The sequence below is a fragment of the Hibiscus syriacus genome, unplaced genomic scaffold (genome assembly GCF_006381635.1).
Source record: "Hibiscus syriacus cultivar Baekdansim isolate YM2019G1 unplaced genomic scaffold, ASM638163v2 tig00111794_pilon, whole genome shotgun sequence".
Classification (NCBI taxonomy): Eukaryota; Viridiplantae; Streptophyta; class Magnoliopsida; order Malvales; family Malvaceae; genus Hibiscus; species Hibiscus syriacus.
The window spans coordinates 874029-941208 of NW_024063180.1; the positions used below are offsets into that span (position 1 = coordinate 874029).

The 67180-nt window shown below is 33.3% G+C and overlaps 2 protein-coding genes, 1 long non-coding RNA gene and 1 other non-coding gene across 4 annotated transcripts; all 4 read right to left on the minus strand.

The window, feature by feature from the left end:
* Positions 1–15339: 15339 nt before the first annotated feature.
* Positions 15340–15456, minus strand: LOC120170870. The gene has a single exon (XR_005520825.1). It is a non-coding gene; the product is annotated as a U5 spliceosomal RNA (small nuclear RNA).
* A 4421-nt stretch (positions 15457–19877) lies between these two features.
* Positions 19878–22198, minus strand: LOC120170852 (high mobility group B protein 14-like). Its single transcript, XM_039178701.1, has 6 exons — positions 21953–22198; positions 21628–21807; positions 21020–21077; positions 20882–20926; positions 20167–20247; positions 19878–20081 (listed from the first exon to the last, which is right to left on the minus strand). The coding sequence occupies exons 1-6, from the start codon at positions 22039–22041 to the stop codon at positions 20031–20033; spliced, it is 504 nt and encodes a 167-aa protein (XP_039034632.1). The 5' UTR covers positions 22042–22198; the 3' UTR covers positions 19878–20030.
* Positions 22199–24351: 2153 nt separating this feature from the next.
* On the minus strand, positions 24352–25031 carry LOC120170854. Its single transcript, XR_005520823.1, has 2 exons — positions 24849–25031; positions 24352–24576 (listed from the first exon to the last, which is right to left on the minus strand). It is a non-coding gene; the product is annotated as an uncharacterized LOC120170854 (long non-coding RNA).
* A 7177-nt stretch (positions 25032–32208) lies between these two features.
* On the minus strand, positions 32209–32870 carry LOC120170859. The gene is made up of 2 exons (XM_039178705.1): positions 32674–32870; positions 32209–32404 (listed from the first exon to the last, which is right to left on the minus strand). The coding sequence occupies exons 1-2, from the start codon at positions 32866–32868 to the stop codon at positions 32291–32293; spliced, it is 309 nt and encodes a 102-aa protein (XP_039034636.1). The 5' UTR covers positions 32869–32870; the 3' UTR covers positions 32209–32290.
* Between the last annotated feature and the right edge of the window lie 34310 nt (positions 32871–67180).

The window sequence follows — 67180 nt, forward strand, 5'->3', positions numbered from 1 at the left end:
TGTTTTGAATATTGAAGAATTGATTTGGATATTTTATTCAAGTGCTGGAATTTTAGTAATTAATGTACAATTATCATAAAGGTGAAGGACCATTATGAATTAAAGGAAAAGTTGAGTTGAATTCTAGAATGAATTTAAAATATGTGGTTTGATTTTATAATTGGAAAAAGTTGAAGAATCATGTTGGGAATAATTATTTATGGAATTGAATTAGTGTTTCGATAAGTTTGAAGTTATAATAGAGTTATAAGTTTGGTTGATATCGATTTAGTTATCGATTTTATTTTATAAACTTTAAATGTTAAAATGAGCTTATATTAGTACGATACTAATATGTAGTTCGAACAATTTTTGTGTTATAATTTGGTATTGTCAGACTACGTTAAATCTAGCAATCCGAACGATTCGAAAGGTGTTGAAAACATTTTTGATGTTTTGATATAACAAATTAAGTTAAATGAATTTTAAGATTTTACAAAAAGCATATTCGATTTAATTACTCGAATATCAAATTATTACTCCAAGTCTTTCAAGATTAATTTCAAACCTTACTAAATGTGTAAATTTGTGTTTTATACTTAATATATTTTTGAAACAATTTTCACAAAGTATTTTGAACCAAAATCAAGCCTAAAATCAATTTTTCAAAGTGATGCACCGATGCACCAATCCATGCATCGATGCACCATGGAATAAATTGAACATCAAATGCATTTTATGCATCGATGCACATACCATGCATCGATGCACTAAGGGTTTTATGAAAACATCGAATGCATTTGATGCATTGATGCACCATCCATGCATCGATGCACTCAGGCTATTTTGAAACATCGAATGCATTTTATGCATCGATGCACTCTTAGTGCACCGATGCACTAAGGGTCCAACGGTCAAAATATTTGAATTTTACACTTGATGCACCGATGCACCTTGGGTATGCATCGATGCACTGACGTTCCCAACTAATTTTATTAATTGTTTTCACACTTAAACGGCTCTATTGACTCCACTAATCATCCCCAATGTTCAGAATCAATTGAAGGAGTATTTAAACAAGATTAGAAGCCATTGATCAACAACAAAAAATAACAAGAAACAACAATCAAGAAGAAATCATAGAGAAACAAGAGAGAAAGCATCAAACATCAAGTTTTTGCAATTCAAGCCAAATTTCCTCTCAATATTCATTTTGCTTTCAAGAACACAATTTGTGCTCATTTGTAATCATCTTTGAGTGTTCTTATCTTGTTCTATAATTGTGCAAACATATTTCTTTGTGAGGTTTTCCTTGTAAGTTTGCAAATTTGTGTATTTCTCTTTGAAAAAGAGTGTGCTCAAGAATCGGGGTATAATTCTTGAGGGAGTTATTAGGTTACTCTTTGTCCTCAAAAGAAAGAACAAATTAGCGAATTTTTTGGAAAATCCTTAGTGTGGATAGCTAAGGTAGTGGACGTAGACTTTGGTTGAGAAAGTCGAACCACTCTAAATCGATGTGCAACATCTTTTAATTTTCTGCAAAAGCTTCCACCAACTTTTTAATTGCCAATTCACCCCCTCTTGGCTGATTCCATCGATCGATTAACTCAACAATTGGTATCAGAGCCTCACTCATTTGAAGGTTTAACCACCTCTTGAGTCAATTCGGGAAGAGTTAGATCGATAAAGATGGCGTCCACTTTCGGTTCATTCTCCATGAAAGAATCCAGACCAATTGACGTGCCTCCTTACTTCAACGGAACAAATTATCGTCATTGGAAGAGGTTCATGATGATATTTATCCAAGCACATGATATGGAAGCTTGGATGATAATCGAGAAAGGATATTCCTCTCCTACGAAGAAGGCAAAGAAGTGGAGTAATCAAGAATGGAAGAATACTCAACAAAATACAAAGGCTATGCATATGTTGTGTTATGCAATTGATCCTAATGTATATAAAGGAGTTTCTTCTTGTTCAAATGCCAAGGAGATGTGGGATAATCTTGAGGAGATCTATAGAGACAAGGAAGAAGAAGAACCAATAAAGGTGATGTCTCTATTAGCTCTCACAGAGCCAAAGGTATCTTCTAACTCAAATAGATTAAATTCAAAATCTTTTAATGAGTTACAAGATGCTTATGATGAATTATTTTTCGGAGTTTGAGACCATGAACTCCAAATATAAAAATCTAATTTCTAAATTTATTGCTAAAAATGATCTTCTTTTGAAAAATAAAACAGACTTGGAAAATCAAAATGAAATGTTGAGAAAGGAGTTGGAGCTTTTAAAAATAAAATTTGAAAACTTTGAAAAAGAAATTTTCAAATTAAACAAACTTCTTCTAGATACAAAAAATGGATTTTGAAAAAAAAATGAAATCTTGAAGAAGGATTTAGAGCTTTCAAAAATGAAATTTGAAAGTGTGAAAAATGAAATTTCAGTTTGAAAGTTAAGCTTTAATGTTTAACAAAAGAAAAAAGATATCATTTTAAATAATTCATCTAGTTCAATAATGACAATATGTTCACATTTTCATTATCATGGTCATAAGGAACATACTTGTCCTTTAAAGAAAGGAAAATGATTTAAAATTAGACAAGTATGGGTTCCAAAAGGAACAAGAGGCATTGAAACTAATGTTCAAGAATCCAAAGCAATTTGGATACCAAAATCTACTTAAATGTCTCTTGTAGGTGTGTGGGAGCAATGGTGATGAATGATGATATTCAAGATGTTCTAGCTACACATGAAAAATGAATGGGTAACCTCTAAACTTAATGTTTTTATTTTATTTGGTTGCTCATTTAGTTTATGCATGCATGAGGTTTAAATGTTGAATAATTCTAAATGATTATGTTTTATCTCATGTATGTTGAAAAATATTTTATGATGAACATGGTAATTTTTGGTAATGTTTTATCTAGTTCATCATATTAATTTTTGGTCAAAATTGTTTTTAAAATGTAATTGATATCTCTTTAACAATTGATATCTATTTTTCAAGAACTTTGGTTTTGTAAAATTTTGACCTTAAATTTTTCTTAATGATTATGCATATTTTTTTAAAAAATATATTATAAAGTTTTAATGCATAACATTTTCAAAAACTTTATGCATGTGCTCTTAATCTCGATAATCAACATTGCATAATGTTTTGTATGTGAATGGATTAAAGTATAATCCGATTAGATGAATTTGACAAAAGATACAATGTCTTATTTTTAAATTAAGTGTTTGCAAAATTGATTGACATTGCATCTACTTTGATTATGCTTATTGGTCATAGAATATGAAACATTTATATGGTGCATTTAGATTCCATAGATATGACTAATTTTGTAACATCCTCCATGTCGGGTGAGTGATTAATTTGCAAAGATTCAACATTTGGTGATTAAAGTAGAATAATTATATAGTTTAAAAAGTATGGTTAGTAAATATGAGATGGAGGTAGGGACCAAATGGTCATTTGTAAGGAAATTTTAATTAAAATAAAATTTTATGGGGATATATGAGAACCACGTGGAGTATTAGGTTCCAGAATACTCTCATTCCTTCTTTCTTATTTCTTCTCTTCCTTCTCCAAACGTGGGCTTGCAATTAAAGGTAAGAATCTGAACCTTGGTAGTTTCTTTGATTTTTAAGATTGGAAATGAAAGCTTGGATGTTATATAAGCTAAAGGAAAGCTTATATGACATTAAAACAACAAGATAAGTGATTTAGAGAATGATTTGGAAAATGAGTTTTTAGATGAAATTTTGATATGGATGAGTTTTTGATGTTTAAATCAGATTTTTGACTTGTCAAGAAGCTAACTAAGAAGTATGAGGTGTTAGAATTCAAATTAGAACATATTGGAATTTGGGTTGGATTCTTAAATTCTACATGGAGAATTAGATTTCTAGGTTTTAGAGGTATTTAATGGATAATAATCAGTTTAAGTAAGTGTATGAGAGCTAAGAGTAGTAAAGGGATTGAAATATGTAAGTTTGAGCTGAAATGGGATGATTTCCGAGCTCAAATTAGGATTTCTGGGTTAGGGGAATCGGTACCCATTCAAGGGGAACCGATACCCCCTCAACGAAATGAATTTCCAGAATGCTAGAGGGAATCGGTACCCCCAGGGGGGAACCGATACCCCCTCATCGTATATGAAATTCCAGATTGCTTGAGGGGAATCGATACCCCCAGGGGGGAACCGATTCCCCCATGAGAAAAAGAAGAAGAAAGAAAAGAAAGCAAGACTAAGCTATAAATTCTTTAAATTAGTAAGCTATTAAAGCTTAATTTCAAGACATAGACGTCTGATGATCATCTTAAAAATTATGTTTATGTAGATACCGAGCCTACTCGAGTTCGGGAACAATCTACAAGTAGGATCGATCGAGGAAAAGGCAAAGAAGTATAGGTGAGTGCATATGCATAGCATGAATATAGTATTATATTCAGTTCTAGACTTGTGATAAGTCTAGATTCCATATTTTGACATATGATCACATTCCATATTATGATACATGACATGAATTTATATTATGTGTATTGCATGACATGAATATGCAGAAAAAGTTATATGAGCTGTGATAAAGGTATGTAAATGATATGTCTATGTGATAAAGGTATGGAAATAATATGACTACGCGATATGAACTACGGGAAATGTATAAGCCCATGTTATGTAGATGAGAACTATAGGTATAGTTAGCATGCCAAGGGTAGAGGGTATACTCGGTTCTTTAGGACATATGTATATCCTTTGGAACCTGTGTGAAGTCTTGAAAGACACATACTTGATCCATAGTATATGTATATGATTCTTAAGGAATTCTACGTGGTCCTTATGGACATAATTCTACGGGCACTTCGGTGCAATTCTACGGGCACTTCGGTGCAATTCTACGGGGCACTTCGTGCATTTATACGAGCTGTGGTGACAGCATAGTGCACAACCTCACATTACTCAAATACCTTAGGTTCTCAATATGCTATCATGGGCCAATAAACTTATTAATACAGAATAATGAATGTTACAGTCATACACTTACAGGTATGGATATTGATGAAGTATACTATATTGATTAAGTACATGTTTGCATCTCATCTCATATGATCCTGACATTTTCATTACATTACATTGCCTTATTATTATTGCCTCACTAAGTCGATGACTTAGCGTGTGAGTGTTTCACACGTAGGATCCGAGGAATTAGACGAGACAGGTGAAACAGCTTGACAGTATTACTCCTGCAACCATCAGATCAGAAGCAACTTAATCAGTAGGTCATTTTGTTATGTAAATGGCAGTTGGCATGTAATTAAAGGGTTAAGTTGTGTATGCTCTGAATATTTTTGTAAACTTATATTACAGTATGTATATTATTGTATTTTCTTAATATAAGTTCAAATATTTTTACTATTATTTATTAAGAGTTATGTTTTAAAGTCGATGTAGTATCTCTGACTCATATCCGGGTCGGGTATGGGTTGGGGGTGTTACAAATTTATGCCTAGTTGCTAAGGATGAGCATGATAGTTGGTTATGGCATAGGAGACTAGGACATGCTAGTATGAGTGTTTTGCAACGGCTAATTCAAGGAGATTTAGTTCGAGGGTTGCCTAAACTAAAATTTGATAATGATAAAATCTGTGATGCTTGTGCTAAAGGAAAACAAAAGCGAGTTTCTTTTAAATCCATTAATGACGTATCAACTAGTAGAGTATTACAATTGATCCATATAGATCTTTTTAGGCCAACTAGGACTACTAGCTTGGGTGGAAAACAGTATGCATTTGTCTTGGTAGATGACTATTCTAGATATACTTGGGTTCTATTCTTAAGTACTAAAGATGAAGCATTATAAAATTTCATCACATTTTCAAAAATAATCCAAAACGAAAAAGGTTACTCTATAACTAGTGTTAGGAGTGATCATGGCACTGAATTTGAAAATCTTGGATTTACTGAGTTTTTGTAATTCTAATGGTATAAGCCATAATTTTTCAGCACCTAGAACTCCTCAACAAAATGGAGTTGTTGAGAGGAAAAATCAAACTTTAGAAGAAATGGCTAGAACCATGCTTTGTGAAAATAATTTGCCAAAATAGTTTTGGGTGAAAGCCACAAATACCGCTTGTTATGTTATTAATCGAGTAATGATTAGGTCTATTTTGAAGAAAACTCCATATGAACTTTTTAAAAATAAAAAGCCTAACATTAGCTATTTTCATCCTTTTGGATGTAAATGTTTTGTTTTAAACAATGGTAAAGACAATCTTGACAAATTTGATGCTAAAAGTGATGAAGGAATTTTTATGGGTTATTCCTTAAATTCTAAAGCTTATCGAGTATTTAATAAAAGAACTTTAGTTGTAGAAGAGTCTATACATGTTATTTTCGATATTAATCTCCTTTCGAGGAAGGATTCTTGTGTGAATGATGATGTAGGAATTATAAATATAAATGACGTTGGACATGACGTTGGAGAACCATCATCAAAGGAAGAAACGAAAGATGAGAAAACTCAAGATCCTCTCGAGAATCCAACCATTGAAGAAAGGGAAGTATCTTATCCAAGAGAGTACAACTATGTCAAGGTTTGTGAGATTATAGGTGATCCATCCAAAGGGGTAACAACTCGATCTTCTCTTAGAAATGTTTGTAATTATGTTGTATTTATCTCATGCATAGAGCCTAAGAATATTAAAGAAGCATTAAATGATGAACATTGGATTATGGCTATGCAAGAAGAGTTAAATCAATTTGAGAGAAGTAAAGTATGAACATTAGTTGAAAGGAATAATAATAAATCTATTGTATGTACTAGATGAGTATTTAGGAATAAGCTTGATGAAAGTGGTAATATAGTGAGAAACAAGGTTAGACTTGTTGCTCAAGGGTATACTCAAGAACAAGGCATAGACTATGATGAAACATACACTCCCATAGCTATGATGGAAGCAATTAGAATGTTATTAGCATTTTCATGTTTTCATGAATTTAAATTATATCAAATGGATGTTAAAAGTGCATTTTTAAATGGGTTTATAAAAGAAGAAGTGTATGTGGAACAACCTCCAGGTTTTGAAGATTTAAAATTTCCAAATCATGTTCTTAAATTGACAAAAGCGCTTTATGGTTTAAAACAAGCTCCTAGAGCTTGGTATGAAAGATTGTCAAATTTTTTAATTGAAAAAGGTTTTTCAAAAGGGAAGGTTGACACTACATTGTTTTTAAAGCATAAAGGTAAATATTTATTAGTAGTTCAAATTTACGTTGATGATATAATATTTGGTTCTACTAATGATGTTCTTTGCCAAGAATTTTCTAAGCTAATGCAAAGTGAATTTGAGATGAGCATGATGGGGGAGCTCTTATTTTTCTTGGGACTCCAAATCAAGCAAAGAAAAGATGGCATCTTCATCAACCAAGCTAAGTACGTCAAAGAAATGCTCAAGAAATTTGGACTGGAAAATGGGAAACCTCATGACACTCCAATGAGCTCATCAACAAAGCTTGACATAGATGAAGGAGGTAAATGTGTGGATGTTAAATTATATAGGTCAATGATTGGCTCTTTTCTTTATCTAACTGCAAGTAGACCGGACATTATGTTTAGTGTTTTCTTATGTGCTAGATTTCAATCATGCCCTAAGGAATCACATTTACTAGCTGTTAAGAGAATCTTTAGATACCTTAAGGACACTCCTAGTTTAGGACTTTGGTATCCTAGAGACTCTAGTTTTAGCTTGCATGCCTTCTCTTATGCGGATTATGGAGGATACAAATTATATAGGAAAAGCACCTCCAGTACTTGCCAATTCCTTGGAAATATGATGATTTCTTGGTTTTCAAAGAAACAAAATTATGTTGCATTATCTACCATTGAAGATGAATATATTTCAGAAGGTAGTTGTTGTGCACAAGTTTTATGGATGAAACAACATCTTTTTTATTATGGAATTGAAGTAGGTATCATTCCTATCAAGTGTGACAATACTAGTGTTATTTGTCTCACTAAAAATCCCATCCAACACTCTAGAACTATGTACATTGAAATAAGACATCACTTCATTAGAGACCATGTCACTAAGGAATATGTAATTCTAGAATTTGTTGATACTTTGCACCAATTAGCGGATATCTTTACAAAACCTTTAGATAAAGAAAGATTTTGGACACTTAGGAGAGAATTAGGTTTAACTGACCTATCTTCACTTAGTGTTTAAAATAATTTTAGCACTTTTAAGAATAAATGAAAAATTCTTATAATAGTAATTTTTTATTGCATTCATTGCTATTAGTTAGGGAGAGTTTATGTTGCTTGATGAAAATTAATTTTATGTTCAAATGTAGTTTAAGGATTAATTTGATTGATTGAACATGATTAATTTTCATTATATGAGTTGCCAATACCACTAGAGCTAATTAATTTAGCATTTTGAGTGTTTAAAATGGATTTTTGACATTTTTGTGCTTAATGCATCGATACACTTAACAGTGCATCGATGCATCCCTTTGAATGTGCATCGATACACTATGCAGGTGCACCGATGCACGCCTTGAATGTGCATCGATGCACAAGGCCATGCATCGATGCATCCGTCGGGTTTTGGTTAAAACTCATGTTTCTCTTCTTTGTTTCAAAACCCTCAAAAACACTCCCTTGCCGCATCTCTCTCTCTAAATTCTCCTCTTACTCAAAATCAACGAAAATTTATCGGAATCTTCGAGCTTTTCATCTCTATATCCTGCTACTATCATTAAATCGTGCAACACAACATCTCATTCTCATCAATCCGAAATTTTCAAGGTATTTTTCTAAAAACTTCTAGTTTGTCATATTTTGATCTTAGGACTAGTTTTAATTAGTTCTAGGATGAACACTATATCGGACATTGATTATTTAATGATTACAAAACTAGGTTTTACAACTAATTTCATCAAAACTCACAAATTTTCAATGATTTTTTGAATTTTCGAAATTTAAAAAAAATGAAAATCTAAATTTGATGTTTTTGATTTAATTATGTTGTTTTCATGAGAACTATACATATTATGATTTTCAAAAAAAATTATTTTCAAATAATTTTCAAAACCTTGCCCATTAGGATTCGGTTTAGAGAACCTTGAATTATTGAGGACTCAGTTGAGTTTTGGGATTGATTATTGTGCATACATGTGTTTCAAATTGCAGGTTACATTCCTTATTCCGAATCTTTAAACTATGTCAAATCCTAAACGCCCTAGGACCTCGTCTAGTCGTTCAAACCGACCTCCTAACCCCGTTCCTCCTCTACCTAATAGCCTTATAGGATCCTGTTTTAATATGCCTAAAATTCGTAGAGATGAATTGTACCATAGGTATATAAATTCTTTCCAATCTTATAGAATTTGGGAAGAGCGTATTCCTTCTCTTCAAGCCATGATAGATATTGACTTCGAATACCTTCCGATTCTTAAAAATTGGAAGTTTGATAAAATGTTTCACCTCAAACCTATCGTCTATCATCAGTTAGTCTGCATTTTCTACTCTAATGTGGTATGTATTCAAAACAATATTCAATGTGGGACTATAGTAATCAGATCATATCTTTTAGGACAATATATTAATATTGACCCAGAGACTATAACTTTCCGTTTTGGGCTAGATGATGATGGGTTATAAAATGAGAATGAAACTGTGGAATATCCCTATGTTTCCAAACACTAGTGTTAGTACTCTACGATCTCATCACGATCGTTTTCTTCATTTGATGATCTCTTGGTGGTTTAGATTATCCGGAGGTAGGTACTCCACTCTTAATACTAGGGATTTATGGTGGATGCACTGTATCAAGAATAAGAACAAAATAAATCTTCCCCACATTATATTTAGTCAACTAGTGGATACCATAAACATTGTTCCTTCAAAACATGTCGAAACATTAGTTTATGGATGTCTTCTTAGTAACCTTTTTATCAAACTCGGTCTAGACGTCTCTCTTGACAATCCAATTTCTCTTCAAAACCCAATCAGTCTCATCTCGTTGAAGAAAACCGATTGGAAACAGGACGAGGTAATTGGTCAATGGGTCCTTCGACCCTCTAAGAAAACTCCAGGAGCTAGTTCTTCATGAGCTGCTCCTAGCTCTTCTCGTGCTCCTCCTCCTCCGGAACCGGCTGCAGACGATGATCCAGAACTTCAGCAGCTCATGCAATATATCGATGAAGAAGTTCTTGACGATGTTCCTCCGACACTGGAACCAACACGGTAAGAAGATCAAACGCCACCTTATTTTCGATCTTTCTTAGAGTCGTTTGATCTGAGGTTTGCTTCCATGGAGTCGTTGATTGAACTTATTATATATATATTTTTGGGATGGTTTTATCTTTCTTATTTTGAGCTTAATGTTTATTAATTTTTTCATCATTTACATATTAGTTCATTATGACCAATTATGTCATTTCACATTTGATTATTAATATTGATTATGGAACTAATGGCTAATCTCTCTTTTGATTGTGATCTTAGCAGCTTAATCTTATTTACTTATAATCCCTTGGCTATGTTTTTCAAAACCTTCTTTAAATTGGTTTTTGAGTCTTTTTTATTTAACAAAAAGGGAGAGAAATGTTAAGTGTGTTAAAGTGTTTTAAAGGGGAGAAGTGTTAAAGTAAGGGGGAGTAATTTCAAACTTGATTTTCAAAATTTATTTTCAAAGAAAATCTTAAAATTATACAAATGTTTTGTTATATCAAAAATGGGGAGATTGTTGAAAACATTTTTGATGTTTTGATATAACAAATTAAGTTAAATGAATTTTAAGATTTTACAAATGATTTTCTAAGCATATTCGATTTAATTACTCGAATATCAAATTATTACTCCAAGTCTTTCAAGATTAATTTCAAACCTTACTAAATGTGTAAAATTGTGTTTTATACTTAATATATTTTTGAAACAATTTTCACAAAGTATTTTGAACCAAAATCAAGCCTAAAATCAATTTTTCAAAGTGATGCACCGATGCACCAATCCATGCATCGATGCACCATGGAATAAATTGAACATCGAATGCATTTTATGCATCGATGCACATACCTTGCATCGATGCACTCAGGGTTTTATGAAAACATCGAATGCATTTGATGCATCGATGCACCAGCCATGCATTGATGCACTCAGGCTATTTTGAAACATCGAATGCATTTTATGCATCGATGCACTCTTAGTGCACCGATGCACTAAGGGTCCAACGGTCAAAATATTTGAATTTTACACTTGATGCACCGATGCACCTTGGGTATGCATCGATGCACTGACGTTCCCAACTGATTTTATTAATTATTTTCACACTTAAACGGCCCTATTGACTCCACTAATCATCCCCAACGTTCAGAATCAATTGAAGGATTATTTAAACAAGCTTAGAATCCATTGATCAACAACAAGAAATAACAAGAAACAACAATCAAGAAGAAATCATAGAGAAACAAGAGAGAAAGCATCAAACATCAAGTTTGTGCAATTCAAGCCAAATTTCCTCTCAATATTCATTTTGCTTTCAAGAACACAATTTGTGCTCATTTGTAATCATCTTTGATTGTTTTTATCTTATTCTAGAATTGTACAAATATATTGCCTTGTGAGGTTTTCCTTGTAAGTTTGCAAATTTGTGTATTTCTCTTTGAAAAAGAATGTACTCAAGAATCGGGGTATAATTCTTGAGGGAGTTGTTAGGTTACTCTTTGTCCTCAAAAGAAAGAACAAATTAGTGAATTTTTTGGAAAATCCTTAGTGTGGATAGCTAAGGTAGTGGACGTAGACTTTGATTGAGAAAGTCAAACCACTCTAAATCATTGTACAACTTCTTTCAATTTTCTGCAAAAGCTTCCACCAACTTTTTAATTGCCAATTCACCCCCTCTTGGCCAATTCCATCGATCGATTAACTCAACAAAAGTAAAGGAAAAAACTTGTGACTAGGATTATTATATTCAAGTTCTGTAGTGAGGTAAAGGTGAGTGCAATTATTTATTTAATTATTTTGATCGAGGACGACTTGCGATAAGTCAACCTCATTCAAATTTATAGTATGATTTATAAAGTTTATAAAGAATATTTTTATAATATTCTATATCAGTTTTATGAATGATTTAGGGTATTAACTACCCAAGCATGATATTTTTATGATGGATTTATTATGATATGTTAGCACACTGAGTGTTATAGTGACAACTGTTGGTACACTTGACATGCCATTAGTTGAGTATTATCAGCTTTGATACATTCATGTATCAATGTTATCATATCATCTTTGGTACATTCGTGTATCAATGTTATCATATCAGCTTTGGTACATTCGTGTATCAATGTCCAGCACCGTTGGTGCTTATTCAGGTTATGATGGCACTGAAGTGCATCATATCTCAGTATCAGTTACGATTTGAATAGTGTTGTGCATAGTGCGCACCTTACTCACGTATCTTATGTTCTCATAAATATGCATTGGGTTATGAAAATGAATATGCAAGTTGTGAATGAATTCCAGTTGACAGAAAGCATGATATGCTTATTTTATCAGATATGATTTATCAGAATTTTCATAGAAAAGTATGGAGACTTAAGACCAGGGTAGCCTAGTAGTGCGGCTCACATCCATAGGGTGTATCATCTCTGTCTTCTTTTAATGGCTTTGTAGTATTTTCCATGACTTCTCTTATACGTTTCTATCATTGGAATCTATAAAGGATTAGAACTAGGGTAGCGGAGTAGTGTTGAATTAGTTTTAGGTTTTAACCCATTTGAATTTTTTCCTTCTCGTAGCTTGCTATCGTTGACTTATGTGTATATTTCTCTTCATGTTTTCTCTTTTTAAATCTAGCAGGGTCTTACGTTTCTGTCTATATGCAGAGATTTTTACGCAAAGATTTATTTGCAGGGATTATTTCCCATTACAGACGCACATATGAATATTGCATATGAAGATTGTTCAACTATGTATTTATATATTTATACATGCATTGCAGTTTATCTTTATTTTTAATTTTCTGACTGCCGGAGGTCCTACACGGAAGCTGCTTCAAACCTGGCTTTGGGGGTATCCTACTAACCTACCTCCCCCTTACCCCTTTGCATATGGGAATAGGGTTTTTTTGTTGTTGTTGTTCATGATTTCATGATTTAAAAAAAATTCAGGTCTCAGTGAAGAAATCGACTTCGAAAAGTTGGTTTGTCAGTTTAATGTTTTAATTCGAATTATTTTATTTATGTTTATGATATTTTCATATTTTTCTCACCTTAGATTATTACTGCCTCACTAAGTTATACTTAGCGCGTGATGATTTTCATGCGTAGGGTCTGATTGAGATACAGACGTTTTATAAGGAGCCTTTCAAGCATCATGTGATGATCATCTATAATACTAGTATCAGTAGGACATCATTAAATTTTCTTTTAACTAGTAGTGGCATGTATAATTATGTCAGTAGTTTCTATTTATTGTATTTATTTTAAATAATTTGTAATAGAAAACTAGAACTATTTTAGTTTATTTTACTTAGATTAGTTTTATCAGTATTTATGCATGAAAAGAATATATTATGTTATTATGTTTTTAAAATATTTCACGAAAAGACATGGTTTAGTAAAATTACTGATTAACAAATGAATTTGTTTTCCTGTGATAAAAAAATATATTATAGATTGAGATATACTTTAAAATAGATTTTTAAAGTTAGAATACGAGTGTTTTCAAATAAAACAAAGTTTTAGGCAAATTTAAGTTCAGTAAATGTTTTTAAGTTGATGTGATATCTTTGACTCATATATCGAGACACATACAGATTAAGGGTGTTACACTAGATGTTAAAACATCTTTTCTTCATGGAGATCTTGAAGAACATATTTACATACTCCAGCCTGAAGGTTTTGAAGAAAAATAAAAGAAGAACTTGATTTGCATGTTGATCAAATCTCTGTACGGTCTAAAGTAGGCGCCGAGGTGTTGGTGTAATAGATATGATTCCTTCATTATGTGTCTTGGATACAACAGACTTAATGCAGACCCTTGTGCTTATATCAAGAGGTTTGATGATAACGATTTTGTAATATTGTTATTGTATGTGGATGACATGTTGGTTGTAGGACCCAATAAATATCATATTGAAGAATTGAAGGCACAATTGGCTAAGGAATTTGAAATGAATGACTTGAGATCAGCAAATAAGATTCTAGGGATGCAAATTCACCGAGACAGAAGTAATAGTAAGATTTGATTTTCAAAAAAGAATTACTAGAAGAAGATCTTGTCACGATTCAACATGTAAGATTGTAAGCCAATTTCTACTCCTCTTTCTATTAACTTCAAATTATCCTCCAATATGAGTCCTAGCAGTGAAGAAGAGATTATAGAAATGCCTCGAGTACCATATTCATCGGCAGTGGGAAGTTTAATGTTTGTTATGATATGCACAAGACCAAACATTGCACAAGCAGTGGGAGTGGTTACAAGGTGCATAACGAATCCAGGAAAAGAGGATTGGAATACAGTAAAGAGGATCTTGATATACATCAATGGGACCTCAAATGTTGCACTATGTTACGGAGAATCAAACTTACTTATCAATGGGTATGTCGATTCTGACTATGTAGGGGATTTGGATAAAATCAAATCTACTATAGAAAATATGTTCAAAGTTACTGGTGGAGCTGTAAGTTGGGTTTCAAAATTGCAGTCAGTTGTGGCTACATCAACAACAGAGGCAGAATATGTAGCAGCTACACAAACCAGTAAAGAAGCAATATGGTTGAAGAAGTTATTGGAGGAGCTCGGGAACAATCAAGAGTATGTATCTCTGTTTTGTATAGTCAAAGCACCTTGCATTTAGAAAGGAATCCATCATTTCATTTAAGGACAAAACATATACGAGTTTAGTACCATTTCGTTCATGAAAAGGTGAAAAAATGGACGTTAAATATGCAAAAATCCATACCAAGGAAAACATAACAGATATTATGACAAAGGCGATCAATGTTAATAAATTTACTTGGTGTCAATCCTCTTATGGTTAGTCAGAGACTTAAGCAACATGAATAGTGTGAAGATATGATTGTTCTAATAAAATATTCAAGTGAAATATTGTTAAAAAGTTAAAAAAAAGTGGCAAACTTTGTCAAAAATAATGATCAACTATCGATGCATTAATGCACCGAATTTGACAGATAATAATTAAAAATTTGTCAATTTTTCAACCATTACTACTACTAAATTCGATAAACTAATATTTTTAATAAAGTTGATCACTATTTTTAACTTTTTAACAATCTCCTACATAATTATCGAACAGAGAAAAATCAAACTCTAAAAATAGTAAAACCTATTCACCAAAGAACGGCTATCCCAAAATTAGGCATATGCCACTTTTAGCGTCGAGCACACATGTATTCTTTAGTAAAAGGCAAAAGAATAATTCGCTTTGAGCTCACCACCCGGCACCGTGAAGGAAGAGTCGAATTTTTGCTTTAATTTATAGGTTCACTTGGGGAGCACATGCTTATATCTTAACAGTGTGGGATTCCTGTCTTTCCTGCTGCTGTGACTCTTCTCCAGCCTTGCTGCTACCATCTTCTGCTAAATATCCTCTCTATTTTCCATCCTTTTATCGTGCCCTTTAAAGTCTACACCGTGAATTTATCCTCCACTAATCGAAGCATTTCTTCTTGAAATAATAAGGAATTTCTGTAAATAAAAAGATGAGTTGAACCAGCTGATGAGTGGTAGAGATACTTTTTCATCGTTGCTTGTTCAAATGGATCCTGCTGAGTTCATCTATTCGTTTCAAGGAAATTAATATGAAGTTTTGCCTATTTCTTTTGGTTATGAAAGGAATAAATGAAGTGCCCCTTCTCAGTTGTTTATCGTTTCTTAATAATCTTAGATTCGATGAACTAGTCATTGGTTGAAGTTTTTTGATCCATTTCTATTACTGTTGTTATTGATTGTAAGAAAATTAGGGTTCTGTCAAGTAAACATTTAAGATATTTGAGTTCAATCTTGATCATTACTTCTTTTTAATTCAATCTTCCCGATTTCATTCTGGCAACTCAACACGACCTCTGCATCAGTGCCAGGTAGGCTTGTAAACCAACCGAATGAGGGTATGTTCATGTTCGTTCATTTAACTTTAACCGAACTAATGAATGAACACGAACAAAATTTCTTGTTCGTGTTCATTCATTAAGAAATTTAGCTTGTTCGTGTTCCTATTCGTTCATGTTCCTATTCGTTCATGTTCATTCGTTAAAATGACAAAAAACAAGGGCCCATCTTGCGCACCGCCACCGTCGTCCACATGAAGTGAGAAATACTACTTGCAAATGTATTTATAGTGTTCATTCTTTTCTCCCTTTGTTGAGTGATAGAGAACAAGGGTCCATCTCGCAGCCTTCATTGCCATTTACATGGAGTAGTAAATGCCATTTGCAAGGGTATTTTTAATGTTTATTCTTCCATCCCTTATTGAGTGATAGAGAACAAGGGCCCATCTCGCGCGCCACCACTGTCTGTCTCATGCTCGTACTCGTGGCTCATGGCAATACGTGTCTTCTACACGTCCGTACGTGTTCTATCTTTTTTGGAGAAAATTCCTAGTGAGTAAACAAAGATTGTGAAAGAATTTTTACTCTGAGATTTATAGGCTGAACAATGAGTTGTTATTCGATTAAAAATTTACAGAGGTGTAACAACTATATTAGCTGTCGTTTTGAATTTTGTAAATTAAGTTAGTAACGGTTAGTTGTATTTGATAAGCATTATTTTCAGAATTTTGTCTTGTCAGAATATATGATGTTTCTGAACAGTATTTCAGCTATATACATAATAAATTATATAGTCCTTATGTTGCTTTAATTACAGGGTTTAATTGCAGGCTAATTAGTTGTAATAACTATTTCCGAAGCATGAACCTGGAGAACTTTAAGACCAAGTTCATTCGTTTATGGATGCATAAAATCCGAAAATACTAAAATTAGAATTTAATTTGATTCTTGCTTGGACGACTTTGTCCCTGAGTATTGGAAAACGAATAAGCTAAAAGAAGAGACCGAATTCATTGATTTCTCACTTACAAGCACACCATTTTATAGCTAATGAAACTGGTCTGTTAAACTAATAATATATGCTAACAGACTTACAACTTTGGCGCCTAAGCTAACTAACAATACTATAGTGCAAGCACGTATACAATAGTTCTGTTATAGCCTAACATTCTCCCTACTTTCTCAACCTTCTTGATGAAAAGATAAACAATTGAATCGAAAGTGCTTATGCTTCCTCCCGTTCACTTGAATCGAAAGTGTCGATGCTTTCTTTTGTTCTTCTTGAATCGAAAGTGCCGATGCTTCCTTCCGTTCACTTGAATCGAAAGTGTCGATGCTTCCTTTCGTTCTTCTTATTCACCTTCATTTATTTCTTCTTCATCCTTTTATACAATGACCCTTTTGTTGGGATATACAAAAGACAAGTGTTATAAACTACATGGTTACCCTCGAGAGTATGGTTCTCGTTCTAAGACTTCTCATGTTGCGTCTACTGATGTAGTTTCTGAATCTTCAGGCTATTGTACTAGTAATGCTGGTAATGTCAATGGTACTAGCAATAACAACAGTACTGCAACGGATTACTTACCACACAACAATGTCAACAACTTATTGCCATGCTTACCACAAAATTGTAAACTGCTTCAGTTTCTGATATACCCTCTGCATCCATTAATCTCTCCATGTAAGGGACTTACGGGTAGCTTCCTCGATTATAACTCTAACAGGCTTTCCATCGAATAGTATATGGGCAATTACATTCGGTGCACAAGAAGGCAGTGAAGGAAGCGAGCCATCAAGAGCTTGGCGACAAGGGACTGTACGTGCATCTTTTTTACAAAGCAAGACTTCATTTACCTCTGAAAAAGTAATGACGTGGAGAGGAATTGAAACTCGGGTCTTTTCGTGCCAACGGGAAAGAAGAAAATAAACCAGGGAGAAGAAGAGTGTGACGAACACCGTATTCGTTAGATACAAAGGAAGGGGTAATGCATCAGAAGCTTGGGCGGTATCTTCCACTACAGGAATCCCCTTCGTTTGTCTGACAACATGAACTGGTTTAGTCTCCGTACGCCGACGGTCTTCCGTTTTAAGCGGCGCTGGAAACAGAAGCCGACGACAACAGAGGAGGATGCAACGAACGAACAACAAGGTCAGGACCGTTTGGCGAATGATACCATATTGGAAAATGTATAAGCTGAAAGAAGAGATTGAATTCATTGATTTCTCACTTACAAGCACACCATTTTATAGCTAATGAAACTGGTTTGTTAAACTAACAATATATGCTAACAGACTAACAACTTTGGCGCCTAAGCTAACTAACTATACTATAGTGCAAGCACGTATACATCAGTTCTGTTATAGCCTAACACTAAGTCTAGCCTATAAATAGAGAAGCATTTTCAGCTACTCAAATCATCCAACAACTTGAAAATCCTCTCAATTTCTCTCTAAGGCTTCTAAAGCTATCTACATATTTTCCAGCGCTACAAGAAGAGCAGTACCACCGTAGTCCACTCTGATTTCGGGTGTACAAATTTTCTGAACGACCGTGCTAACCTTAGGGGACAATCCGCCTATCACAACGATTACACACATCAAGACGAATTTGTTTCTAAGGCAGTGGTTTCACCACAACACTTCATTTGTTGATTTTATTTTTAAAATGTTCTGTCAATCCTAACATTGTGCTTTTGCAATATTTATTTCCAACAATGAACACAAATGAAAGAACGTAAACGAATATAAATAAACAAATATAAAATTAATTATGTTTATATTATAATTGAGAGAAGTTTTTTTTTATTTTCAAATAATTTTTGGATTTATATTTTATTTAATTGATTTGAGTATTTTTATTTGAGTATAAAATGAATTGAGTTTTAAAATATTATTGAATTTAAGTTAAAAATTATTAGATCTTAATATTTCAAACAAGTCTAGAGATTGGGTTGAATAAAAACGAATGAACACAAAAGAACAGATTACCGAATGTTGACGAACATAAATGAACGAACAAACTCTTTGTTTTTGTTTGTTCATTTAATTAAATGAACATAAAATCTTGTTCATATTAGTTCGTTTAATAAATAAACGAATTACCCGCCCAACGGTTCACGAACAGTTGGCTGAACATTCGATTCGTTTACGGGCATAGATCCAAGAATCTCGGAGCGACCTCTTACGGGCAATGTTTTTCTAAGGCTTTTGAGATAAATGGTCGGCGACTTGGATGCATTGCTGGACCCAAAAAAGCAGGGGTGCTGCATTAGGCTTGGTCTATGCTTGCCGGAAAGCAGTTTCCGCCATGATGAGCATTCCGGAAACAACGAGATTCCTCGGTTAAAGGCTTAAGGGTACTGGAAGGCGCTAAGGTATCAGAACCTCGTGAAACTTTTTATCTATTCATTGATTCAAATCCTTACCAAGCTGAAGGTTTTGGTAAAATAAAAAATTGGAGTCACTTTGTCGATGCTTCCTTGACAAGGCTCAGGTTGCATTAGCCCCCGGATCTGCATTAGGGGACGATAGCTGCATTCGGATATCACATGCAGCATTACTCACCGCCTTACAAGTTGCCTTTGAGAGAATTACGAAAGCACTCATTTCCCTTAGCCTGCTGTTCCTGTTCACCACAGGAGCTATATCAATATCATCCAGCAATCCCTTTATTTTGGGATTTGTAATTTGAATAAAATTCCAAACATATTTTGAATAAAATCCAAGACAAATAGGAACGGAGATACAAAAAATAGCCATCAAATACGTGAATATTTACTTGAATTATAAGTCAGATGAAGTTTTTCAAGTCTGCACGGCAATAATGTAAGGGCAATATCCGAGCAGAAAATTTACACACAAAAAATGATACAGGAATGATGATCATATCCCCCTACATCAATATGTGCAATTCGTAAGTCATAAACCACTACATCTATGCATTTCCTGGTACAACACTAAGGTTTTGATTTATTCCTCATAATCCGAATCATCTTCAGTTTCTTCATCTTCGCCACTTTCCTGCAACGATGAAAACTTTCAGCGAGATAAATTAACTGCTTATTTTGGAAATAAAATTTCAGTAGGAAACTTGAAGCAATTTTACCTTTCTTTTATTATACTCTGCCATGGCTCTATCAAATTCTGCTCGTTTCTCAGTTGCAATATCGTAATATTTAACTTTCTCCTATTGAAGAGAAATTGAAATTAGTATGTTAGACAACCGGCCCTAATAGTTGTTTCTCGATTATTGAAGTCCTTAAATTTCTATTGTTATGTACATTTTACTATCTTCAAGTCGCGGAATATGAATCAACCTAAGACATTTGGCATCCTTGGCATGTACAGATACCGATTGTCAAGTTATTTCTATGCATGCTACTAAGTTCTGCATCCCTAGTTAGGTCAAGAAAATCATTTACTAGTGCAATAAGCTAATAACGAAAATCGGAACAATTCTATCACCCTGCAATGACATACTAATCTTAGAAGTATTATGCAGTTAGACATCGAAACTATTTTCTTCATCCTAGAACAAGTCCATGAGCAGATAACAAATGTACACCTCGTATTTAAAGAGAACTTAAGTATGCTTTGACAAACCAATGTCACCAATTACCATGGCCAAGGATTTAGGCTAACACGAAGCTAAAAATCATTACTAAAATTTACATAGAGATAGCCAGATTATAATTTACATGCTGATAATGGACAACTCATATTGCATGCGAACAAAATAGCATATGTCAATTACTCAATGATATGAATTCGTAAGGGGCACAGCAAAAAATAGACCCAAATCAAGATTAGTCAGCACAAACCTCATATGTCATCGTCTTCCACTTCTCACCACATGCCTTCCCAATCTGAAACAGCATATTGCAGTATTCATTAACATATATGTTACAGACGGGTCATTTTGCTAAGCTAAGAATTGTGTTCTCAAAACCATAACATACATCACGCATTGACTTGATATCCGGGTTCTGCTCTTGAAATTCCTTGCGGAAATCCTCCCTTGAGTATATGAGAAGGAAAACTAGGTTAGATCAATGTCTATCACAAGAGGACATTCATGCATACATACATAATGTTTAAGGATTTTTACAGACTCCTCATCACATTCGGTATTATCCCTGGAGCATTTTTTTCTCTCCCGGCTCTATCTCTGGGGGTTCCGTCTAGCAGGAGCACCTTCGATGACTGAATAGGTGAGTCGACCAAGGAAACTTGAAGAGTTTGTACTTGGTGGGATTTGAATCCATGTCCATGCTCTCAGACATTAGTTTCAAATCCCACCAAGCACAAACTCTTCAAGTTTCATCGATAAGTTCGCCTATTCGAGAACCTGAGGAGCTCCCTCTGGGAATAATACCGGAATTTTTTTTGGGGGGGGGTGGTCTGCAAATATATATATATATATATAAAGTCTAACTCAAGAACCTGATTCCCAGTTCCAAGGAAGGAAAGATACAAGAAGCATGATCAATTGCGGCTAAGAGAAATGATATTATAAGCAAAAACTAAACCAAATCCATGAACAAATATTATACATAAGAAAACTCACAAGAAATAAAAGAAAGCAGTCGGTGGTTTCTTGGGCATTTTAGCATCGACTTTTGTTTTCTTCTTCTGCTGCAGCTTCGATTTGAGCCTTGACTTGGGTCTCGTTTCTTTCTCGCTAACAACACTCCCTTGAGCTATCTTCTTCATTTTGTCACTTGATTTCATCCTCAATACCATTTGGCTACCAATTTTTATTCAAGCAAAAGTGTCTATTGTTAACCCAAAAAACCCCTTAACAAGCAAAAATAAACAAAGAAAACTATAATTGTTTTGCAAGTTACAAAAGAAAATACTGCAAAGAAGAAGGATGAAAGAGAGATAAATACTGATTGGATGTTGTTGATGGACTCTTAGCTGAAGCAACGGAGGTTGAAGATGAACGATCATTTTTCGACTTTGAAGCTTTCTTCGCCATTTTTTTGCTTCTATTTCTCAGGCAAAAAGGAGATGGGAACCCAGAGCTTCTCTTTGCTTTGTGCTCGCCGGCACTCACCGGTCAGTCAGTTTCCGCCACAACTACAACCACCACCACTCGACTTTTAATACCCGGAAACGAGCGCGTGAAGATCAGAGCCAAATTGCCAATGAATTCTCATAGCTTAAGGCTGGCTTTTCTAGAAGTAGTAATATTTGGGCTCTTTTGGTAAATCCTACAACTGGCCCAACTTCAACACGAAAACTATTAGCCCATTGCTCCACTTCAAAAGCAATCCCCAAATACTCTATGCCATGCAATATTCAAGCCACCATGACTGCTCTTGTTGAATCGTGCTTATTCGGACGTTCCCCTGGTAACCTTCGGTCCAATCTCCATCTGAATTCCGCAACACAGCCTCTGCTCTTGCCGTTGCGGACTCTGCCGCCTCTGCATCACTCCCTGGTATTAATTCCGTTCTGTACCTTGGGAGGTTTATTCTAATCCGGTGTGGCACATCTTAGTCCCTCATGATGGAATCGGAGTGTAACTTAAAATTGTTATTTCATATACAATTCCACTGGGGATCAAGCTCGAATCTCTGGTTCCGTAGATCAGCACCTTATCCATTGGCTCATGGAGTCATGCACCTTGCGTGTAGATTTAATAATTGGTTTGACTTATTCAGTTCTCGCCAAAAACCTTCTTCCCCTTCATCCAAAATTGAGCTTGGATCAAAAAGAAAAGATTATCAAAATTCTACAAACCCGGTCAGATCAGGACCCAACTACAACGGATTAAGCATTTAGACTTTTATTTCGTTAAGGACATGCAACTAGCATGTGGCCCGTCAGGAATTTGATTAGTCTCTGATTGACTAATATGTCCGTCAATCACCATTGTTATTAGCCTTTAGTTGACTGGCATTTTGATTCAATTTTTCTTGGTGAATAAATGAGATAACAGTACGCTTAACTAAGCTTGAATGTGGTGAGCTTTTTCATCCTCTTGAAGCAGTAGAAGCACTTCCGTCAGTGGTGTCTGGTAGAGTCGATCCTCAGGGATTCCTGGTTGTACTTTCTTCGCTAAACAATTTACTATCTTATTGCCGCTTCGCATAACATGTTGGATTTTAATGGACAAGATACGTCTTAGCAATTAAAAAATATGTACTAGAAGTGACGAACACACTTGATTCTTTTCGTTCGTTTGGAGCAGGCGAACGGCGTCCATGCTATCGACCTCGACCACGACTTTGAGTATACCAGCATTCCAAGTATACGAGAGCCCCACAAATACTCCCCATAGATCAACATCTAAAACGGAGCAAACACTAATAAATTTTTTCGATCCGTATCCTATCCGAATTATCCGAAAATAAAAAAATAGATTAAATATCCGAATTTTCAGGATCGGATCAACGAATTGAATCTTTTTACACATCCCCACGTTCATATTCTTTCCCCCTCTCTCCTGGTTCATATAAATACCACGCTCTCAGTAGCAGTTTCTAAATTGATTCTTATTGTTTCTCCCATTCTCAAATCTCTATTCATTTATTGCTCAACCATATAATGTAATACCCCTATTCTACCTTATTACTACTCGAGTGAGAGATGTTACATTTGAATAACATAATAAAATTTATTCAAATTAAATTTTAATTATGTTTTTAAAAACATAGCAATCACTTAATTAATCGTTTGAATTTGTGACTTGCTTGTGGATGTAATCTTCAACTTATATTAAGTTTTTAATTACATTTAAAAATATATTATAGAACATAATAAACTTTAAATGACATAATAAAACATAACCTCTTCGATCTCTAGAGTTTAAATTTAAAATCTTCAAAAATAACCGTTGTTTCTTTGACCATTAAGGTAACTTGGTTCGCATGAAATAATTTAAATTAAAAAGTGAATAAACAAATACAAAGCGCAATAGACAATGTATATAACACGTAATTCAATCAATCCTCGTTATAATTCATTCCCAAAACAATTACAAATAATATATCACAAATATTTAGATCTTAATTTCAAAGATATTATAAACTAGTTTTAACTAAATAAATATATAATTCGATTTTCATTATAATTTATTTTATAGAATTTATATATGAAATATGATATTGTAAACTAGATAATAACAAATATTAAATATTAACGTAAACTGTATGAACCAAGTAATTCCAGTAATTTAAATAAATGATTGTTATCTTTAAAGATCATCAGTTTGAGCACCACTGAAGACACCAAATTTCATCCGGTTTAAATTCATTATATTATATAATATTTATAAATTATATTATATAATATTCATATTTATATTTCATCTTTTTTCATTTGTTTTGCAGGCTCAAGCCCAACATTTTACAAATGGTGGCCTAAGTACAAACAAATCCCAGTGACCCGTTCTTCAAACCCTAGCTCATCCATCCTTGTTCCAGCAGTCACCAGCACCGCATGAGGTCAACCCGTGTCCGAGTTTCATGGCAGCACATCTCGTGCACTCTGGCCACACCTCCGAGTCCTACGGCGCAAGGAAAATAAACCACAAGCAACCGAGATACATTAGGACTCTATCATGAGTAGGATTCTAAAAATAGAGTTTGTTTTTCGTTATAAATACATGTAATCAAACGATGTAAAAGGGGGGAGAATCGAGAGACGGGGATTGTAACTCAAAGCAAAATAAATCAATCAAATTTTTAGGGATCAGTTCCCTGTTTTTTTTCATTTTTTCTTGGTTTGTTTTTATTTATCATTCGAATGAACCTACAAAAAACTAAATTCATATCATACCTCTCGATCGACGGCTTTACCGATGATTGGGGACATTTCTGGACGACGAGCGACGGACCGGGATCGACAATGATCATCATGGCAGCTCCATCGCCGGCCTTTGAGAATCGGATCAGGGGAGTGTAATGTCTCTCTTTCACTATTTGAGGAAAGGAAGAAATGGACCAAAATTTTCAATTTTGGTTCCCATAACATTGAACGTGGGTGCCAGATAATTCCAGGGTGTAACCCACCTATTTTGAAGAAGTTTGGAAAAATCATTCTTTCAGTTCTCTAACTTTATTCACTGATTTGATTCGGCCCATTTTATCATTTTTTGTTTATTTAACTTAGTCATTCAACTTTACTTTTATTTTAGATTGGTCCATATTCTATATTTATCATAATTTATTTTATTTTAAATTTTTAATTCGGATTTATCCTTTAATCTAACATTTTTTCCTTTTATTTATTTTCAGGTTTCTTTCGAGCAATATATAAACTTCTCACTTCTCAGTCATATTTAATTTGTTTTCGATTTTGTTTAGTTGTTAATTATTTATTTATCGTATTGTCTTTAATCTTTGTTTTTAAGTTGTTGTATTGTTTCATCTTTTAGTTCTTTTATCATCGTTTATTATTATATTATTTTTACTTAATATTTTATCTAATTTCTTTGTTTGTTTGCTATTTTCAAGTATCCTAATCGAGGCCTTTTATTTTATTTTATTTATTTTAATTTATTTTATTCAGTTACTATTTTTTATTTACATATTTTATTTACCTATTTTTTAATTTATTTTATTTTAATCATTTTTTTGGATTTAAAAATATTATTTATTTATTTATTTTATTATTATTATTATTATTTATTTATTTTTATTTTTGCTCTTTTTATTATTTCATTTTCATTTTTTATTATCCTTTTTAATATTTTATTATTATCTTTTTAAAAAACTTTTTTAATTCATTTTTTCTTTTATTTGATATTTCTTTTTTTTTAATTTAACATTCTTTTTACCTATTTCAATAATAATTTCAATCGATCAGAGGTAATTTTTCGAATTGATATTTTAGATTTAAATTTAAATTTTCGCAATTAAGATAACCGACAAATTAATTGGTACCGAAAAGGCGGTTCGAGGGTGCTAATCCTTCCTTGACCGTAACCGACTCCTGAACCCGACACATTTCTGGTAAAAACACAAATCAGGTAAGATGGTGTCCGACCCATCTAAATTCGTTTTAAAATGGTCGGTGGCGACTCCCAACCCAATTAATTCAAGTCGAAGCCCAATTCCGGTGCCCAACCGAAAGACGGTTACGACAGCTTGGCGACTCCACTGGGGACAGGTAAGTGAGTCAGGTCAGAATTAATTTTTCGGATGTCTTTTTATGCAAAAATAGTAAATTTAAATTTAAATTTATTTATTCGATTCAATTATTTATCTTTGATTATTTTTTTCAAGTAAATAGTTGTACTGACGTTTTTTCAATGATTTCATATTTTCAAAATTTTCATCTCAGGCTCTATACCCGAGCTCCGAACCCTATTTAAGTGGGGGTGAAAGTGACGCCTTCGTGTAAATTTATTCACCACAGGCCTAGCAAGTAGCCTTCGGGATTCATATACCTTATGTCTTCGTGTGAATTTATTCACCGCACAGACATAAGGGAATGTGTCCTTTCGAGTTTAACTTAGTCCACACAAGCCTGTGATGGGTTTAGGACTAAGGGTCTAGCAAGCCCAAGGGGGCACCCACACAGAGAACTCGGGTACTATTTTTTAGAACCAAAACCGGGAGACTGTGGAGAATTAGAGTCCACCCAAAAACCTCATTTTCAAACCCTAGGCCTGTTTGATTTTATTTCCTGCTTTATTTCACGTTCAAAGCATGTGAACTAAAAATTTATGCGGTTAGGACTTATTCAAAATTATCTTATGGGATAGAGATCATATCCGGGTAGGAATCATAAGCATGTGGGTAGATATCATGTGGGGTAGGACTTTTCATTTTCATTATTTTTTTATTATCCTTATCTCACTAATTTTTTTTCTTTCATTTATGTTCTTTTTCATTTTTCATCATTTACGTCATTTGAAAGAAGTGTTGATCCCTCGAAAACATGTTTGTTAAACGTAAATAATTTGCATTAATGGAAAAAGGGGTTGTAAAACAAGAGGTAAAACACACAGAGGTCCGACTATGGCCAGAAAAGACTCAGAAGGAAAAGGGAGACACTCTGCAAGGCAATTATCTGTCACATTCAATCACGAAGACGTGGTGCCCACAATCGAGGAATATACCACTATGTTGCATTGTGAATAACTCAGAATGGACCAGGATTTACACCAAGCACATCAAAAGTCCACTTTTCAAAAATGGATGCTGACTTGGAGAGTCCCTTCAAAGACAACAAGAACAAGATGGAAAAACGATAGCTGAATTGAAGCCATTGTCTACAAATTCAAGAAACAATCAAATGAACTTCAGATAATCCCTTGGATGGAGGATTTGCGTTTTCATTAGAGAACATGTTCAACAAATGATGGAAGCCAGAGATGCAATCATTCGATACTTCTAGGAATAAGTACAAAACGCAGCTCGTCACTTGCACGGTTTAGCCAAAGAAGCCGGAGCGGTTCGGCAGGGCATTCGACTGATGACAGACGAAGGCAAGTCAACATGTTCCGGGTCTAGAGGATTTAGTCAGAATATACCTCTGATGTTTTTGTCTCTTAAAAAATAAAACACTTTTGTCCCAATAAAGATTATTTATAATAACAGACACATTTTTATATCAATGCCTCAAACATTTCATACATTTTTGCAGTTTGCATATGCATTTTTGCATTTTGCATCTACATTTTATTTTTAAGCATTTTCACAAACATGAAAATTCTTCATGGAGGATGCGATGAAGTGGTCTTAACCACATGACACCACATGGAAGCAAGATTGTAACAATTAAATAAAAAAAACTGAAATCGGTACAGTGGGAGCTTGATCAGCTGATTATAGGACTAAGCCTGCCAGGATGATCTGAGAAAAGAATCCCTATATCCTAAGGGCTACGATGTTGAAGTTGTGTGCAGTTACCACATAGGAAGCTTCAGACACTTCTCAAAGAGCTATAAGGCACCGAAGCGTAAGATCCAAAACATGATGGATTCAGGGGCATGGACAGTCAAAGAAGGGGGCATTACATATACCATTTGCACTTAGAGCATTGTTTTGTTTGAACACGTCTTTGATCTTTCATGTCTGCTTAATCTATTAAACAATTGAATTTATGCTACTTTCTAAGGTGGAATATTTGAACAAATTTTAATCTTTAGTTCTTCGAATATTAAATGAATTAAAAATTCTTTTAATTCTTCAAGAATTATAGATTTTTGACATATGACTAGATTAGACCTTTCTTATCCTGTCTCAAATCCCAAAATAAAATACATTGATTCTTTACCCAAAATAACTCATGGTCATTACCAAAAGACCAGATTTTGACATTATCACGCTTTGAAACTTTTGAACCTTTCTTTGAGTCAATAAAGTCTCACCATTTTCTTTTTAGACTCAAAATTGACCTTTTTATACCATTAAAACCCCAAGGCATTGAGTTATTCTTTTGAACATGAGCATTCTTCTAAGAAACAACTTGGGGCATCTCGCAGTGAGCCTAAACATTGAGATATGTCGGGAGCAAGAAGCAGAGAGAAGAATTCATTTGAAATAATTATATCATGCATTAATTACATTGTTTTCATGTGAATAAAATTAATCCTGAAAATCTATCCCCCTAGGGATACCTCTTCTATGAAGACTTCCATGTATGAAATGAAGACATTGATTCAGATGAGATACCGAAGGGTGAACCAAATGTCAAGTGCGAAGATTCAATCAGAACAAAAAGAGAAAAAAGTAAAGAGAAAATAAAAAATAAGAAAAAAAAAAACAAGACGCATATGCAAAGATTCACTCGAATCAAATGACGCGTTGAGATTCAAATTATGAGATTGATCAAGCACAAAGATCATGGAACATCCAAAGAAAATAAAGAGAAACACATACGAGCATATTCAAATTGGGCAAGACAAGATTGAAGGCATCAGAATGAATTGATCCTTGGTTTGATACCCTAAAACACTTGTTTGGGCATATTTATCATTTTCTTTCATAACCATGAACCATGACCTACATTACGTGCCTTAAAAGTCCCTTCTAATCATACATAGATTTCTAAACAGAAGAGACTATCTTCAGATTTCATCCCGCCAGTCAGGATTAATCTTCATTTGCAAAAAGTTTTTAAAATATTTAATGCATGATAGAGAAAAATAATAAAGGGGGTTCAAGACGTAAATTCTGAATGACGTCTTGAAACCATAGGAGGATTCGAGTTGAAAACCTGAAAAAGCGACTCGAATATAAAAATTAGGCAGCTGAGGCGATCGCAAAAATTTCTTGATAAGGCATCGCACAATCCAAGCGTGACCATGAAAGCTAGGAGTCGGAGAACACTTCTAGTAGAGGAGCATACAAGCTACCCCGTCAAAACCTTTAAGCATCAAATAAACAAAAATGCCAAACCTTTGACCAAACACAATAACCAGAGACTTTCTTTTTTTTCCTTGTTTAACCATTTCCCAAAGATAGCTTTGATCTTGGCACTTGTCAAATAGTTATAATTTATTGAAGGATTAACAATGTAATTAATTCTTTGATATCCAATGAACTCTAGTTTTATGATTCGTCTCAATTGTAAAACCGTGAAAGGGACAATATTTTCAAAACTTTTGATTAAACTTTTTCGAAACTCTTTTAATTGATATTTTCAGAACTTTGAAAATAAAAGAGAAAGAAAAACATTTTTTCAAACAAGACAATCTCTCTAGAGTGGATCTTCATAAATGACAAGTGGCTTTCAAACACAAAGCTCATGCTTAGAATCAATGTTGAAGCAAGAAATGAGGAACAATGGGGGCATCTTTGAATATTCAACACCATATGTTGGGGCATTTTTTGGAGATTCAACATCGAATATTGGGGTATCTTCGGGGATTCAAAATTCTGATGCGAACGATCAGATCTTTCGAAGGCCTTTTCTTTACATGCAGGAACTAACAGACAAAAATGAGATTATGTCTGAGGAATAACACAATAACTAATTCATTATGCATACATTTTAGAGCATCATATTTGTCATTTTTTCACATACATACTTTTTGCAGCTTTAGAGTCAAGTTTCAACTTCAATGCGAAAGATACCTGATTCAAAAGAGTTTGTAAAAATCGATGGTGGTTGCTTAACTCAGTAGGGAGGAACTATACCTCAACTAAATTGACATATTGAAATGTCGACAGATCTTATAATAAACTTCACACGAGTTCGAGAAGTTCATATTTTCAAGTCAGACGGAGGATATCTGGCTGATAAAATTTAGCGAAAGGGGCCATCATTCATTTACAGGGAATTTACAGCACAACTTAAGTCAAGAAAAGTTGTCTGCCAACAAAAAACTTTCTAATTTCATTCAGAGTCTATTTCAACTTCGCAACGAAGGAAATTGGACTCGAAACGACACAATTTGCTCGAAAGTAGATTTCAACTTCACGACGAAGGATATCTAGCTCGAAGATAAACTTCACAATAAAGGGGTCATCCACGGTTTCAACTTCACGACGAAGGGAATCGTGTCTACCCACAACATACAATACTTGGATTTCAACTTCACGACAAAGGATATTTAAGTCAAGGCTCAACTTCATGATGAAGGGGCCATCCACGATTTCAACTCCACGACAGAGGATATCGTACACACACATCCACGATTTCAACTCCATAACGGATGATATCTTGTCATTCGGGGCTCAACTTCACAACGAAGGGGCTTCCCAATTTCAGAGCCAATTTCAACTTCACAGCGAAGGATATTGGACTCAAGATAATGCAAGCTCAACTTCACGACGAAGGGGCTTCCCAATTTCAGAGCCAATTTCAACTTCACAGCGAAGGATATTGGACCCAAGACAACACAAGCTCAACTTCACGACGAAGGGGCGGTTGATTGTCAATAAATAACTTTTCAATTTCATTCAGAGTCAATTTCAACTTCAAAACGAATGATATTGGACTCAAGACAACACAAGCTCAACTTCACAGCGAAGGGGCGGCTGGCTGTCAACAAACAATTTCCCAGTTCCAGAACCAATTTCAGCTTCACGGCAGAAGATATTGGACTCGGAACAATGCAACTTACATTGGATTTCACCTTCACGACGAATGATATCTAATTCCCAGGCTCAACTTCACGACGAAGGGGCCATCCACGGTTTCAACTTCACGACGAAGGGAATCGTGCTCACCATTGTCTCTCTTGAGACAGTTTCCCTTGAAACAAGTTTTGTCTCTCTTGAGACAGTTTCCCTTGAAACAAACATCGTCTCTCTTGAGACAGTTTCTTTTAAAACAAATTTTGTCTCTCTTGAGACATCTTTAAAACAAATTTTGTCTCTCTTGAGACAGTTTCCCTTGAAATAAAATCTTTGAATCTGCTTTCCTAAAAATAAATTTCGTCTCCCTTGAGACAGTTTCTTTTAGAACTAAGCTTTGTCTCTCTCGAGACAATTTCTCTTAAAACAAATTTGTCTCTCTTGAGACATTTTCTTTTAAAACAAATTTTGTCTCTCTTGAGACAGTTTCCCCTGAAACAAAATCTTTCAAACTATTTTCCTTGAAACGAATTTTGTCTCCCTTGAGACAATTTCTTTTGGAGCTAAGCTTTGTCTCTCTTGAGGCAATTTCTCTTGAAAAAAAACCTTTGAAAATGTTTCTTTTGAAATACCAAACCTTCGAGTTCAGTTACACTCAGCTTCGAGGGAACATCATTTGTGGTATAGCTCAAGGCAAGGAAGGCTATCTGCCTCTGCCGACCAAAGACTTTTCGAGTTCAATTTCATTCAGCTCGTGCGCTTGTCAACCGCATGTTAGAGTCATAATTATTTTCCAGTCGAATTATCAAACCAAGGTCTTTAAACCAAGAAGAAGACTGGAGTTGACTACAATTTGGCAACGAGAAGCCACATTCCAATTCAAATTCTGGATTGCGGCCTCAGTCTCATATCACCTCAAGGTGGACTCGACTTCGCAACGAAGGAGTCATCCACTGCATAATTCGACAGGGAGTTATTCTTAATTGAAATTAATTTTTTTAATTTGCCGAGCGAAAATTTGTGTCTTTTATATTTATCCTATTTTTCGTTCCACGAAAAAAGACAGAGAGGGGCAACTGAAGACACCAAATTTCATCCGGTTTAAATTCATTATATATATAATATTTGTAAATTATATTATATAATATTCATATTTATATTTCATCTTTTTTCATTTGTTTTATAGGCTCAAGCCCAACATTTTACAAAGGGTGGCCCAAGTACAAACAAATCCCAGTGGCCCGTTCTTCAAACCCTAGCTCGTCCATCCTTGTTCCAGCAGTCACCAGCACCGCATGAGGTCAACTCCTGTCCGAGTTTCATGGCAGGACATCTCGCGCACTCTGGCCACACCTCCGAGTCCTACAGCACAAGGAAAATAAACCACAAACAATCGAGATACATTAGGACTCTATCATGAGTAGGATTCTAAAAATAGTATTTTTTTCGTTATAAATACATGTAATCAAACGATGTAAAGGGGGGAGAACCGAGAGACGGGGATTGTAACTCAAAGCAAAATAAATCAATCAAATTTTTAGGGAATAGTTCCCTATTTTTTTCATTTTTTTCTTCGTTTGTTTTTATTTTTCATTCGAATGAACCTACAAAAAACGTGATTCATATCATACCTCTCGATCGACGGCTTTACCGATGATTGGGGACATTTCTGGAAGACGAGCGACAGACCGGGATCGACAACGATCATCATGGCAGCTCCATCGCCAGCCTTTGAGAATCGGAGCAGGGGAGTGTATTCTCTCTCTTTCACTATTTGAGGAAAGGAAGAAATGGACCAAAATTTTCAATTTTGGTTCCCATAACATTGAACGTGGGTACCAGACAATTCCAGGGTGTAACCCACCTATTTTGAAGAAGTTTGGAAAAATTATTCTTTCAGTCCTCTAACTTTATTCACTGATTTGATTCGGCCCATTTTATCATTTTTTGTTTATTTAACTTAGTCATTCAACTTTACTTTTATTTTAGATTGGTCCATATTCTATATTTATCATAATTTATTTTATTTTAAATTTTTAATTCGGGTTTAGCCTTTAATATAACATTTTTTCCTTTTATTTATTCTCAGGTTTCTTTCGAGCAATATATAAACTTCTCACTTCTGAGACATATTTAATTTGTTTTCGATTTTATTTAGTTGTTAATTATTTATTTATCGTATTGTCTTTAATCTTTGTTTTTAAGTTGTTGTATTGTTTCATCTTTTAGTTCTTTTATCATCGTTTATTATTATATTATTTTTACTTAATATTTTATCTAATTTCTTTGTTTGTTTGCTATTTTCAAGTATCCTAATCGAGGCCTTTTATTTTATTTATTTTAATTTATTTTATTCAGTTACTATTTTTTATTTACATATTTTATTTACCTATTTTTTAATTTAATTTATTTTAATCATTTTTCTGGATTTAAAATTTTTATTTATTTATTTATTTTATTTTATTATTATTATTAATATTTTATTTTTATTTTTTTCTCTTTTTATTATTTTATTTTCATATTTTTATTATATTTTTTAATATTTTATTATTATCTTTTAAAAAAAACTTTTTTAATTCATTTTTTCTTTTATTTGATATTTCTTTTTTTAATTTAACATTCTTCTTTTTACCTTTTTCAATAATAATTCCAATCGATCAGAGATAATATTTCGAATTGATGTTTTAGATTTAAATTTAAATTTTCGCAATTAAGACAACCGACAAATTAATTGGTACCGAAAGGGCGGTTCAAAGGTGCTAATCCTTCCTTGACCGTAACCGACTCCCGAACCTGACACATTTCTGGTAAAAACACATATCAGGTAAGATGGTGTCCGACCCACCTAAATTCGTTTTAAAGTGGTCGGTGGCGACTCCTAACCCAATTAATTCAAGTCGAAGCCCAATTCCGATGTCCAACCGGAAGACGGTTACGACAACCACGTCGGTAGGATTGTTTGGGCATTTATTGTCAAATAATAAACTTAAAAAAATAAGTTCAAGGCTCATTAGTCAATAATCAAATTATGTTTAATTTATTATAAACATATTTAAGATTAATTTTTCTTTAACAAAATCCTTAAATTTTTTTGTCTACACTAATCTTTAAATTAGATTACTTCTGATAAATTAATATTTTTTATTCCATTCATTTTTGACAAATTTATCAATTTGATTTCTAAATTTAGATTTAATTGATGTCTAAGATATATGTTTAATCCAAATTCAATATCAAGCTGGAAAGAAAAATGTTTAGTTCAAGGACTAACAAAGATCAAAGGGATTGAATTGAGGAAAATGTCAAATTTAAGAACTAGTACGATTAAAAAATTAGAGATTAAATAAAAAGTAAAATTACGTAAATATTATTTTATCCAAAAGTAAAAGAGAAAAAATTAAAATATGTTGGCCTTATCGAAGCCCAATTTAAATGAAAAGGTAGATATATGTGGACCAATTCAACAGAGTTGAATTCCGTAGATCAGCGTCTTCCCAATTGGGTCGAAACTTTATCTCTCTATGCCAGTTTAATTGTCTCCAAAACAAGGCAACCTCGCGCCTTTTCCCGCCAAAACCAGCCCTCTCTTTTAAGAGCTCCTCGTTCTGCAATACAGATCTGTGTTTTATTCTCAAAAAGCTTCTAGTGTAAGAGTAGGAACGAGCAGAAAAGAAAGAGATAAAAAAATGGAGTTGGGAGCTCAAGACTCTCTTGATAGGAAGAAAGAAATCAATCAATTCTTTTCTCAAGCTGTGGATAAATCACAAGCGCCGCCGCCGCATCATCGTCAACATCTCCGATCTCCACTTTTTCGACAACTTGGCTACTAGTTTCTCTCCTTTGCTTACTTTCTTATTGAATCATATTTTATAATATTTTAATATAATAGTTTAAGATAAAATGGTTTTTTAGACTTATTTATATTTGTTTAAAATTTTTAAAAATAATTCAAAATCAATTAAACTACAATTTGAACACAAAACTATTTTTTTGGATAAGTAATATTGATACTATTCTTATATAATCAATATTGCATGAACAATATTGATACTATTCACGTTGTACCAATATCAAATATAAAAGAAATATCGATACTCTTAAGGTAGTATCGATACTACCAGTTGTTTTTTAAATAGCTTAAATTTCATAATACAAAATAGGTATCGATACTTAAAGGAGTATCGATACTACCGTGTATCATGAAACATAGTATCAATATTGATCAAACCCAAAAGCTAGTAACGGTTAATTTATTTAAATATTATAAAGGAAGTATTGATATTTATTGAAAGAGTATCGATACTCAGTGTATTATGCAGTTTTATTTTACAGAAAATTAATCCTTAATAGCTCCAAAACATCCCCAACGACTATAAACGATCACAAGCTCATTTCAACATATAAAAAACAAGTTGATGACACTTGAAGAATGGTTAGAACACCTATCCAAACAATTAAACACAAGAGAAGAGTTTTTCAATCTTATTTTTCTTTCTCTTGTAAATATTAGTGTTTTAGTGAGTTTAATTTTGTAAACACCTACTTGTAAGAGTTTTCTTGTTTACATTTCTTATACCTTTGTAAAAACAGAGTGATTCTATCTTAGCAATTGAAAAGATAAAGATTTGTAAAGGTTATGTAATTGTCCTTGAAAAAAATAAATAAATTAGTAATTTGTTAGAAAATCCTAAGTGAAGAGTTTATGTATTGGATGTAAACTTGGTTAAGAAGTCGAACCACTATAAATTATTGTGCATCAATTTTTCTCATCCTTAAATCTCTTTAATCCCTAAATTTTTCTCAAATCCACTTCACATCATTCGGTAGTTCAATTGAGCTTCATCTATATCCCAACATTTCTCTTTTAACAATGATTGAATCAAATCTCATTTAGATTTTCTTTTATTTTTCTGGCTTTTTAGGGTTTTGAAAATTCCAAATAGATATATTCAATCGGTGTATTTCCCGAAAAATCACCGGTGATCGGTATATTTACCGATCTAACACCGGTCAAATTATAATATTCGATCTAACACCCGTAGCAGTAAAGCGTGCCCCCTGAACCGCGCTATATGTTGATTTGGTGCCACGTGGGGTATAGCGCGCCCCCTGCACCGCGCTATATGCTGACATGGGTTACACGTGTGTATAGCGCGCGCCCAGATCCGCGCTATACGCCAAGTTGGGGTATAACGCGGATCAAGGGGCCCGCTATACGCCACGTAGGGGTGAATTATATTTAACGCGGTCCCTGGTCCGCGCTGTATCTTTTATCTAAATAATTACATATAGCGCGGTGCAGGTACCGCGCCTTATATGGTTATAAATACACTCCTCCCCCGGTTAAATTTCTCACATCTCCTCGCATCTCTCCTTTCAACTTATAAATTAATACAACAATTCCGTCAACGAGTAATAATTCTGGCAATCTTCTCATATTTAATTTAGAAGTTCGTGCGAGTTTTCATTATAAGGTAATTTTGTTATAATTTTTTAATTATACGTATTATTTGAAAAACTATTATACTAATTATTTTCAATTAATTTTTTATGTTTGTAAAATTGAAAAGCGGGAGCATACGTCGAAATAGTTTTGTGGTGCATGTAATAATATAAAATTATATTATTTAAATTATTTACGTTGATGTGTAAAAAATTTATTGTGTTATATTTTCGTTCATATATAATTTATTTAATCAGGTTTGTTTCAGTTATTTTTTTTGCAGATATAATATTGTCGCACTTTTAAACTCAAAGAATGCTGTGACTTTCAGCTATTGTTTATTATGATGGTGAAATTTGAGAAGATGAAACCGGCGTTGTTTTCGTATCAAATGAGCGTGTTAAAATATCATTCAAGAGAAACATAACTCTTGAGGAGCTGATAACGAAGATTTCGAGGAAGATTCATGTTGGAAGTAGTAGAAGAATGTCGTCGTTGCAGTACAGATTTCCAACATCATTGTTGTCATTAACTTATACAGCGTTCGAACTTTCGAACAATGATGATGTTCAAATGATGGTTGAAGCTCTAAGTAATTATTCAGACGCCGCTATTGAGATGTATGCATATTTTTTTCAAGTGCGTACTGTTCGGGGTCAATCATTAAGCTACCACTATAGGCTGGCTGAACAAGTTGATCAAGTTGATAGCCCGACTACAGTAATGTGTAATGATTTTAATGCCATAATGGGGATACATTCATCCACAACTCCTTACGATATGTACCGAGGTGGGTCCACGAATAATCTGTATGGTAACACCGCGTCCAGTTCAAGGGGAAGACATTCATCTGCAAATTTCTTTGACCTTAATATAGAGATGTCATCGATGCAACAATATGTGCAGTTTCCATTTGACACGATGGCTTCAAGCTCCAAGGGGAGGCATTCGACTGCGAGCTTTTTTGATCTCAATGTCGATATGCCTTCTAGTTCAAGGGGAAGATATACAAGTAGTAGGTTCTTCTACCTAAATGTGGAGCGCATGGAGGAACCATCATCTCCACCAGAAGAACCGTTTCGTGAGTCTGGTGTGGATGGTGCTGAGACCAGACTATTCATTCACCCAGAATCACCGCAATTTAACTCCGATGATGATGATGTAGATGAAGTTCCAAGAAATGTGACACAAACTGACCCTCCTGCACACATGTATGAAGCTGATTATGGTGCAATGTACGGGCCATAATTTGCGGATATGCCTCATCTCGGTGACTATGGATATTACTTATCAATAAATAATGGTGAGTTGCCCCATTGGACGAGCCAAACCCTCAATCCTTACCCATTATAGGCTTAAGCAAATCAAGTTCAATTCGAGAGGGCACATTTCCCTATGCCTGACACAGAGAATAAATCCTCATGAAGACATAGGGCATGTGAACCCCGGAAGCTACTTGCTAGGTCTGACACGGAGAATAAATTCTCACGAAGACGTCGCTTTCACTCTCACTTAAAGGGAAAGAGCTCGAGTATAGAGCTTATGTTATGCAATGCAAGTGTCGTGTGTGAGGAGAAATTCTCAAACCTTTGACAAACAACCACACTAAAAACGAGCTGAAACGAATCCAAAATTTCAATATGAAAATCAATCAAATACAAACATTAATATACAAGGATATGAAATAAAATAAAATTTTAAAGAAATCAAAAGAATCGTAAATTAAAGAAAACTGAATTCTCAATTTCCAACTATAGAGATAATATATAATCGATTTAGGGCTTGATTCACAAAGTCACAAGCGGAGTCGCCAAACTATCGTAACCGTTTTTTCGCCCGATGTGACGAGTCTCGACTCATTTTGTGAAAACTCGATTTTGTATAAGAAATGTTTCGGAGTCGCCATCGACCTTTTGGGTTAGGTAGGTCGAATACCCAAAAATCTTCTTTTAAAAAGTTTTTTTTAAGAAAAACGTCATTTTAAAAGATGAACTGATCCACGTGTAACCAGAAATTTATTTTTTTAGTAATAAAAAAGGTTCGGGGGTCGATTACGTGTGGAGAAGGATAAGCACCCCACAACGCCCAAAATTGGTACCCATCGATTATATATTTGTCTCTAAATAGTAAAAATCTAAGAGTTCGAATACATATTTAAATTACGATTACATTATTCCGAATTCAACTATACAAAAATTCTAAGGATAAAAATTCTAAAGAAAAATATAAAATATTCTCCTATTTCCAATAGAAGAGAAAATACTCCCTAAAATACTTTAGGACGAATATTTCTCTTTCCAACTGAAATAAAAGGAATATAATAATTTTTTCCTAAGAATTCAATATTAAAATAACTTTTATTCAACCAAAGAAAGAAATTAAATTCATTAATCCGAATTATATTATTAGAAAAGATAAGAGATATTCGATAATTTAAAAACTACCGAGACTTAATCCCTAATAAAATTAGCAAATTCTCTCGAAAAGTTTAAAATAGTGAATATTTAATTTTCCCTTCAAAATTAATTAATTTTCAATGCAATCAATTTTTTAGGTTTTTCTAGTGGGATATTTATTTATTTTAAATATCGGAAAATAACATCTAGTTGTCTTATGACTGTCCCTTCTTAATATTTTAAAATACATAAATACTACCCTTAATCCAATTATGTAACAGGTTAAGTTATGCTAATGAGGCTTTTAAACAAAATAAAATATGATACATTGAAACACTTAGATAAAAAATATAAACACATGGATTAAAAGAACAATTTTAAATCTATTTTTAACTTTATTTTACTTTATAACTATATACATATTTTCTAAATATTATATTAAACATAGAACCTAATATTTATTCTAAAATATAATAAAAAAAATATTTATATCATGCTATAATATTATGTGCAAAGTAATATATAATAATAATACAAACAAAATAAATATATAAAACATACAACATACTCTAATGGTAAAATAAATAACATACATATGAATCTACTCACTACATGGTGACAAAAATAAATATATAGTAACCTTAGGATCTTAAACTTTAATAAAGTAAATATTCTTTGCATTAAACAAGAAAATAACAAATAGAAGCACTAGAATCATGATAAAACCATAAACATAGGACTAAAATAGAAAAAACATCAACATCAGTAGCCAATCTCGAACAAAAAAAATACATCCAATAGAGGACTAAATTACAATTATATAAAATCATGCATCTAATTCGTAAATCTTAGAAAATAAAAGGGAATGGTGACTAAATCGCATAAATCGCTAAAACTAAGAGGACCTGAGGCTTGATTAACCCTAAAAAATGGCTAAAACGCTGATCACATGATGATTTAACCTAAAACTAATGATTTAAATGCAAATCACGCTAAAGGTATAGGGACCTTAGCATGGTTTACCCAAAAATCTTAAGATATCAACTTCTTCCCCCCTCTCAAGAATAATTTTTTCACGCATACACTCACCCCAACTCTCATTTCCTTTTCTTCTTCCCTCACCCACGGCGGCAGTTCACCCAAAAAAAAAAACCCAAAGCCTCTCATCCCTTCCTTGGCCGAGAATCCAAAGCAAACGGCAAGCCACCACACACGGCGGCGTTACCACCTCAACTAAGCTAAACCCGACCTATACCACCTCCCCGACTGCCCGATTCAATGAGGAACACAACTAACCCAGGTAAAATCTTCTACTTCTAATTTATTTTTTATTTTGTTTTTATTATCTTTAAAAAACAAAGAGAAAACGAATAGGAAAAAACTACCTTAAAAAGGGCTCTGGTATTTCTGCTTGAAAAAAAACCCGAGAGGAAGCCATCCTTCTCTGTTACATGGTTTTTGGTTCTTATAACCAATTTTACACAGGTTTAAAAAACAAATAAAAAATAATCCTAGACCTACTGTAGTGCTACTGTGTTGATGATGGAGTGTTTTTAATGCTCCGGATATTCCGGGGTTTTGTTGAGCAAGCTTGGGAAATGGCGGTGACGGCTGTGTTGCAGGCGTAGGGGCATGGTGTTGCAATAGAGAGGTTGGTGATGGCAGGGTATGGCCCTTTGACTATTAATTTCAGTAATATATTTTGGGATAAAAATTAGTGCGTACAGGAGTGAAGTTCAAAAGAAACACGCAGCCATAGAAGCCAAGGCAACTAGTGCAACAGGAACACCCAGAGCCGTGCCCGCACTTTCCATCGGCGATGGTGCGACTGCACCTTGATCATCCCTCAAAGCAGTGCTCCACTGGCCCATACAGCAACAACCACGATGCAGGCAATGACCATTTTGCTTCCCTCCATTTTTACTAAAGAAAAAGCACTCTTGAGAATTACAAAAGTGAGAGAAGCTATTGAAGATGATGTGTCTTTTGGATTGCAGAGGTTTCAAGTGTTTTTATAGGGGAAGAGATTATGCCACTGACCAAGTATTTGCCAGCTTTATTTTTTTTGGTTTTAAAATGAACAAAATCATTTCAAGGCATGCATATTTATGTGTTGTCAGTTATTCCTTGTAAACTCCATACCAGCCTGGACGAACCATATTTGTTTCACAAATCCGAATGAAAATAATCAAAATCAATCATTCTGATACACAATGAACTGAACCTAGACTTTTACACATGATAAAATTTAAATTAAAATAAATTTAAAAATAACTCACATTAAATTTATTTGAATAATAGGGTGAAATTTTTGTGTGTATATAAGATGCAGTAGAAATTATTTTCTGAATTATGATCTTTACTATAATACTCGATGAAAATCATCATGATTATGTTTTCTAAAAGTCACCAAGACTGACAATTTTCTCATACAGGCAATGCAGAGGAACTCGTTGTATAGTTCTATGACTTTCAAAAATCATTGTGTAACTCTAACAATTTCCATCAACTGCTTCAACAAAATCTTAATTCAAAAAATAATTTCTATTAAACCGATTCATTTTTTCTCACCAATAGAATTTCTTAAACTCACATGATATGTTAAAAGTTTCTAAAACTTCAATCTTTACGTACTGTTACCATTACATATATATACATCCTATTCTTATCAATTCATACAATATATAATATCCAAATTTCCAACGAGACATAGAATTCATTTCGACCACCATTTTCGAATCATTGTCAATCAGGTCACCCAACTATTTAAATACATTCGATAAGCCCACGAAAAAAGACCAATTTCCGTTAACATTTAACAGAAGTACTGACCTGACAGCTAATAAAATTTATATAATTACACATTTAGTCTTTATTACTTACACAATTTATCAAATTGATTAAAATTACCCATGAAAGAAAAATAAATTGAATCAAAAAGACTTTATAGGAAGTCAAACATAGGCTTCATGAAAGAGAAGCAACGGCTTCATGAAAGAGAAGCAACGGCCTTAACCATTGCACCAATACTAGTTTTTGGTTCAATATTTACAACATTCAATAATATCCTATACGATAATTAAGGCCAAAAATAAAACCAAAAATAATATATTTATGCCGACCATATTCAAATATATATATATATATATATATATAAAAGAGTAAACTAATGATTTTATACGGGGTCGGTTTGGTTTTATTTTTTACCCTGTCTCTATTTGATCGGATCGAATCAAAATATATCGATTTCTTATTAAATTGTTATCATTGGGTCTTTTCTTTTAATTTTGAGTTCGGGGCAAGGGGTTGGGGTCATGTAAAAAATACCGAACATACCCGACCCGGTATAAAATATTAATTTACCCCTTTTATATATATTCGAATCAGATCGGATTTATAATAAAAATTTATTATTATCTTTTAAATTATAAGAAATAATGATAAATGTATTATTTTAATTATTAATATATTTGAATCGGGTGGAATCAGGTTTAAGGTAAGAAATAACGAGCTAACCCAACCCAACTCGATATAAAATCATTAGTTTACCCTTATATATATATATATATATATATATTGAATCTGATCAGTATAAATATATTATTTTTATTTTCGTTTTTCTGGCCATCATTATCGTATAGAACATATATTAAATGTTGTAAATATAAATCTAAAAATTAGTGTTGCTGGAGGTTGAGGCTATTGCTCCTCCTACATGAAGTCCCATGTTCAACTCCCCACGAAGCCTCTTTGATTCAATTTATTTTCCTTTCATCAGGTGGTACCACCTGCCACCAACTGATTGGTGGAAAAATATTTAAATTAAATATAAATTAAATTAAAAAAGCCCTCCAATGATATTGTGACACGTGTTGTCATATTATTGGATGAATAAATATATTGAATTAATTTAAAATTATAACCAATTTGATAGATTGTGTAAGTAATAAGGACTAAATGTATAATTTTATTAATTTTATTAACTATCATGTCAGTACTTCCGTTAAATGTTAACGGCACTGATTGAATTCATTTAAATAGTAACGTGACTTGATTGATAAGAATTCAAAAATAATAGTTAAAATGAAAAGATACTATAGTTAGGTGGTCATTGATATAGTTTACCATAATAATAAACTGGAAAATAGAAAATAAGAATGTAATTATGATCTTTTTAATTTATAATGCTAAAGTTAAATTATAAATAAACATAAATATATATATATATATATATATATATATATATATTTATACCTTCAAAATTTTTGAAAACTTTAATTTAATCCTTTAAAATTGGTTTGACAAGATCTTTCATTGTTTAGACATAACAAGTTCGATTTGGTGGAGGAGATATGTTGATGATGTAACAAAGACTTGTATCGATCCGTCAATTAGGTTATAATTTGTAAGTTGATCGATTAAGTGGATAATTTATTAAAAAAACGATCTACTAGAATGAGTGAAGTAACACCAAAGATATGATATAAATCAATATTTTGTTAACTATTTAATTACTTCAAAAGAACAATAAAATTTCCAGTCTCCACCATCCAGAACACCAGTTGCATGGAATTTCAAGCAATCAACCAACAGAAAAATCAAGGAAAGAAGGAGAAGGTTTGGACAATATTCACCAATGAATTAAAAGATAAATAAATACAAACAAAAGAACTTCAAAAGAACCATGCAGCCATTGAAGCCAAGGCAGCAAATGCAGCCGGAACACCCAGAGCCACGCCCGCACTTTCCATCGGAGATGGTGCAACGCCACCTTGATCTTCCCTCAAAGCAGTGGCTCCATTGCCCAAAACAGCAACAACCATAATGCTGGCAATGGCCATTTTGCTCCCCTCCATTTTTTTCTTAGCAAACTTGAACTGGGAGAAGCTATTGCAGTTTGTGTGCTTTGAGAGCTTGACTTGGATTGCTGAGATTTTCAAGTGTTTATTATATAGGGAAAATTTTATGCTAAAGATCCAAGTATTTACCAGGCTGGACTAGTTTGTATGATTGGGTTTTGGTTGAATAATTCATGCAACTTTATAGTTATATATAGCTGTGACAATTATGCATTTGCAGTGTTTCAATAATGATTACTTCATTTAACATGAAGCTGTCAAGTGAGTGTCAGAAGCCTTCTCCCATTATAAAATGGAAGATCATGTTAGAAGATTCCTTACAATCATAAGTAGACATTATGTAGGAATCTTAAGGTATAGGTTAAAAAGTAACATGATTAGAAATTTTAGGTAATTTGCAATATTTTACTCTTTATATTTATTGGATTTTTGATGTATGCTAAGATCTTTTAAACATATGATTTAGGAGCTGAGAGTGAGTTAAGAGCAGAAACAAGGTGGATGTACAGAGAACTATCAGAAGGGAGAAAGAGTTGAGAAAAAAAAATGTATCTTTACTCTTTAGTTTACAAATACAATTGCAAATAACAGATTAAGGGTAATTTTAGTTTACAATAAGATAAAAAAGAAAGTAAAAATCCCTTTTTCTGTGCTGCTTGAATTTTTTTTCTTTGAATTTGTTGGCGGGCAGGACATCAACTTTAGTATTGATTACTGTTGCTATTCTTTATTTTTCATCTATTTTTTTTTATTTATATTGTATCTTTATTCTTCTTTTGTTTTTTTTTTAATTTTTAATAACTTTGTCTTTATGACACAATTTTCTTTGTCTTTATGACACAATTTTCTTTGCCTTTGTGACACAATTTCCTCTACCTTTCGATACGTTTTCGATCTTCTCTATCGGTCATTTGGTTGTTCTTATTTATTTACCTTTTTTTCAAGGTTGGATTTGATATTGTTTCGACTAATCAAGATGCCGCTTATTTATTATCCAGTTGATTAGTCTTACTTTGGACCCTCGGATGAATTTGGATATGTGGTTTGTGTTCGGAGATAGTTTTCTCATGACACTCGATTCTGATTATCGATTGTTGGTGGTCTTTCAGTTACTTGAACCCTGTTGTGGTTCGTTGCCACTTACCCTGAAAGTAACCATTTTTAAGAAAGATGGTATATGAAGAAGTGACAGCCCTCTCTCTCAATTACGGTTTTGTCAGATCAAAAGGTCTATATTTTACTTGATTCAGTTATCGGGTCGGGTTTTGTATTTAGATTAGTTTATGGTTATTAAATATGTTTCCTAAATCTAGATGGTCTCGTATTAGGGTTTTTCCCTCCAATACGTCAACCCGATTTTTTTTTTATAAAATACGGTACATACATTTTTATTTTGGGATCTATGATATTTTCTGCAGTATATGAAACTCGTCACGTTGAGATTACGAGTTTTAATAAAAAAATATATTTTTTTATTCAAAATTTTTTTATCTCGATGTGATAAATTTTAATATGTTGAACCACTTTTTATAATGTTTTGATATAACAATTTAAGGCAAAAATATTTTTGGACTTGAATTGAATTTATTCAAAGTTTTCAAAAATAATTCAAAGCCCATTAAAAATGAATTTGAGCACAAAACTGATTTTCAACGTACGTTGTATCGATATTGTTCTTACAGAATCGATACTATATGAACAATACCGATACTGTTCATGTGGTACTGATACCCTAGGTAAGAGAAGTATCAATACTCTCAATGTAATATCGATACCACCAGCTTTCTCAAATTCCAAAATGCAAATACCCAAAGGGGTACCGATACTACTTTACATAGTAGTATCGATACCGTTAGACCCAACGGCTAGTAACAACTAGTTTTATTTAAAAATAACAAAGGTAGTACCGATACTCTCTGTACTGGCAGTTTTATTTTGCAGAGAAAACATCCCCAACGACTAGAAATAGCCATAAACAAATTCTAACATATAAATACAAGTTCAAGACACTTGAAGAAGGGTTAGAACACCTATCTAAGTAATCAAACACAAGAGAAGAGCTTTTCACTCTTTATTTATATTCTCTTGTAAATATTTTGATCTTGTGAACTTTAATTCTTTGTAAACACCTTCCTTGTTAGAGGTTTTCTTTGCTTACATCTTTTTCTTGTAAAAGGGTTTTTAGTTCTAGCAGAGCCTTTGAAAAGCTAGGGAGTTTTGTAAAGGTTATCTTTTTGTCCTTGAAAAAAAAAGAATAAATTAGTGAATTTGTTGGAAAATCCTTAGTGAGGAACTAAGGTAGTAGAGGTAGACTTAGTTTAGAAGTTGAACCACTATAAATCATTGTGCAAAATTGTCTATCTTTTCTTTTTCATTACTCCCTAAACACACTTTCCCAATTCACCCTTATTGGCTTATTTTCAGTTATTCAAATTGAGCTTCAATAGTCCCAACAATTGGTATCCGATCTTGACTATTTATAAGGCTTCACATCCTTGAGAAGATCCTTGAAGAAGCTCTACCGATTCCTGACTCAACATACAAGAAGATGGCTTTGACCTTCGGCTCTTACTACATTGAAGACTCTCAATCGGTCAACAAACCACCTTACTTCAATGGAGAAAATTATGTTTATTGGAAGAATAGGATGATGCTATTTATTCAAAGCAATGATATAGAAGCTTGGAACTCAATCATGAAGGGATACTTCATTCCACCCGGCGAGATGAATGATAGGAGTGATGGAGAGAAGAAGTTCCAACTCAATGCTAAGGCTATGCACATCCTCTTTTGTGCATTAGGCTCGGATAAAAATGGAAGAGTCTCCTCTTATTCTAATGCCAAGGAGATATGAGACAAGCTCAAAGTCATTCATGAAGGAACTGATGAAGTGAGGGAAACAAAGATAAGTCTTCTCAACCATAGATACGAAAATTTCAAGATGAAACCGGATGAAGACATCAAAGATATGACGGATATATTTTCCGTGATTGTCAAAGGTCTCAAGGGATTTAGAGAAGTAATCCCTAATGAGAAGCTTGTAAGAAAGATGATATACTCTCTTTCAAAGTCTTGACAATCAAAGATGACAGTGATTATCGAAGCTAAGAACCTAAAGTCTCTCACTCTCGATGATCTTATTGGTTCTCTTCTCACTGATTAGTTGATGGTGAAGAAAGAGGAAGAAGATGAAGAGAAGCAAAACAAGAAAAAGAAGGAGGTAGGCATTGCCTTCAAATCCACCAATGAGAGAAATCAAGATTCAAATAAAGAGGTGAATGAAGACGATGATGAAGAAGAAGAGATGACCAAGCTCTTCAAAAGATTCAAGAGATCCATGACTTCTAAGGAAGTGAAGCATGAATCGAGAAAAAAGAATAGTCCCCCGGTGTGCTTCAATTGTCAAAGAACGGGGCATGTCAAGTATGAATGTCCCCTCATAAAGAATAATAAATCAAATAAAAAAAGGTATTTGTGGCAGCTTGGAGTGATAAAGATGACTCCAACGATGAAAATGAAGTAGCCAACCTATGCCTCATGACCATCAGAGAAGATTTAATGGTAACTTTTAATTTAAATGAATTAGATTCTTATTATTTTGATGAGTTACAAGTTTCTTATAATGAGTTGTATTTGGAATTTGAGACCATGAATTCCAAATATAAGAAATTAATTTCAAAATTTAAAGTTGAAAATGATTTGATTTTAAAAGCAAAAGTTGATTTTGAAAAACAAAATGAAATTTTGAAAAATGATTTAGAACTTTCAAAAGTCAAAATCAATGATTTAGAAAAAATAAATTTTCATTTGAAAGTTAAGCTTGAGAGCTTAACAAAAAAAAATTAATTTCTAAAAACAACTCATTATGTTTGAAAATGGTAAAATGCTCACATTGTCATTTTCATGGTCATTTGGAACATGCTTGTCCTATAAAGAAAATAAAATCTTTTAAAATTAGACAAGTATGGGTTCCAAAAGGAACAAGGGGCATTGAAACTAACGTCCAAGGATCCAAAGCAATTTGGATACTGAAATCTACTCAAATGTCTCTTATAGGTGTGTGGTAGCAATGGTGATGAAAGTGAAGATATTCAAATGCAATAGCCACACATGAAAAAGGAATGGGTAAACTCTAACATAATAAATACTACAACATCATAAGTCAAATACATTCCATAGAATTATCATAAATATATTACATGCCATCTAGTACTATCAAAAGTAGACATAATTGTCATACAGTTACTAATGAGACAACCTTTGATTTACGATGTCAGTGCACTCCTTACTCTGCTCGTATGCTATTACATATGCATGAAACCATTACACATTAAGTAATCACTTAATGAGGCATAATAATATAAAAGATGTGTAATCAAAACATAATCATATCATAAACTATTAAAATACGAATTTAATCGTAATAATAATACATAAAACTGATTTGATAAACAATATTTCTTTCACATAACAGGCAAAACAATATTTAGTATGCCCAACTTACACATAAATCATTAATTTTCCAAAGTATCCATTTATTCGCCTAAATCTCTTACTCTTATCTCCAACCCATGCCATCAAACTCACTATCACTTATCCCAACTAACTTACATTCATAAATCTTCTTATAACATCCAAATTCTCCAAAGAACACTTAAAACTAAAAAACAAACCAAATTTATAAACATGTTTTCAATCACTTCTAAGGCTCTAGATCTCTTATTTACATCTTTGACAAGTCAAATATGCTTTTAAAATCCAATTACTGACCAAATTTCATCAAATCACTTAAAAACTCATTTTACTAATTCACTAATAAATCACTAATCTCTTAGTTTTAATCATCCTTAAACCTTCCTTAAACTTCTATATCACTCTAGGCTTCAAAACCAACCCGAAAGGAATAACCAACTTGAAATATATCTTACCTTAACAATGGAGTTACGAGGAAGAGAACAAGAAGAAGAGTAGAGAACCCAAACTTCCAGACTTTATCATTTCCCCCTATTCATCACTTAATAAATATCTCTATGAGAAATGAATATTAAATTCATTTTGTTGAAAAACATTTTGATGTTTCGATATAACAAATTAAGTTAAATGAATCTTAAGATTTTACAAATGATTTTCTAAAAGTATATTCGATTTAATTACTCAAATATCAAATTATTACTCCAAGTCTTTTAAGATCAATTTCAAACCTTACTAAATGTGTAAAATTGTGTTTTATACTTAATATATTTTTGAAACAATTTTCACAAAGTATTTTGAACCAAAATCAAGCCTAAAATTAATTTTTCAGAGTGATGCACCGATGCACCAATCCATGCATCGATGCACCATGAATTAAATTGAACATCGAATGCATTTCATGCATCGATGCCCATACCATGCACCGATGCACTGAGGATTTTATGAAAACATCGAATGCATTTGATGCATCGATGCACCAGCCATGCATCGATGCACTCTGGCTATTTTAAATCATCGAATGCACTTGATGCATCGGTGCACTCTTAGTGCACCGATGCACTAAGGGTCCAACGGTCAAAATATTTGAATTTTACACTGATGCACCGATGCACCATGGGTATACATCGATGCACTGACGCTCCCAACTGTTTTAATTAATTGTTTTCACACTTAAACGGCTCTATTGACTACACTAATTATCCCTAACGTTCAGAAGTGATTCAAGGTGTATTTAAACAAGCTTAGAAGCCATTGATCAACAACAAGAAACATCAAGCAACTAGAATCAAGAGAGAATCAAAGAGAAAACATCAAACCTCAAGTTTGAGCATTTCAAGCCTATCTTTCATTCAATATTCATTTTGCTTTCAAGAACACTTATTGTTCTCAATTGTATTCATTCTTGAGTGTTCTTTTATTTGTTATAGAATTGTGCAAACAATCTACCTTGTGAGGATTTCCTTGTAAGTTTGCAAATTTGTATTGTTCTCTTTGGGAGAGTGTGTTCTCAAGAATTTGGGGTATAATTCTTGAGGGTTTGTAAGGTTACTCTTTTTCCTCAAAAGAAAGACAAATTAGTGAATTTGTATAAAATCCTTAGTGTGGATAGCTAAGGTAGTGGACGTAGACTTTGGTTGAGAAAGTTGAACTACTCTAAATCGTTGTGCAAATTTCTTTGAATTTTCTGCAAAAACTTCCATCAAAATTTTAATTGCCAATTCACCCCCTCTTGGCCATATTCGTCAATCAATTAACTCAACAATTGGTATCAGAGCCTAACTCATTTGAAGGTTTAATCGCCTCTTGAGTCGATTCGGGAAGAGTTACATCGATAATCAAAGTCATCAATGGCCTCTACTTCAAACTTCGACTCCGGTCTCGATTTGATGCCCGTCAACAAGCCTCTTTTCTTCAATGGGGCTAACTATGCCTATTGGAAAAATAGGATGATGTACTTCATTCAAGCAAGTGACATGGGAGCATGGAATGTCGTAGAAGAAGGATACATCAAGCCTCTCACTCATCCAAGATTGTGGAGTGAAGGAGAGACAAAAATGTTCCAGCTCAACTCCAAAGCCAACCATATCATATTTTGTGCTCTTGGACCAGATGAATATGGGAGAGTTTCATCTTGTACAATCGCCAAAGAAATATGGGACAAACTTCAAGTCACTCACGAAGGTACCGATGAGGTAAAGAAATCTAAAATTAGTATTCTAACGCATAGCTATGAAAATTTCAGGATGAAACCAAATGAAGATATCAAAGCTATGACGGATAGATTTTCAACGATTGTCAATGGTCTCAAATCATATGGAGAGATCATTTCAAATGAAAAACTTGTGAGGAAGTTAGTCTACTCCCTTCCAAAATCGTGGCAATCAAATAAGACGACAATCATCAAGTCTAAGGACCTAACGTCCTTAACTCTTAAAGAGCTAATCGGTTCACTCCTCACTCATGAAATGATGCTTGAAGATGAGATGGACCTTGATAAGATTGAAGAGACACCAAAGGAGAAGGAGAAGAAGAAAAACATTGGAGTTGCTCTCAAATCCACAAAAGATGAGAGTGATTCGGATGAAGATGACGATGATGAGGAAATGGCATTGTTTGCCAAACGGTTCAGAAAAATGATGAGACCTTACCGAGGGAGAAAATTCAAACGAAATGAAGGCCTCAAAAATAAACCAAAAGAGAAGGACACGATCATTTGCTATTAATGCAAAAAGCCGGGGCATGTCAAATATGATTGCCCATAATTGAAGAGAAAAGATCAATCAAAGAATAAGCACAAGGCTCATGTGGCTACATGGAGCGATGAAGAAGGTTCCGATGAAGAGGAACAAGAAGTAGCAAACTTGTGCTTGATGGCATTTGGGGAAGATTCTAAGGTAACCTCTAACTCATCGTATTTTGATGATATATCCTTTGATGAGCTATTAGATGAATATAATGGGTTTGCTTCGGATTATGAGAAATTGTTTTTAAAATATAAAAATGATGTTTCAAAATTGAAAAATAAAAATAAACTCATATCCAAAACCAACAACGATCTTGAAAGTAAAATCAAAGATTTTCAAATCAAACTAGAAGCGTTTGAAAAGAAAAATTTGGATTTGCAAAATTTACTTTCAAAGGTCAATGATGATCATCAAAAGAAAATTGATGATCTTAAAGCTTCTTTTGATAAAGTTGGAACAAAACGTTTTGAAAATGGAGAAAATTCAAAATCCAACTTTGTTAGAAAAAGTTTTAAAAGCTACAATCATAGAGGTCCCCAAACAACCTCTAGTGGAAAAATCGTTAGAAGTATATGGGTTCCTAAAGAGCTCATTACTACTAAAGATAAGGATATCCTACACAAATGGATACCTAAGGGGACTAGGATTTTGGAAACTAATGGATATGGACCCAAAAGAATTTGGGTACCAAAAATTAGAAATTAATCTATGTTTGTAGGAAAAGGAGCATTACTACAAGGCACGAGAAAAAAATCCAAATTCATGGTACCTTGATAGTGGATGCTTAAGACACATGACCGGAGACAAAAACCGGTTCATTGAGCTTAACGCAAAAAATGGAGGAGAAGTGACTTTTGGTGATGATTCAAAAGGTCACATTGAAGGTATTGGTACTATTGGTAATACCTATTCCATATAAATTAAGAATGTTTTATATGTGAATGGATTAAAGCATAATCTATTGAGTATTAGTCAATTTTGTGATAAGGGATTCAATGTCATATTTGATATTAATGTTTGTAAAGTCATTGACATTGCATCTAATCGGGTTATGCTTGTTGGTCATAGAATAGGAAACATATACATGGTGCATTTAGATTCTATTAATATGACTAATTTGTGCCTAGTTGCTAAGGATGAGCATGATAGTTGGTTATGGCATAGGAGACTAGGACATGCTAGCATGACTGTTTTGCAAAGGTTAGTTCAAGGAGAAACGGTTCGAGGGCTGCCTAAACTAAAATTTGATAATGATAAAATCTGTGATGCTTGTGCTAAAGGAAAACAAAAGCGAGTTTCTTTTAAATCCATTAATGACATTTCAAATAGTAGAGTATTACAATTGTTCCATATAGATCTTTTTGGGCCAACTAAGACTACTAGCTTGGGTGGAAAACAATATGCATTTGTCTTGGTAGATGACTATTCTAGATATACTTGGGTTCTATTTTTAAGTACTAAAGAGAAGCATTAGAACATTTCATCACATTTTCAAAAATAATCCAAAATGAAAAAGGTTACTCTATAACTAGTGTTAGGAGTGATCATGGCACTGAATTTGAAAATCTTGGATTTTTTGAGTTTTGTAATTCTAATGGTATTAGCCATAATTTTTCAGTACCTAGAACCCCTCAACAAAATGGAGTTGTTGAGAGGAAAAATCAAACTTTAGAAGAAATGGCTAGAACTATGCTTTGTGAAAATAATTTGCCAAAATATTTTTGGGCGGAAGCCACAAATACCGCTTGTTATGTTGTAAATCGAGTAATGATTAGGCCAATTTTAAAGAAAACTCCATATGAAATTTTCAAAAATAAAAAGCCTAACATTAGCTATTTTCATCCTTTTGGATGTAAATGTTTTGTTTTGAACAAAGGTAAAGAAAACCTTGGCAAATTTGATGCTAAAAGTGATGAAGGAATTTTTCTGGGTTATTCCTTAAATTCTAAAGCTTATCGAGTATTTAATAAAAGAACTTTAGATGTAGAAGAGTCTATACATGTTGTTTTCGATGATAATCCCCTTCCGAGGAAGGATTCTTGTGTGCATGATGATGTAGGTATTATAAATACAAATGAAGTTAGACATGACGTTGAAGAACCATCATCAAAGGAAGAAACAAAAGATGAGGTAACTCATGATCCTCTTGAGAATCCAACCATCGAAGAAAGAGAAGTATCTTATCCAAGAGAGTACAACTATGTCAAGGATGGTGAGATTATAGGTGATCCATCCAAAGGGGTAACAACTCGATCTTCTCTTAGAAATATTTGTAATTATGTTGCATTTATTTCATGCATAGAGCCTAAGAATATTAAAGAAGCATTAAAAGATGAACATTGGATTATGGCTATGCAAGAAGAATTAAATCAAATTGAGAGAAGTAAAGTATGGACATTAGTTGAAAGGCCTAGTAATAAATCTACTGTAGGTACTAGATGGGTATTTAGGAATAAGCTTGATGAGAGTGGTAATATAATGAGAAACAAGGCTAGACTTGTTGCTCAAGGGTATACTCAAGAAGAGGGCATAGACTATGATGAAACATACGCTCCCGTAGCTAGTATGGAAGCAATTAGAATGTTATTAGCATTTGCATGTTTTCATGAATTTAAACTATATCAAATGGATGTTAAAAGTTCATTTTTAAATGGTTTTATAAAAGAAGAAGTGTACGTGGAACAACCTCCAGGTTTTCAAGATTCAAAATTTTTGGATCATGTTCTTAAATTGACAAAAGCACTTTATGGTTTAAAACAAGCTCCTAGAGCTTGGTATGAAAGACTGTCAAATGTTTTAATTGAAAAAGGTTTTTCAAAAGGGAAGGTTGACACTACATTGTTTTTAAAGCATAAAGGTAAAGATTTATTAGTTGTTCAAATTTATGTTGATGATATAATATTTGGTTCTACTAATGATGTTCTTTGCCAAGATTTTTCTAAGCTAATGCAAAGCGAATTCGAAATGAGCATGATGGGGGAGCTCTCATTTTTCTTGGGACTCCAAATCAAGCAAAGAAAAGATGACATCTTCATCAATCAAGCTAAGTACGTCAAAGATATGCTCAGAAAAGTTTAGACTGGAAAATGGGAAACCTCATGACAATCTAATGAGCTCTTCTACAAAGATTGACTTGGATGAAGGAGGTAAATGTGTAGATGTTAAATTATATAGGTCAATGATTGGATCTCTACTTTATCTAACTGCAAGTAGATCGGACATTATGTTTAGTGTTTGCTTATGTGCTAGATTTCAATCATGCCCTAAGGAATCACATTTACTAGCTGTTAAGAGAATCTTTAGATACCTTAAGGACACTCCTAGTTTAGGACTTTGGTATCCTAGAGACTTTAGTTTTAGCTTGCATGCCTTTTCTGATGCGGATTATGGAGGATGCAAATTAGATAGGAAAAACACCTCCGGTACTTGCCAATTCCTTGGAAATATGATGATTTCTTGGTTTTCAAAGAAACAAAATTGTGTTGCATTATCTACCACTGAAGCTGAATACATTTCAGCTGGTAGTTATTGTGCACAAGTTTTATGGATGAAACAACAACTTTTTGATTATGAAATTGAAGTAGGTACCATTTCTATCAAGTGTGACAATACTAGTGCTATTTGTCTCACTAAAAATCCCATCCAACACTCTAGAACTAAGCACATTGAAATAAGACATCACTTCATTAGAGACCATGTCACTAAGGAAGATGTAGTTCTAGAATTTGTTGATACTTTGCATCAATTAGCGGATATCTTTACAAAACCTTTAGACAAGGAAAGATTTTGGACACTCAGGAGAGACTTAGGTTTAACTGACCTATCTTCACTTAGTATTTAAAAATAATTTTAGCACTTTTAAGAATAATTGAAAAATGCTTATAATGGTAATTTTTGATTGCATTCTTTGCTATTAGTTGGGGGGAGTTTATGTTATTTGGTGAAAATTAATTTTATGTTCAAATATTGTTTAAAGATTAATTTGATTAATTGAACATGATTAATTTTCAATATATGAGTTGCCAATACCACTAGAGCTAAATAATTTAGCATTTTAAGTGTTTAAAACGGATTTTTGACATTTCTTTGCTTCATGCATCGATACACTTAACAGTGCATCGATGTATCCCTTTGAATGTGCATCGATTCATCATGATGATGCACCGATGCACGCCTTGAATGTGCATCAATGCACGGGGTTATGCATCAAAACCTAACTCTAAAACACTCATGCCGTTCGCCTCTTTCTCTCTAAAATCTCCTTTTGCTTAAAAGCAACAAAATATTGTTGGAATCCTCGAGTTTTTTTTCAACTCCCAATCCTGCATTTATCATCAAGTCGTGCAAAACAACATCAATTCCTCTCAAATTCCAAATTTTCAAGGTAATATTTCAAAAAAACCCTATTTTATTGATTTTTGATCTTAGGACTAGTTTTGATTAGTTATAGGATAAACATTATATCGGGCATTGATAGTTTGATGATTACAAACTGGTTTTTACAACTAATTTCATCAAAAACTCATAAATTTTAAATAAATTTGTAAATTTTCGAAATAATAAATTTTTTTTCCCGAAAATCTGAAATTAATTTTTTTAATTATGTTTTTTCATGAAAACTATACATATTATGATTTTACAAATATTATTTTATAGTTTTCAAAACTTTGCCCATTAGGATTCAGTTTTAGAGAACCTTGAATTATTGAGGACTCAATTGAGTTTTGGGAATGATTATTGTGCATACATGTGTTTCAATTTGCAGGTTATATTCCGTTTTTCGATTCCTAAACAATGTCTAATCCCAAACGCCCTAGGACTTCGTCAAGTTGTTCTCGTTCAAACCAACCTCCTAATCTCGTTCCTCCTCCACCTTCATCTCTATTAGGATCTTGTTTTAACATGCCTGAGCGTCGTAGAGACGAATTGTACTCTAGGTACATAAATTCCTTCCAAACTTATAGAATTCACGAAGAGCGTATTCCTTCGCTTTAAACCATGGTTGACATTGACTTCGAATACCTTCCGACTCTTAAAACTTGGAAGTTTGATAAATTATTCAGCTTAAACCTATCGTCTATCAACAATTGGTCTGCATTTTCTATTCCAATGCGGTGTGTACTCAAAATGAAACTCAATGTGGAATTATAGCCATTAGATCCTATCTTTTAGGCCAATATATTAATATTCACCCCGAGACTATAGCTTTCCGATTTGGGTTAGATGATAGTGGTGTATATAATGAAAATGAAAATGTGGAATATCTCTATGTTCCAAACTTCAGTGTTAGTACTCTACGATCTCATCATGATCGTTTTCTCCATTTGATGATCTCTTGGTGGTTTATACCATCCGGAGGTAGGTACTCCACACTTCGTGCTAGGGATTTATGGTGGATGTATTGTATTGAAAATAAAATCAAAATAAATTTGCCCCACATTATTTTCAGTCAACTAGTAGACATCGTAAACATTGTTCCTTCAAAACATGTTGAAACATTGATTTATGGATGTCTTCTTAGTAATCTCTTTATCAAACTTGGTCTATAAGTCTCTCTCGACAATCCTATCCCACTACAAAATCAAATCAATCTCACATCCTTGAAGAAAGCGGATTGGAAACAAGACGAGGTAACCGGTCAATGGGTTTTTAGACCCGGAAAACAAACTCCGAGAGCTAGTTCCTCACGAGCTGCTACTAGCTCCTCTCGTGCTCCTCCTCCTCCGGCTCCAGCTGATGACGATGATCCTGAATTTCAACAATTTATGCAAGACATCGATGATAACGTACCTGATGACGAGCCTGCACCTGAACCAGCTCCACAAGAAGAACAAATGCCTCCGTACTTTCGTTCGTTTTTGGAGACATTTGATTTACGGTATGCGTCCATGGATTCACGCTTCACATTCATTGAGTCCCAACTCTCTACCTTGGGAGCTCGACAACAAGATATGAATGATCATTTGGATGCACGCTCGCTTGAGATGAGAGCTCGTTACCATCCTCCTCCTCCCGATCCTTCAATGGATGCATAGACTTATCTTGCTTTGATTGTTTTTGGGTTGAACTTGAATTGTTAAAACATTTTGGATTGCCTTTCTTTGATTGTTGGATGACTGTTTGATATTTTATTTCATATATATATTTTGTTTTGTTACAATATATGCATCATTTATTTTTTAGTTGAAATATAACCAATTTACCGTTTCACATTTTATTATGAATATTGATTATGAAACTAATGGCTAATCTCTCTTTTGATTGTGATCTTAGCAGCTTAAGCTATATATATATATATAGATATTTAATCAATTGGCTATGTTTTTCAAAACCTTGTTTAAATCGATTTTAAGTCTTTTTGATTTAACAAAAAGGGGGAGAAGTGTTAAGTGTTAAAAGTTTTAAAGGGGAGAAGTGTTATAGTAAGGGGGAGTAATTTGGAGTAATTTTTCAATTGATTTCAAAACTTATTTTCACAGAAAATCTTAAAATTACTCAAGAGTTTTGTTATATCAAAAAGGGGGAGATTGTTGAAAAACTTTTTGATGTTTCGATATAACAAATTAAGTTAAATGAATTTTAAGATTTTACAAATGATTTTCTAAAAGTATATTCGATTTAATTACTCGAATATCAAATTATTACTCCAAGTCTTTTAAGATCAATTTCAAACCTTACTAAATGTGTAAAATTATGTTTTATACTTAATATATTTTTGAAACAATTTTCACAAAGTATTTTGAACCAAAATCAAGCCTAAAATCAATTTTTCAGAGTGATGCACCGATGCACCAATCCATGCATCGATGCACCATGAATTAAATTGAACATCGAATGCATTTCATGCATCGATGCACATACCATGCACCGATGAACTGAGGATTTTATGAAAACATCGAATGCATTTGATGCATTGATGCACCAGCCACGCATCGATGCACTCTGGCTATTTTAAATCATCGAATGCACTTGATGCATCGATGCACTCTTAGTGCACCGATGCACTAAGGGTCCAACGGTCAAAATATTTGAATTTTACACTGATGCACCGATGCACCATGGGTATGCATCGATGCACAGAAGCTCCCAACTGTTTTAATTAATTATTTTCACACTTAAACGGCTCTATTGACTCCACTAATCATCCCCAATGCTTAAAAGTGATTCAAGGTGTATTTAAACAAGCTTAGAAGCCATTGATCAACAACAAGAAACATCAAGCAACTAGAATCAAGAGAGAATCAAAGAGAAAGCATCAAACCTCAAGTTTGAGCATTTCAAACCTATCTTTCATTCAATATTCATTTTTCTTTCAAGAACACTTATTGTGCTCAATTGTATTCATTCTTGAGTGTTCTTTTCTTTGTTCTAGAATTGTGCAAACAATCTACCTTGTGAGGATTTCCTTGTAAGTTTGCAAATTTGTATTGTTCTCTTTGGGAGAGAGTGTTCTCAAGAATTTGGGGTATAATTCTTGAGGGTTTGTAAGGTTACTCTTTGTCCTCAAAAGAAAGATAAATAAGTGAATTTGTAGAAAATTCTTAGTGTGGATAGCTAAGGTAGTGGACGTAGACTTTGGTTGAGAAAGTCAAACCACTCTAAATCGCTGTGCAAATTTCTTTCAATTTTCTACAAAAGCTTCCATCAAAATTTTAATTGCCAATTCACCCCCCTCTTGGCCATATTCGTTAATAGATTAACTCAACACATTTTCTGCTAAAAGATCATAATGCCCCTCCATTCTTCTATCCTTAATAATAAGTTCTAAACATAATTTCCAAAATCTATCCTTGTACTTTCAATTAATTCAAATTAAACCACCAAATTTTAAATCCTTATATTATAGTCACTGACCCGATGTTTGGGGTATTACAATTCTCCCCCTTAAGAAAATTCGTCCTTGAATTTTAAGACATACCTGATGTGAAGAGGTGTGGATGCTACTTCCTCATGTCCTCTTCTCTTTCCCAAGTAGCTTCCTCGACTTTATGATTTTGCCAAGGCACTTTAACTAGAGGAATCGTCTTGTTACGCAGTTCTTTGATTTCTCTTATTCTTCGTAAGTTAAATCTGGTCGGATCTCTATTTTCTCTGTTATGTGATAATATGCGATGGATCTGATTGATACTTCCTGAACATCAACACATAAAAAACATTATGTATCTTGTCAATATCGGGAGGCAAATCTAACTGATAAGCTACTAGTCCAACTCTTTTTAAAATCTTATAAGGTCTAATAAATCTCGGACTCAGCTTTCCTTTGCGCCCAAACCGCAATACTTTCTTCCAAGGTGATACTTTCAGAAATACCTTATCTCTTACTTGATATTCAATTTCTTTTCTCTTTAGATCAACATAAGACTTTTGTTGATCAAAAGCTATCTTAAGATTATATTGGATAACTTTCACTTTATCTTCCATTTTTTTCATTAAATCAGGGCCAACTAGATCTTGATCTTTTAACTCAAACCAATTTAATGGTGTTCAAAAATTCCTCCCATACAAGGCTTCATACGGAGCCATCTTGATACTCGATTGATAACTGTTATTGTAGGCAAATTCCATTAAAGGAAAATATCTTTCCCATGATCCTTTGAATTCAATCACGCATGCTCTAAGCATATCCTCCAATATCTGAATAGTTCACTGTACTGACCGTCTGTCTGTGGATGAAAAACTGTACTGAAATTCAATCGAGTACCAAATGCGTGCAAAGAATTCCAGAATCTTGAAGTAAAACTTAGATCTCGGTTGGATACTATCGATACTGGTACTATATGCAGCCAAACTATCTCTTTTAATACAACTCTGTATATTTATCCATCGAGTAATCTATCCAAACTGGAATAAAGTGAGATGCCTTGGTCAATCTGTCCACAATTACCCATATTTAGTCCTTTTTACTGGGTGTCAAAGGTAGCCCTGTAACAAAATCCATAGTAACTAGTTCCCACTTTCACTCAGGAATGTATATCGATTGTAGCAATGTAGAAGGAACTTGATGCTTAGTTTTCACTTGCTGACATGTCAGGCATTTTGCATCAAACTCTGATATAGCTCTTTTCATGCCAGGCCACCAATATCGACTCTTTAAATCCTGATACATCTTATTCCCACATAGATGCATAGTCAAAGTACTATATGTGCCTCGGAAAGAATATCTTTTTGCCAATTCTTGCCAAACATTTCCATCTTTTCCTTGTAGCTCTTTTATCCGATCCAACAACATCGGCTTTAGCTTAAGCTCAACAATCAAGGCAACATCTTTATTTAATGATAAACGTGCATCCAAAGCTCGTAAAGCTACAAAAGTCTTTTAGCTAAGTGCATCAGCTACCACATTAGCCATCCCTAGATGATAATCGATGATCACATCATAATTTTTTAAAACCTCGATCCATCTTCTCTACCTCAAGTTCAATTCTTTTTGAGTCAACAAAAACTTTAAACTTTTGTGATCTATATCAATATAGCATCGCTCACCATACAGATAATGACGCCAAATCTTCAAAGTAAACACACGACCGCTGCCAATTCTAAATCATGCGTCGGGTAATTCCTCTCATGAGTCTTCAATTGTCTCGAGGCTTAGGCCACAAATTTTCCTTCTTGCATAAGCACAAATCCCAATCCGTTATGACATGCATCACTAAAAACTACATAGTCTTTACCCGACTCAGGTTGTACAAGTATTGTTGCCTCTATTACAATCCTCTTTAACGTTTCAAAACTTTCTTGGCATTTCCCCAATCAAACAAAAGGCACATCTTTCCGTAAAAAATTAGTTAGCGGTGAAGCTAACATCGAAAGGTTCTTCATGAACCTTCGATAATAACCATCAAGTCCCAAGAAACTTTGAACTTCAGAAACATTCTTTGCGGTTTTCAATCCACTATAGCTTGAATCATTTGGGATCTACTCTTATGCCTTCTATAGAGACTATATGGCCAAGGAAAACAACCTCTGCTAACCAGAATTCACATTTGGACAGTTTGACATACAACTTTTTCTCTCAAAGATTCTGAAGAACGATACAAAGATGAACATCATGATCCTCCCTTGACTTTGAATACACCAAAATATCCTCAATAAATACCACCACAAATTGATCCAGATAAGGTTAGAATACTTAATTCATCAAATCCATAAATACTGCAAGAGCATTAGTCAAACCGAAGGGCATCACCACGAATTCATAATGTCCATACCGAGTCCAAAAAGCTGTCTTTGGAATATCCTTCTCTTTAATCTTTAATTGGTGGTATCCTGACCGAAGGTCTATCATAGAGAACGCTGCTGCGCTTTTTAGTTGATCAAACATATCATCAATCCTCGGAAGATGATACTTATTCTTTATTGTTACCTTATTTAACTATCAATAATCTATGCATAATCGCATAAACCCATCATTCTTTTTCACAAAAAGCACAGGTTCCCCCAAGGTGAAACACTAGGTTTGATAAATCCCCTATCGACCAGCTCCTGCAATTTGGCCTGTTAAAATCTATGGGTCATCCCGTTTCTCATTAGTCTTAATATTATAAATTATAGCTACTCCCCATGTCTCTGGTTGCAAAATTGACTAAGATTGTCCTCTTGATCTACCTCTTCCTCTGCCTCTGTTAGATGCTGCTGTTGATCTCTTAGTTTGCACTGATTTATCCTCGGATCTCTTAGGACAATTTTGAGCACAGTGACTAGTTTCACCACACTGGAAACAAGCTATACTGGAAACAAGCTGCACTGAGCAATCTACATACTCTATGGTGAAATTTGCCATATGTCTGACATAAAGTAATTTGTTCTCTGAATGCTCTACCCGAAGTAGCAGCAAAAGACTGTGATGATTTATTCTTCTGTGAAGTTACAGCAGAACCAACTCTATTATTGTATCGAGAACTCAAACCATTTCATCTCTTAGCATGATAGGAAGTTAAATACATTTCAACTCATTTTCCCGTTTGCATATCCTAGTCCGCTGATAAAGTCTCATCTTAAGCTCTTTCGATAACCTTAGCTCGGTTTATGACTTCTTATAGGGTAGGCAAGTTTAAAGCCAACATCATTTCTTTCAATTTAGGCCTCAATCCCTCAATGAACCAATCACATCGAGCCTTATCATTGGGAATTACTTCAGTAGCAAAATGACTTAACTTGTTATACTCAGTCTCGTACTCATGTATTGCTCGATCACCTTATTTCAGATTAAGAAACTTCATCAGCATATCCCGCATAAACTGCTCATTGATATACTTTTTCTTAAATTCATCCTTAAAGAACTGTTAGGTCACTTGCTCAGGTGGTGCATACATCATAGTGTTTGTCCACCATACTCGAGATGATCCTCGAAGTAAAGATACAAATCTGCCCAGCCTTTCAGAATCTGAGCAGTGAAGATTTTCAAGCATCATCTTAATGTCATTTAACTATAAATCAACATCTATAGGACCTTCATCCTCTTCTCCTCGGAACTCAGGTGCTCCCAAACTTTTCAGCTATTTTAGGATTAACATCTGTGGTACTGGAGGAGTAGGGGGAGGTGAAAGAGGTTGAAATCGAGTCAAGATCGCATCGAGAGCCTATATAAAAGCTTCATACTCTAGCATTGATATACCCTGATGTACCAGTGTGCTAGCATTTTTAGACTGGATGGGATGCTCACTATTAACTTCATTTCTCTCACTACCCGACCCTTCTCGAACTTCTTATTCAAACGCTCTCTGTGAATGCGTAGATTCCGACATCTAATACGACATACATAATAATAACAACTCAAGTTAGTAAGGAGTGATATCAATCATATCCTAACGACACCATATCAGTAACTTTGACATCCTAGTGGCATGTAAACCATTTTTAAAGTAAAATACACCTGATTTTGGCCAAGAATCGGTTAAGCCTATAGCTCTGATACAATAAATGTAACACTCATTTCCCATATACGTCCCAGTACACGAGTCACATATGTCACATGACTTTTAAAACATTTTCGTATTTGAATATTAGTAAAGTTTTGCTTCTATAAATAAAATATTTTAATATAATAATAATAAAAACGTTCATTAACTAATACTATGTAAAATAACCTTAAAGTTCTAACATAATAAATACTACAACATCATAAGTCAAATACATTCCAGAGCATTATCATAAATCTATTACGTGTCATCTAGTACTATGTCATACAGTTACTGATGAGGCAACCTTTGATTTACGATGTCAACTACACTCCCTACTCCGCTCGTATGCTATTACCTACGCGTGAAACCATTACACGCTAAGTAATCACTTAATGAGGAATAATAATATAAAAGAGGTCTAAACAAAACATAATCATATAATAAACTATTAAAATATGAATTTAATCATAAAAATAAAAATAATACATAAAACTGATTTGATAAACAATATTTCTTTCACATAACAGGTGAAACAATATTTAATATGCCCATCGTACCCATAAATCATTAATTTTCCAAAGTATCCATTTATTCGCCCAATTTATGTCAAATGAGAATATAAGGTACATGAGTTGCACCTAAGTGCTAAACGAAAGCATATGTTATGTAGTGACAACAACACTATACTAAGGTAGCGAAATGGTAATTCACAAACTCATTATGAATACCATGGATGCACACATAGTGCCGAAATGGTAATTCACAAACTCATTATGAATATCATGGATGCACACATAGTGCTGAAATGGTAATTCACAAACTCATTATGAATACCATGGAAGCACACATATGCATTACAAGTCATAAACTTTATGAAAATATTTCAAAATGCGATAAAATATGCTTTTATAAAAACATTAGAGGTTGAATCATAACAAGTCATCCTCATATCATATAAGTACATAATAAATGCACTCATCTGGTATGCCTCAATGGTATGCCTTAAGGAAATCCAACTATTTTGTAACCTAATCCTTGCCTTTTTGTTTGATTGACTCAAGAATTTGATTATGACATACACCAGCATCCATAATCACATATACAAATATAAAATATAATGTTAGTATACTTACTAACATTTATACAAAATAATAATACCCAAAAGTACTATTATTTTTGAATTCTTTTTAAAATTCATCATAACTTTTCCTTTTTATTTATAAGGGGCCCTTATCATAAATTCTTCAATTTCAGCCCTCAAACAAAAATTCCCAATAGTATACATCAAATATTAACAAATTCGTATTTAGATAAACGAAATAAAACATCAACTTAAAATTTCAGACTGAATACTATCGGTACCCCTCCTACAGTATCGATACTTCTCTTCTATGGTATCGATACCCTCTTCAGTATCGATACTTTTCTTCTATGGTACCGATACCCTTTTCAGTATTGATACCTTTTTTGCATTATGAAATTCCATTTTTCAATTACAATATCAATACATTCCTCTTGGTATCGATACCTCCACATCATTATCGATACTACTTCAATCAGTATCGATATTGTTCATCGTATTCATACTCTTTCCTCAAATTAACCTTATAGTATTGGTACAGTTCTTCCAGTACCGATACCCTTACACATATTTTACTTATTCCACTTCGATTTTTACCCAAATTTCGCCTAAATCTCTTACTCTTATCTCCAACCAGGCCGTCAAACTCACTATCACTTATCCCAACTAACTTACATTCATAAATCTCCTTATAACATCCAAATTATCCAAAAAAAACACTTAAAACTAAAAATCACACCAAATTTTCAAACATGTTTTCAATCACTTCTAAGGCTTCAAATCTCTTATTTACATCTTTGACAAGTCAAATATGCTTTTAAAATCCAATTACTTATCAAATTTCATCAAATCACTTAAAACCCCATTTTACTAATTTACTAATAAATCACTAATCTCTTAGTTTTAATCATCCTTAAACTTTCCTTAAGCTTCTATATCACTCTAGGCTTCAAAACCAACCCAAAAATGAAAGGAATAACCAACTTGAAATATATCTTACCTTAGCAATTGAGTTACGGGGAAGAGAAAAAGAAGAAGAGTAGAGAACCCAAAATTCTAGACTTCATCATTTTTCCCCTATTCATCACTTAATAAATATCTCTATGAGAAATGAATATTAAATTTATTTCCTACAAAAAACCATAATGCCCCTCCATTCTTCCATCCTTAATAATAAGTCCTAAACATAATTTCCAAAACCAATCCTTGTAGTTTTGAATTTATTCAAATTAAACAACTAAATTTTAAATCCTTACATTATAGTCACTGATCCGATGTTTGGAGTATTACAAGAGGCACATGAAATTAAATATATCCAAGTATAAAATACTTTATGCAATACCAATTGTTGAAATTAAGTACATGTGCATAAAGTTATCCAAAACAAATGTTATGCATTAAAAAAATGATATCAATTGTTAGAGAGATATCATTTGCTTTTTTAAACCACATGCATAAACATTTAAAATTAGGTCAAAAATTAAAATTTGTAAAATTAAAGCATTTGAAAATTTGATATTAATTTGTTAGAGACATATCATATTCATTTAAAAACCAATTTTGACCAAAATTTATTACTAAAAATTATGAAAAAATCATTTTCTTCATCACCGTCTTCATCCACCTCTTCATTTGAATCTTGATAGATCTCATTGGTGGATTTGAAGGCAATGCATACCACCTTCTTTTTCTTGTTTTTCTTCTCTTCATCTTCTTCCTCTTCCTTCACCATCAACTCATGAGTGAGAAGAGAACCAAAAAGCTCATCAAGAGTGAGAGACTTTAGATTCTTAGCCTCAATGATCGTTGTCTTCTTCGATTGTCAAGATTTTGAAAGAAAATATATCATCTTCCCTTACCTTTGGTATCAGTACCATATGAACAATATTGGTACTGTTCATGAGGTATCGATACTGTAAGAACAATATCGATACTTCTTGTCTAGAAAAACATTTTGTGCTCAATTCCAAGTTAAATGGATTTTGAATTATTTTTGAAAACTTTGAATAAATTCAATTCAAGTCCAAAAACATTTTTTACTTAATTTGTTATATAAAAATATAGCTCAACAGATACCTTCAGGCCTAACGGCTAGTAACATATAGTTTTATTTAAAAATAACAAAAGTAGTACCAATACTCCCTATAGGTGTACCGATATCCTCTATACTGGGCATTTTTATTTTGTAAAGAAAACATCCCCAACGGCTCCAAATCATCCACAACGACTAGAAACGACCACAAACTCATTCCAACATATAAATACAAGTTCAAGACACTTGAAGAAGGGTTAGAACACCAATCCAAGCAATCAAACACAAGAGAAGAGCTTTACAATTTTTATTTCTATTATCTTATAAATATTTCGTTCTTGTGAGTTTTAATTATTTGTAAACACCTTCCTTTTTAGAGGTTTTCTTTGTTTACATCTTTTTCCTTGTAAAGGAATTTTTGGTTCTAGTTGAGCCTTTGAAAAGCTAGGGAGTTTTATAAAGGTTATCTCTTTGTCCTTTAAAAAGAAAGAACAAATTAGTGATTGGAAAATCTTTAGTGAGGAGCTAAGGTAGTGGAGGTAGACTTAGTTAAGAAGTCGAACCACTATAAATCGTTGTACAAAATTGTCTATCTTTTCTTTCTCCTTACTCCCTAAACACACCTTTCCCAATTCACCGATCTTGGCTTATTTTCGGTTGTTTAAATTGAGCTTCAACAATCCGAACATAATAAAAACATTATATTTCTTGTTAGAACTTGTCACCTTTAGGTAACATGTTTGAATAAAAAATATTTTTTTTATTAAAACTCATCATTTTGACGTGATAAGTTCCATGAACATTATAAAAAATACCGTAAATCCCAAAATAAAAACTCGAGTGCCCTAATGGGTTAAATATAAAACTCGAATGTCCTAATGGGCCAAAAAACCCTTATATTATTTTCTTTCGGCCCAAAGTGAAGCATAAATACAATAATTAATCGTATTTTTTTCTAAAAAGTTACAATTATAATTATTTTTTATCATGTTTCTTAAGGTTTAAATTTTAGATATTTAGATTCTAAAATTTATATTTTAGGATTTAAGATTAAAATTTTAGAAATTTAGATTTTAAGGTCCAAATAAATAAGATCATGAGAATTTTAATTTACATAACATATGTATCAACAAACATTCTTTATATAGTAGTAAAAGAATAAAATGAGATACGAAAATAGAAAAACGTATAAGATGACCCTTATAATGAA

Excerpts from the sequence above, each read along its gene's own strand:
- LOC120170852 (XM_039178701.1), bottom strand. The coding sequence starts at position 22,041 with ATGGCGAAGAAAGCTTCAAAGTCGAAAAATGATCGTTCATCTTCAACC. Across the intron at positions 20,927-21,019 it reads ATATCAAGTCAATGCGTGAT|ATTGGGAAGGCATGTGGTGA; the intron begins GTATGTTATGGT and ends ATGCTGTTTCAG. Across the intron at positions 20,248-20,881 it reads GGAAGACGATGACATATGAG|GAGAAAGTTAAATATTACGA; the intron begins GTTTGTGCTGAC and ends TCTCTTCAATAG.
- LOC120170859 (XM_039178705.1), bottom strand. The coding sequence starts at position 32,868 with ATGTTATGGGAACCAAAATTGAAAATTTTGGTCCATTTCTTCCTTTCC. Across the intron at positions 32,405-32,673 it reads GTAAAGCCGTCGATCGAGAG|GACTCGGAGGTGTGGCCAGA; the intron begins GTATGATATGAA and ends CTTGTGCTGTAG.